Raw genomic sequence first — 66658 nt, 5'->3', positions numbered from 1 at the left:
AACTAGAATCAGAGGTGGAACCTGAAGATGTGATGGAATTGCTGCAATCTCGTGATAAGACTTTCATGGATGAGAAGTTGCCTCTTATGGATGAGCAATGAAAAGTGTTTTGTTTGTTTGTTTTTTTAAAGTGGGTTCTTGAGATGGACTCTACCTCTGGTGAAAATGCTGCGAAGACTGTTGCAATGACAACAAAAGATGGAGAGTATTACATACACTTAGTTAATAAAGCAGCAGCAAAGCTGCAGAGGATCGACTCCAACTGTGAAAGAAGTTCTAGTGTGGGTAAGATGCCATCAAACAGCATGGCACGCTACAGAGAACTTGTTCTTTAAGGGAAGAGTCACTAGATGGGGCAAAGGTCATTGCTGTCTTTTTTTTAAAAAATTGCTGGAGTTTCCACTGTGATGCAATGGATTAAGGATCTGGCATTGCTGCAGCTGTGGTGTACTCATGGCTGCAGCTTGGATTTGATCCCTGGCTGGGGAACGTCCATATGCCACGGGTACAGCTGAAAAAAAAAAAACAAAGAAGAAGAAGAAAGAAGTTGCCACAGGCATCCTATCCTTCAGGAACCATCACCATCAGCAGCCATCCACATCAATGCAAAACTCTCCACCACCAAAAAGTTACAACTTGCTGAAGACTCGGATGATGGCCAGGATTTTTTAGCAATAATGTAATTTTTTAAATTAAAGTACAGACTTTTTTTTTTTGTCTTTTTGCTATTTCTTGGGCCGCTCCCGTGGCATATGGACGTTCCCAGGCTAGGGGTTGAATCGGAGCTGTAGCCACCGGCCTACGCCAGAGCCACAGCAACACAGGATCCGAGCCGCGTCTGCAACCTGCACCACAGCTCACGGCAACGCCGGATTGTTAACCCACTGAGCAAGGGCAGGGACCGAACCCGCAACCTCACGGTTCCTAGTCGGATTCGTTAACCACTGCGCCACAATGGGAACTCCAGACATTTTTGAAGATATAATGCCACTGCACACTTAACTGACGATAGTGTAAACTGATTTTTTTTTTTTTTTTTTTTTTTTTGCTTTTTAGGGATGCACCCATGGCAAATGGAAGTTCCCAGGTTAGGGGTCGAATCGGAGTTGTACCTGCTGGCCTACACCACAGCCATGGCAACATGGGATCCAAGCCGCGTCTGCAACCTACACCACAGCTCACGGCAATGCCGGATCCTTAACCCACTGGGTGGGGCCAGAGATCGAACACGCATCCTCATGGATACTAGTTGGGTTCATAACCCACTGAGGCCCAAGAGGAACTCCTCTGAACTTTAATATGCACTAGAAAACCAAAAAATTTGTGTGACTCACTTTATTGCAACACTGGCTTTATTGCAATAGTCTGGAACCAAAACAGTATATCTCTGAGGTATGCCTGTACTAAGCTTTTTGCACAAGTGGAATCCCTTCACCCTTACAACAATCCTGTGAGATAGTTATCATTATCGTCCTCTGTTTACTAGAGTTCAGAGGTTAAGAAATGTGTCCAAGGTTCACACAGCTAATAAGCACCTGGGTCAGAAAACAAACCCAGAACTGCCCAGCATCAAAAAACATCCTCTTGATCACTGCACTATACTGCCTCTCTTCCAAGTGCCAGGCGGTGCCCTGGGTCCTGGGAATAGGACCAGAGCTTACAGGCGGGTGGGGAATATAAATGATCAAACAAACAAGCACAGTACAGCACCGCGGTACACGCTAGGATACGCAAGTGCAAGGTACTACGGAGCACATGACAAAAACACCTACCCTGGTCTTGCGGTAGTCAGGGAGATTTTCCAGAGGAAGGCAAGTCTAGGTTGAGGCCTGACTGATACACAAAAGTTAGCCTGGTTGGAGGAGATGGCTGGGTTTCTTAGGCCTTGGTACCAGCATGAGAGAAGGCCTGGAGGAAAGACTGCAGTGCCTTCAATACATTTTTAAAAGTTCTACATGGATGGTATATAAACTGTGATGGGGAGGTGGGGTGGGCATGGATATGAAGTCATGCAGACCATTAAGAATCTTATCTTTGGAGTTCCAATCGTAGCTCAGTGGAAATGAATCTGACTGGTAACCATGAGGATGCAGGTTCAATCCCTGGCTTCACTCAGTGGGTTAAGGTTCCGGTGTTGCCATGAGCTGTGGTGTAGGTCGCAGACTTGGCTTGGATCTGGTGTTGCTGTGGCTGTGGCATAGGCCAGTGACTACAGCTCTGATTCGACCCCTAGCCTGGGAACTTCCATATGCTGTGGGTGTGGCCCTAAAAAGACAAAAAAAAAAAAATCTTGTTTTTAGGTATCTAAAGAAATTTGGATTTGGGGATTTTATGTTCAGGGATGGGGATTCAGTGAAGGGTTTTAAGATGACATGATTGGATTTATTACCAGGCAATCAGGCAGAGTGTTCTGATCCTCATCTTTTTTTATCCAGACTACTCAACAGCTTCCTAACCGGCCTTCCAATCTTTAGACCTGCCTTATACAATAAAGTAGCCACCCATCACATGAGGTTATTTAAATTTAGAGGGAGATTAACTAAGATTACACACATAACAAAATTTTGGCCGTGCCCACAGCACATGAAGGTTCCCAGGCCAGGGATCGAACGCCCACCATAGCAGTGAACCAAGCCACAACAGCAACCATGCTGGATCCTTAACCCACCAGGCCACGGGGGAACTCTCAAGATTACATAAAATTTTAAATTCAGTTCCTCAATCCTATTAGCCACATTTCAGGTGCTCAATAGCCACATGTGGCCATTGGCTGCTGTACTGAACAGTGCTGTTAGGAACATTCCCATCGTCCCAGAAACTTCTACAGGCAGGGCTGCTCTAGGCTCTCCAGTCCATCCTCCCTTGTTGAAGCCAGACTGCTTTCTAGGCGGTAAATTTGTTTTGGTCACCGCGCTCTGCGTTAAAAGCCCGTGATGAGGAGTTCCCGTCGTGGCGCAGTGGTTAGTGGATCCGACTAGGAACCATGAGGTTGCGGGTTCGATTCCTGCCCTTGCTCAGCGGGTTAACCATCCGGCGTTGCCGTGAGCTGTGGTGTAGGTTACAGACGCGGCTCGGATCCTGCGTTGCTGTGGCTCTGGCGTAGGTTGGCAGCTACAGTTCCGATTAGACCCCTAGCCTGGGAACCTCCATATGCCGCAGGAGCGGCCCAAGAAATGGCAAAAAAGACCAAAAAAAAAAAAAAAAAAAGCCCTTGATGGCTCTCCACCGCCCTCTCCACAGAGTTTAAATTCTTCGGCAGTGTATATAATGCTTTTGAAGGGTAACCCTCCCTAGCCGTTCCACAGCCTCTCTCCTCCGCAAGCCCTAGACCCTGAGCTATGCTTTCTAAGCGTTTCTTTTCACATGGTCTCCTACCTTGGCACGTGCGGTTCCCGCTGCGGGAAATGAGTCTCCACGCACCCGCACTGAGCGAAACCATAACTTTCAAGACTCAGTCCAAGCGTTTTCTTTCGGTCCAAGCCTTCCAGGTCCCCCCTTCCCAGAAGCTGGGTTGGATACCACTCCTCCCTGTGCCCAGGCGTTTTGCATCCCTCTACCAGAGCACGTTTCACCTTGAAATACAATGGCAGGTCTGCGTGTCTGCCCTGCTCCTAGAAAGCCAGTTCCTTGGAATGTTAAGGATCTTTTTCCTTTCTCCATCCCCAACGCGCGGCTTACAGCAGGTGTGACTAAAACGTGACTGGATAGTTTAGGGGGCCGCCCCAACGTGAGGGCCCGAGAGCCGAGGGAGGGATTTCAGGCTAATAACTGAATGAGGAAAACCCTAGACCAGGTTCGTTTTTGAGAGGAGGCTAGGGGACCAACAGCTGGGGGCTCACCTACCCGAAGTTTTCTTCTCCACCATTGCCACAACACAGCTGACGTAAGAGCCTACTGCGCTTGCGTGCTAAAGGGTACCACGTCTTCCGGCGGCGTGTGCTCCTGCGCGTGCGCAGAGCAATTCCACCGCTCTGACTCATTACGTGCTGTTCCCTTGGAGACGAGAAAGCTTTCCGCCATATTTTGTACGGGCAAAACTACTTCTGGCCTCTGTAGCTGTTATTTTGCTGGACCCCCGAAATGGATCATTTTAAAGAGGTGGTGCCAGTGATCTTTCAAGAAACGTCATATTCCTTTGGTCCTTCTGAAGATACAAAGTCTGTCCCTGGAACTTCTCCCCTGGGCAGTAGAGAGGATGCGCTGGACTACCGAAGAAAATGGGCAGGCTCGAGTGGGCGATCCCAGAGTTCCCAGTGACCCTCTGCCAAAATCTCAACTCCCAGTTCCCCTGGGGCCGAAGACTCCTGGGCCTTCTTCCTCCCAGCCGCTGTCCTCGCTCCGCGCGACCCCACCGTCTCTCTCTCCCGGTCTTCCGCCCGGCTGCTCTAGTCAGGGCTGTGGCAAAGACCCGCCTCCGCGTCCTGCCGGACCCGCAAAGGGTCACTTCCCCTCTCCGCGTTTCAGTTTCCTCAAGTGTTAGGCGGGCTGTGGGGCCAGCGGGCTCCAAAAGTCTTCGTCTTAGGATCGCGGGCCCCAGCCGCCGCCCTTCCACCGCGTCTGGGCCGGTCGCCCCCTCCGTTCGTTCAGCTCCGCCAGCGCCCCGAGACAATTCTCGCCTTGTCTAGGGCGCCGGCATCTCGAGTTTTCTGTAACCTTCGGCTACGCCTTTTTTCCAGGGCGGAGCCCCAACACGGCTCCTCCTTGCAGCGGGCCGCACAGCAGCCCCGGTCCTTTTTCCCAGAGCCCCTCTCCGGAGTTGGGATCCAGGCGCACAGCCCGAGCTGCCTGCCGGCCTGTGTGCCCCTCGGCTCTCTCCACGCCATGGCCTCGGGCCCGGGACTCCGGCTCCTGCTGCTCCTGCTGCTGATGCTGTCGCCTCCTCCTGCGGCCTCGGCCTCAGATCGCCCCCGGAGTAGCGACCCCGTCAACCCAGGTGAGAACCGCGGGAGGGCCAGGTGACTCCGGGCTGACGTGTCTGCCAGCGGAGACCTGGGAGAGGGTCTAGGCCGGCCTCTCCCACGCGCAGCGCGGTCTCTAGGGCAGAATCACATGGCCCCTCGCCCACTCCTCACTCTGAACTGAGGTTTCCAGCTTTCCCACGCGAACTGACCGGGAATTTCTGGGTGTCATTCCATCCTGCTCTCACTGGGGTGAAGTTTCCCTCGGTTTGGAAGAGTTTAGGAGGGAATGGGGAAAAAGAGGTAAGGGACAGGAACAGAGTCAGGAAGGGGAAGGAGGGCAACAGTGTGCGGAGTGCTTGAGCTGGGGAAGTGGGTCCAGAGTGCCAATTCCTGGCTGGTGACAGATAAACTGCTGGTGATCACCGTGGCCACAGCCGAGACAGAGGGATACCGGCGTTTCCTGCGATCAGCAGAGTTTTTCAACTACACTGTGCGGGTAAGGAGAGAGACACCCCTAGAAGCGGTGGAGGTGGGGTCCAGCCAAAGAGTGACGGAGGGCTGGATGCCTGGGACCCCACGGTGAGCCTGGTCAGAGTGTTGGGACACCACCCCCGCCCCAGCTGGCTGAGCTTCCCCCCTGGCATTCTGGGTCTCTCCTACAGACCCTGGGCTTGGGAGAGGAGTGGCGAGGGGGTGATGTAGCCCGAACAGTTGGTGGAGGACAGAAGGTCAGGTGGCTAAAGAAAGAAATGGAGAAATATGCAGACCGGGAGGATATGGTCATCATGTTTGTGGACAGGTAAAGGGCTGGGGAGAAAGCGGAGGGGCTGATAGAAAGAGGGGCTGAGGATACTGGGGTTCCTAGCAGCTGTCCTGTTCATCCTCCCCTTCCTTCCCCAGCTATGATGTGCTTCTGGCTGGCAGCCCCTCGGAGCTGCTGAAGAAGTTTGTCCAGAGTGGCAGCCGCCTGCTCTTCTCTGCAGAGGGCTTCTGCTGGCCCGAGTGGGGGCTGGCGGAGCAGTACCCTGAGGTGGGCACGGGGAAGCGCTTCCTCAACTCTGGTGGTGAGTGGCAGAGTGTCCAAGAGCCGGGGGACATGGAGTGTTCCAGGAGCCTGAGGGCCGGAGAGGGAGTGGGGACAGGTCCTGGGAGCCTGGGAGCCTTGGAGGCAGCACCTCCCCTCCCCTGCAGGATTCATTGGCTTCGCCCCTGTGATCCACCAAATCGTTCGCCAGTGGAAGTACAAAGACGACGATGACGATCAGCTGTTCTACACTCGGCTCTACCTGGACCCAGGACTGAGGGTAGGAAGGGGCAGAGGTGGGGATGGCAGGCCTCAGGCTGAATGGGAGAGAAGGGGTAAAGGGGCTTTGGGAAAGATGTGAAGAGAAAAGAGTGGGAAGTGATGCCCCCCCTTTCCCATCAGGAGAAACTCGGCCTTAGCCTGGATCACAAATCTCGGATCTTTCAGAACCTCAACGGAGCTCTAGGTGAGAAGAAAGCAATCAAAAGGACCATGAGAGAGGCTGCTGGGGGTCCTGGATTTGGGAGGGGCTCCTGGTGGAACTGGGGTGGTCTTCATCTCACCTCTGTGTTAACTTCATCAAATGTCAGAACGGCTGCCAGAGTAGGTTGCCCTGTGCGAGTAGTTGTAAAAGCAGTGGTGGTCGGCCCGGATGTCTCCCAAACACACTGTGTGCTCAAGCTCTGGGCCAGGGCTTTACTTCTGGAACTTCAGTTAACACAGTCCTATGAGAGGCGGGTCTGTGATTCTCCACCTGTTACAGATGGGGAGACTGCCTCTCAGAGGGGCCAGTGACTTGCCCAGATCACACAGGTGGTGAGCAGGGGAGCTCCCCAGGGTGGCAGCAGCCTGGTCGGTGCCCTTGGAGAGAGAAGGTCTCCCGTTGCTACACCACGGGTCACAGTCCTGCATCCTCTAGAGAAGCTGTCCCCCACCCCAGCTTCTTGTTTAGAAGCACCTGCTGCTGAGGAGCTCTGAGAGAAAGGGAGCCTAAAGCTGGACCTTCCTTCCTCAGATGAGGTGGTGTTAAAGTTTGGGCGGAATCGTGTGCGAATCCGGAACGTGGCCTACGACACGCTTCCTGTTGTGGTCCATGGGAACGGTCCTACTAAGGTGCCTGATTGCTTGTACCTTCAGTGCCTCACTGCCCCCGTCAGTCCTGGCCCCACAGCCCCCACCCCAGACCTAACCCCAACCCCAGGTTCCTCCAGCCCTTCCAGGCAGTGAGTGCCCCCCCCTGCCCCAGCCCCAGAAGCCCAGGTGCTGGGAGAGGTTCTGAATGTCCACTGCTCCTCCCCTGTGCTGTCCCCTGCCTGTCCCCTGCCTCCCTCACCTCTGGCCCTGGACTCCTCTGCCCCAGCCTGTCACCGTCTCTCCCAACAGCTCCAGCTGAATTACCTGGGAAACTATGTCCCCAATGGCTGGACTCCTGAGGGAGGCTGTGGGTTCTGTGACCTGGACCGGAGGACACTCCCGGGGGGGCAGGTGAGGAGGGGCGCCAGGCTGGGGTAGGAGAGCGCTCTGAAGCCAGGGGGTGCTGGCACTTCTACCCACTTTTTTCCTCTTCTCAGCACCCCTGCGTGCCGGGCAGCAGTTGGGGGCAGAGCTCCTGGGGACCCCCAAACCCAGCAGTGCCGTGGAGGACAGGCTGAGTGGGGGCACCAGGCTCTCCCCTGAACTCATGTTGTATCTTCCAGCCTCCCCCCCGGGTGCTTCTGGCCGTGTTTGTAGAACAACCTACCCCGTTCCTGCCCCGCTTCCTACAGCGGCTGCTGCTCCTGGACTATCCCCCTGACAGGGTCACCCTCTTCCTGCACAACAACGTGAGGACCCTGACTGAACCCTCTCTCTCCCGAGGGACCCTGCCCCTGCCCTGATGAGAAGTCCCGCCCCCTTTCTACTCAGCCCCACCCTCCCAGCCCACGGGCGCGTCTGTTCTGCTCTCTCAGTCCCGCTCATCTTGCCCACCTCCCCTCGTCCCCAGGAGGTGTACCACGAGCCACACATTGCCGCCTCCTGGCCACAGCTCCAGGACCACTTCTCAGCTGTGAAGCTGGTGGGGCCTGAGGAGGCCCTGACCCCAGGCGAGGCCAGGGACATGGCCATGTGAGTGGGGGGCAGGGGGTGGGAGGAGGGGGCAGCCATGAACCCGGTCGGGGCCGGGCCACACTCCCCTCCCTCTCCCGCCCCACATCCACCATCCAGCCGCTGCCACACAGGTGGGAGAGCCCCGGGGTCCTGGGGAAGGAAGCTTGTTGGCTCAGCCTCCTGCCAGTCTCATCCTCCTCCCAGCCCTTCCCCTGACCCTGTCCTCTTGCTGGCACTTCTACCCACTTCCTTCCTCTCCTCAGCGGGTGGGGGAGTCCCACCTACTCTACAGTCCCCACCTGCCCCCCCCAATCCACTTGCTTCCCTTTCAGTTCACCTGTCTGTCGGTCTGTCACCTCCAGGGACACTTGTCGGCACGACCCCAAGTGTGAATTCTACTTCAGCCTGGACGCTGATGCCGTCATCACCAACCCGCAGGTCCTGCGCATCCTCATTGAAGAGAACAGGTCGCTTGGCTAGAAGGCCCCCAGATAGTCCCCAGGGAACCCCCAACTCCTGCCCTGGGCAGGGGGCTCCCCTCCACCTAGCCCTCACTGCTGCCCATCCACAGGAAGGTGATAGCACCCATGCTGTCCCGCCACGGGAAGCTGTGGTCCAACTTCTGGGGAGCCCTGAGCCCTGACGAGTACTACGCGCGCTCAGAGGACTACGTGGAGCTGGTGCAGCGCAAGCGAGTGTGAGTCCGGCCTGGGCTGCGGCCCGCCCCTCCTCTGACCTGGGCCCGCAAAGACCTCCACATCCTGGCCCAAAGCCCTGGTCTTGGGGATCCCGCCTGGCCACCAGGAAGATGTGCTGGGGCTGTGGGGAAGGGACTGACCGTGCTGCGGGACCTGAGGGGGTTGCGGTCAGCAGGGCTTGATGGGGGACATGCGGGGGACCTCACAGCTCGCAGCTCCCAAGGGAAGGGGCTCCCGGGACTGTGCGCGGGGTTGTGGGAGGCCACCCACCTGGCTGACCCTGATGTGGGGGCCTCCAGGGGCGTGTGGAACGTGCCCTACATATCGCAGGCCTACGTGATCCGGGGGGAGACCCTGAGGACAGAGCTGCCCCAGAGGGAGGTGTTCTCGGGCAGCGACACTGACCCGGACATGGCCTTCTGCAAGAGCGTGCGGGACAAGGTGAGCGGGACCTGGGGCTCAACGCGGGGGTGCTGGGAGGCAGCCCCCTCAATCTCTGTCACCCTTCTCACACCCTCCCCCCTCACCCAGGGCATCTTCCTCCACCTCAGCAATCGGCACGAATTTGGCCGCCTCCTGGCCACTTCCCGGTACGATACAGACCACCTGCACCCCGACCTCTGGCAGATCTTCGACAACCCCCTGGTGAGTAGGCAGCCCTGGCACAGAAGGCAGGTGCCCTTCGCCAAAGGCTGACGCCCCATCCCCAGCCCACACATGTGTGCGCTGTGCGGGGCCTCCTGCCTGGAGAGGGGCTCCCTGGGGGGCGCCGAGGGAGTAAAGAGGGCACAGGTGGTCAAGGTGCGCCCCCTCTCGCTCCCCCAGGACTGGAAAGAGCAGTACATTCACGAGAACTACAGCCGGGCCCTTGAAGGGGAGGGACTCGTGGAACAGGTGAGCCCCACTCAGACCCTGACCCTGCTGGCCATTGCCCCTTGAGTCCACCGCCTGGGTTAGTGCTTCTCCGATGCCTTCCCAGCTGCCTTAGGTCTTCAGCTCGGGTAAGAAGAGGGCAAAGGCTGAGCAAATAAGCGTGCAGCCCCTACCCTGGTTTTAATCAGAGCAGTCCTCTCTTGTCTATGGGTACATTCATGTATGGGTGAAATGACATTTTTTACAGCAAGTTTGAAAACGATGCTTCCGGCAGGGAGCCCGGGACTCCCGTGCCATTTGTGCAGTGTTTCCAGCACTGGGCCCACCTTCTCTGGCCACCCTCTCCTGGTCCAGCCCCATTCCTCCACATTATCTCATGGCCTGGTTTCCCTTTCTGCTCCCTGCTTCTTCTCCCTTCCACTGGCTGCCTGTCCGCTCCCCGAGCATCACCCTGCCCTGTTCTTCCCCCGCCCCATCTGTCCTCAGCCCTGCCCAGATGTGTACTGGTTCCCTCTGCTGTCGGAGCAAATGTGTGATGAGCTGGTGGAAGAAATGGAGCACTACGGCCAGTGGTCAGGAGGCCGGCATGAGGTGAGGTGCTGGGGTGGGGGAGCAGGAGGGCCCCTGGGAGGAAGAAGAGGCTGGGGCTGGTGAAAGGAAAATCAAATTTAGAGAGTGGGAGCAGAAAGGGGTCCCCAAGTGGAAGGGGCACAACTGTATTCATTCATTCATTCAAGAAATGCTAGGTGGGTCCTAGATGCCAGCCACTGACTTTGGCAGTGCAGTGCGTTGATGAATTGTACGGGTCAAGCCCTGCTCTCCTAGGTCTCACCTGCTGTCGGTAGCAGCAGTGACCCAGCTTCTAAAGGCTGTGCTGGGCAGCCCAGGTGCTGTGGGAGTCACAGGAGGGGCCCATGCCCCAGACATGGGGGGACCAAGGGGCTTCACAGAAGAGGTGGCATCTTACCTGAGACTCAGAGGCCCAGCAGGAGTGAGTCAAGCTAAGGAGTCAAGACTTCCAGATGGAGGGAACATAAGCTTTAAGGCCTGGGAGCAGATGAGGAGGCTGGCACTGCCCTGTCAGCTCAGTGCCCACTGCCCGCAGGATTCAAGGCTGGCTGGAGGCTACGAGAATGTGCCCACCGTAGACATCCACATGAAGCAGGTGGGCTATGAGGACCAGTGGCTGCAGCTGCTGAGGACATATGTGGGGCCCATGACCGAGAGCCTGTTCCCAGGCTACCACACCAAGGTGACCACTGCACCTGCCACCCTGCCTCCACCTTCCTAGAACCCGGCCGGCCATCTCCATGCAGCACCCTTTTGGGATCCTGAGGCATTTGGGACCCCATGGAGTGAAATCCTGCAGGAAGGCAGCCTCCCTGGGGGGGGAGAGGTAGCAGTGAGAGCCCCTGCCACCTCTCCCTCTCCCTAGACCTCAGGACCCCCTCCTCCAGCCTCTCCTCCCATGTCCCCACAGACCCGGGCGGTCATGAACTTCGTGGTCCGCTACCGGCCGGATGAGCAGCCCTCTCTGCGGCCCCATCACGACTCATCCACCTTCACCCTCAACGTTGCCCTCAACCACAAGGGCCTGGATTATGAGGTGGGTCCCTGCCACTCTCCACTTCAGGGTGCCACCAGGGTGCCTGGCTGCCGCCCAGTCCCCGCACCTGTTCACACTCCACCCCGTCCCCTTCTCATCCTCCAGGGAGGCGGCTGCCGTTTCCTGCGCTACGACTGTGTGATCTCGTCCCCACGGAAGGGCTGGGGGCTCCTGCACCCTGGCCGTCTCACCCACTACCATGAGGGGCTGCCCACCACACGGGGCACTCGCTACATCATGGTGTCCTTTGTCGACCCCTGACACTCAACCACTCTGCCCAACCTTCTCTGCCATTGTGCCTTCTCGCGCTCCCTCCTCGGAGGGGGTGTGCCCTGCCTCTCGGCGCATGTTCCGTGTGTCTGGGACTGAATGTGTTGCCCTGCCCCCACCACACGGCCCTCGGCCCTCGGGAAGCTCAGGAAGCCCCCTTGCCCTGCTCCTCAGCCCCCAAGCATTCCCAGGGAGAGGGCTTCTAGGGGTTCGCCATGTAATAAGTTATTGTTTCTCAGTCTTCCTCAATAAAGGAGGATTTGTAACTCTCGTGTCCATTGATTCTTTGATCTACCTCTGGACCCCGTGTCCCTCCCGCCACCCAGAGTGAAGGGGAGACTGGGGTCACTCCAAATGAAAAGAACAGAAAAGACGAAAAGGCAGAAGCATGATGCCAGAGCAGAGTGGGAGCCTGGAAGCTTCCTGCGACCCCATATCTAACTCCCTGTCATCGCCTGAGCATGAGGGCCAGACCAAAAGGGCCTCCCTTGTCTGGCTCAGGTGAAAACCCACCTCCTCAGCTCTCTTCTTCTATTCTCTCCTCTCCTGATGGCATCTTCTCCCTCGTGTGAAGGCTGGGGGTGGCACAGCCCTGAGCTGGGCTGCAGGGACAGTGCTAGGGAAGGAAGGCCCTCCTGGGGGCAGGTGTTCTATGAGGGAAGACAGGCTGGAACCTGACTGTAGCTGCTTTGGATCAGAAGGGAATCTGGAAGATTAAGCCAAGAAAGCTTCCTGGAAGAGAGGGATGGGAAGCAGCCTTGAAAAAGAGGAGACCTCCTGGAGCTGGCCTTGCTTCCAGCCCCAAGGGGACCATCAGCCCCTGCCGAGACCCCTGGAAGTGCCTTGAGGACAGTAGACCAGGCCCCTTTAACCTGGTCTTTCCCAGCCTCACACCAGCCACCTTCCTGAATTTATCTCCCCATGTTCCCTTACAGAAGCCTTTAAAAAACAAACAGGTCTGCTCACCTGTCCTAGGACATTTCCTGGCTCTGATACCCCACTGCACCCCCAGCTAGATTCCCCTTCTTCCTTCCTCCTGCCCAGACTCCCAGGAAAATGTCCTCTAAGAAGCCTTCCTTCCAGTGGGTGGTGCTGGCTGCCAGGGAGGGTAGAGTGGGTCTTTTCCACATGGACTGAGCATCTCTCTGCCCAGACTCCAAAGTCTATCTCACCCTGGCCCCCTGCCACCCTCATCACATGTCCTGTGGGTGGAAATGGACTGAGCAGGGACAGGAGAAAATACCTCTTGGCAAAAGTTTCCTGGACAGGGAAGCTGCATGCGAGACAGGGGACAGGGACAGAAAGGGAGTGCCAGCCTTGAGCGGTAAGTCCTGGGCACTGGAAACTGGCCTATCCTGTCTCCCACAGACCCACTGTTCATTCATGGAGCATCACCCAAGCGCTGGGGACCCATCACAAGGGCTGCAGTGCTGACCACAATATTCTCTACCTGTTGCTTACAGCGTGGGGAGACCTTAATCAGAAAGCCGCTGTGGAGTTCCCATGATGGCTCAGTGGAAATGAATCTCATGAGCACCCATGAGGGTGCAGGTTCGATACCTGGCCTCGCTCAGCAGGTCAAGAATCCAGTGTTGCTCTGAGCTGTGATGTAGGCCAGTGGCTATAGCTCCAATTCAACCCCCGGCCTGGGAACCTCCATTTGCCACAGGTGTGGCCCTGAAATGCCAAAATAAATGAAAGAAAAAAAGAAGGAAAGTCACTCTGATGGAGGGAAAGTATTTTGTGCCAGGAGAGAATGTGACAGAGGCTCCTGACTAGTGTGCATCTGATTTCCCTAAAGAAACGTTGTTCCTTAGATATACAATGGCTCAGCCATGAAAGAGAATGAAATAATGCCATTTGCAGCAACGTGGATGGACCTAGAGATGAATGTACTAAGTGAAGTAAGCCGGAGACAAAATGCCTCATGATATCACTCATATGTGGAATCTAAATGATGATACAAATGAAGTTAAATTTACAAAGCAGAAACAGACTCACAGACATAGAAAACACACAGTTATCAGGAGTTCTCATGTGGTGCAGCAGGTTAAGGATCTGGTGGTGTCACTGAAGCAGCTTGGGTTGCTGCCATGACTGGGTTTGATCCCTGGCTCCGGAACTTCCGCATGCCACAGGCATAGCCCTCAAAATATATATTAAGAAGGATTTCCCGTCGTGGCGCAGTGGTTAACGAATCCGACTAGGAACCATGAGGTTGCGGGTTCGGTCCCTGCCCTTGCTCAATGGGTTAATGATCCGGCGTTGCCGTGAGCTGTGGTGTAGGTTGCAGACGTGGCTCGGATCCCGCGTTGCTGTGGCTCTGGCGTAGGCTGGCGGCTACAGCTCCGATTAGACCCCTAGCCTGGGAACCTCCATATGCTGCGAGAGCGGCCCAAAGAAATAGCAAAAAAAGCCAAAAAGCAAAAAAAAAAAAAAAATATATATATATATATATATTAAGAAAAGGAGTTCCTTCTATGGCACAATGGGCAGTGGTGTCTCTGTTGTGCCAGGACACAGGTTTAATCCCTGGCCAGCACAGTGGGTCAAAGGATCTGGTATTACTGCCTCTGTGGTATAGCTTGCTACTGGGACTTGGATCTGATCCCTGGCCCGGTAACTCCATATGCTTTAGGGCAGCCAGGAGAAAATTAAAAAAAAAAGTGACATCCCCTGACCTGGGAAAAGTGCTAGTTCCATAGGTCTCGGTCAGTGTTGGACAGGGCCGCTTGGCCACCCCCAGACCGGGCCACGGTCATGGTGGGGACTGACCCCAGCCCTCTTGGAGGGTGTGCCCACAGCCAGTCACACTCTCTTTTGGAGGGGCTCCCCAGTCCTTGGCCTTTCCCACCAATCCCTTCCCTCTGGAGGTCTCCCCACAAAGGCCTAAGCCACTCCTTAGGGAATAAATCCTTCTGCCCGTCATCTACCCTCAGAGGCCAGGCCCAAGGGACTTGTGGGGAGCCCTGCTTTCAGGGTTCACAGCGGTAATCCCGCTTCCCCAGACCTCTGCCGACCCTGCTCCTCACAGCGGCCTGACATCCCGACCTCCACAAAGTCCAAACACCTTCCTCATCCCCAGGCTCCAAGCCACACTCCTGCTCTTTCCTTCTGTCCTGTTGGTCACAGCCCTGTGGCCCAGATAGTGCTTAATCCTTCCTGGCTGGGCTTACCAGAGGCCAATGTGCAGGGCAGCAGAGAGGGGAGGGAACCAGAGGCCAGGGGTCAGGACCAGTGGGTTGGGCCACTGCAGAGCCATGGTGGCCCGAGAGACTGCCCTCTACAGAATGCCGGCCTCCTCCAGCTGCCTCCGCCAGAGCCTCCAAGTGTTTGCTGTCCTGCAATGGGTCTTCTCCTTTTTGGGGCTCGGTGAGTCCTGGAAGCCCTGAGGACCCCTGTGCCTGGCACTCTGCTTTCCCATTACCACAAGGGAGGGAGGCAGTGCAGGGAGCTTGGGGTGGGGGGAGGTCCTTGAAGGAGTGAGAAAGATATTGGTTGGATGGATGGGCCTGAAGCCAGGAAAAAGTGCAGGGGGAGGACAGGCCCTGGGATTGGAACTTCTGGATCCTGAGTCCTCTCCCTTCTACTGCCTCCAGCCCAGGTATGCCTGGCTGCCCTGATCCTGGTACTCCTAGGCCGGGCCTGGATCCTAGCGGTCCTCTACCTGGTCTGGCTCTACAGAGACAGAAACACGCCCTGGGAGGGAGGCCGTCGCTCGGCCTGGGTCCGAAACTGGGCCATCTGGAGCCATTTCCGTGACTACTTCCCCATCTCGGTGAGACCCTCTGGAATGGTGTGCTGGGTGGGAGCACGGCTCCAGAAGAGACCATCATCCCCAAAGTCCAACCTCCACGCCCCGGTGGGGTGCGCGTCTTCTGTCTCCCAGCTGGTGAAAACCACAGAGCTGGATCCCTCCCGGAACTACGTCTTTGGGATCCATCCTCATGGGGTCATGGTCATCGGGGCCTTCAGCAACTTCTGCACAGACGCCACTGGCTTCTCCCACCTCTTCCCTGGCCTGCGGCCCCATCTGCTCATGCTGCCTTGTTGGTTCAATCTCCCCATCTTCCGGGACTACATCATGTGTGCGGGTGAGATGGGGAGCACGGGGCCTCAGGACCCCCAGTTCCAGCTGTCACCTCCTACTGGCCCTGCTCCCTTTCTTCTGGAAGACCCAGGCATCAGGTCCCTCAGCTTGTGCCCTCCCTTCCACCAGGTTTGGTGTCCTCTGACAAGGCCAGTGCTTCCTATCTCTTGTCGCGGCCTCAGGGTGGCCAAGTGGCTGTCTTGTCCGTGGGAGGGCCCCTGGAGGCGCTGGAGGCGAAGCCTGGAGCGCTGACCTTGCGGATCCGAAATCAGAAGGGATTTGTCAAGTTGGCGCTGGAACACGGGTGAGGACCCCGCGGTGGGCGGGGCACGCTGGGGCTGCGCTGCCGCTGCCGGGGAGGAGTGTGGCAAGCCCCGAGGACCAGAGTCAGGAGTGCCCCTACTCCCCAGGGCCTCTCTGGTGCCAGTCTTCTCTTTCGGAGAGAACGAGCTCTTCCAGCAGTTTCCGAACCCGCCGGGCTCATGGGTGCGAAGGGCACAGGAAGGGCTGCAGCCTCTGCTGAGAGTGGCCCTGCCGCTGTTTCGCGGCCCCTGGGGCCTCCCCCTGCCCTTCCGCAGCCCCATCCACACCGTCGGTGAGCCCCAGCCTCTACCCGCTCCGCTACCCGGCCCGCCCGCCCGCTCCTCCCGGGCTCAAGGCTCCCCGCGCGGGAAGCGTCGCCGCTCGCAGCCTGAAATCCTGGGGGCTGCCGCGCGGCGGCCACGCTGGCCTTGCCGCCAGCCTAGCCTTTGGCAACCGCGCAGGCCCTGAATTCTGTCCCAGTTGATCGTGGCGGGGAGAAAGAGACCCGGCGGGCGGCTACCAGCAATCGCCCCTCTCGCCCCGTGTTCCGCCCGAAGTGGGGGCCCCGATCCCAGTGCAGCGAATCCAGCGGCCCAGCCGGGAGCAGGTGGACGCGCTGCACGCGATCTACGTGGAGCGGCTCACGCAGCTGTTCGAAGAGCACAAGGCGCGCTACGGCGTCCCGGCCAACAGGCACCTCCTCCTCATCTAGGCGCGCAGCCGGCCCCGACCGGTCCCCTCGGAGACAGTGGGTGGGGGCTGAAATTAAAGATGGGAACAGATCTGCGGTGTTTGTGTGTTTGTGCATGGCCGGGGATGTCCGCGCGCCTGGCCGAGCCTCCGGGTGGCCTGGCGCTCCCGGAGACCTGCAAACAGACGCCGGGCGCGCGTCCAGGACCTGCTGTCAGCATTTGAGATCAAACCAATTCTCCTGGGACCCAGTGCGTGGGCTCTCCGCCTTCTTCTGCGACTCCTCCCCTAAGGCACACGCGGGCAACCTCCGTTGCACACCCCCTACCCCGCCTCCCAGCCCCGCCCAGAAACCCGCCCCGATTCACCAACCGGAGAAGTTCTGGGGTCTGTGTGAGGAGTCTGGAGACCTCTGGAGCTCCGGATCCTTGGATCCCTCCTGTCCACACAACCCGCTACCTGCACTCCCGCGAGCCTTGGCCACTCAGACGAGAAAGGCTTCTTGGGCTCCCACCGAAACCTTCGTCGCTCGCCCGCCCCCCCCGCCCCCCCCGGTTCTGCAGCCCTGCTGGTAGCGGGGAGCTCCGCCACCTGCCCTCAGCCTGAAAACCCTGTAGAAACGCTGCTGGAAGTATTGAGAGTCTACCTAACGGTGCTCACTTTCCTCTTCCTGGGTGAGAGGAGCGGCGCGCGGGGTCCACTGGGGAAGGCGGGCCCGCGGGGGGCGGGGGGGAGGAAGGCTGGAGCCCCACCTGCCGGATGCCCGAGGGCAAGCGGAGAGGGAGAGGCAAGAGGTCCAGTTGGAAGCTGGCCAAAGATGTCATTGGTGAGGGTGGAAGAGAGAAGCCACTGGCATTTTCAAAGCGAATTCATTTTCCTTTCTTCTCTTTCCTCCAGGCACTTTCCTGTCCGTTCCTTTCCCCTTCTCCCTTTTCACAGAGTTTTGGTTCCCTATTTGGCACGGCTCTACCTGGACTGGGACACGCCCTTCCAAGGTGAGCACTAAACAAGGGTTCAGGTAAGGAGAGGTGTTAAACGGTGCAACCAGGAGTTCTCCCCATCCGCTGATGTCTCTCTGCCCAAGGCTGAAGGCGTTCTGAGTGGTTAAGGAAATGGACTATTTGGAAACACCTAAGGGACAATTATCCCATTAAGGTAACTGGTCACCTTGCAAGGAGTCTCTCTTTTTCCTCCCTCTCCCCTAGCTCCCACACCTACTCACCCCTCCCTAAGCTGCAGTCTGAGTACACCCACACCCCCCAACGAAATACATGCAAGGGTCCCAGGGTGCAATGGTGTTTAAGAGGAAGCCCCTTGTGGAAGTTCCCATTGTGGCTCAGCCAGTTACAAACCTGACTAGTAGCCATGAGGATGCAGGATCCCTGGCCTCAGTGGGTTAAGGATCCTCCATTGCTGTGAGCTGTGGTATAGGTCACAGATGCGGCTTGGATCCTGCGTGGCTGTGGCTGTGGTGTAGGCCAGCAGTTGCAGCTCTGATTTGACCCCTAGTCTGGGAACTTCCATATGCCACAGGTATGGCCCTAAAAAAGCAAAAAATAAAGGGAGCCCCTTGTGCCCTTGACCGCACCCTGGGACCTTGAGCGCTGAATACTGTTGGGGTGGAGGGAACTCTTTTCAGCCGGTATCCTGCTTTCTGGGCTTTCTTCCTCTCAGCCACCACCACCCTCCCACACCCCCCCCCACACACTGCCCCAAAGCTGGTGAAAACTGTAGAGCTGCCTCCTGACCAGAACTGCATGGTAGTCACCCCCATGGGATCATGAGCACCGCAGCCCTCTGTAATTTCTCTACCGAGAGCACCAGCTTCTCCCAGCTCTTCCCTTGAGTGAGTCTTGAGCTGAACGGTGGGAGGAGGCCCCCTACCTTGCCTCCCCCCGAACCCCCCCCAGAGTGTCCCCACCCACCTACCGCCCAGCCCAGAGACCTCTCCTGAGCATGGGCCAGCCTCAGGGTGGACATCAGCGAATGGCTCTGGGGCAAGTGTCCTGCACACTTGCTGGGAGGGGCGCTGGGCACACTGACACAGGCATGGGGGGAGGGGAGTTTGGAAGGAATGGGACAGTGTGTTGGGGGGGGTCACCCTTCCAACACTAACAGGTGGGATGAAGGGCTAGGGGGATGAAGTGAGGGGGTGTCTGCCTTAAATGGACAGAACCTCACATTCCTTGGGGTGGGGCGAGGGGCTACACTCTCTGTCCCTACACACCCTCTCCACTGGAGGTGGGACTGGGTGTCCCCAGAGCTTACACCATGACCACTCCTGGAGGGTCTCCTCCATGCCAAGCACTGCGCCCATTCACCACGCTTGTTCCCCTGCAGAGAGAGACAGGCTCACACTGCCAGTTAGGGGCTCAGACACCCTCAGGTCAAACTATTTTTGACACTGTCTCAAAGGCAAAACCTTACATGCTTCCTTTTGTTTTGCTTTGTTTTGTTTTTCCTTTTTAGGGCCCCACTTGCGGCATGTAGAGGTTCCCAGTCTAGGGACCGAATCTGAGCTGCAGCTGCTGGTCTACACCACAGCCACAGCCACAGCAACGCCAGATCCGAGCAGCCTGTGCCACCTACACCACAGCTCACAGCAATGCCGGATCCCTGACCCACTGAGAAAGGCCAGGGATCAAACCCACATCCTTATGGATTCTAGTCGGATTTGTTTCTGCTGCACCACAATGGGAACTCCAACCTTGCATGTTTCTTTACTTGTGAAATAGGGTTAATATCTGCTCTGCCACCGTGTTGTAGTTACAGGGTATATGAAAAAATGTGTATAGGAAGGCCCAGGACACAATTGTTTCTCAAAAAATGTGAGTCCTGGGAGTTCCTGTTGTGGCTCAGTGGGTTAAGAACTGGTCCAGTATCTATGAGGATGCGGGTACTATCCCTGGCCTTGCTCAGTGGGTTAAGGATTCAGCATTGCCACAAGTGTGGCGTAGGGTCGCAGATGTGGCTTGGAACCTGCATCACTGTGGCTGTGGTGTAGGCTTGTGGCTGCAGCTCTGATTCAATCCCTGGCCTGGGAATTTCCATATGCCGCAGGTGAGGCCCTGAAAAAAAAGACGAAAAGGAAAGAAAAGAAACGTGAGTCCTTTCTTGCAGAGGTTTCTTTGCAGCCATTGTCATTTGCTGAAGGTGGCCCTGGGAAGTGGAGTCTGGAGGTGTGGGGAAGGAGCTTGGGGGCACTCCTGGAGAGCCAGTGGCCTGCCCATCCCTCTCCTCCTGCCACCCCTTCCCAGGGCCTCCCTGGTGCCCACCTACCCAGAATGATGTCTTCAAAATGAAGGCTTTTGCCCCAGGCTCCTGGCAGTATCAGTTCCAGGTCACCTTTAAGAAGTTCACAGCCCTTTCTCCTTGCATCTTCTGGAGCCACAGTCTCTTCTCAGCCAAGCTCTGCGGCCTGCTGCCCTTTGCCAAACCCATCACCACAGCGGGTGAGTGCCCGTCTCCAGGGAGGAAGGCTGCCGTCAGCTGAGTGGGCAGCACAGGCCTCTCGCCTCACCTGTGTCTCCCCTCTCCACTCAGTGGGCCACCCCATGCCGGTACCCCAGGTGCCCACAGCCCAGCAAGGAGCAGGTGGACCACTATCATATGCTCTACATGAAGGCTCTGGAGCAACTGTTTGAAGAGCACAAGGAAAGCTGTGGGGTCCCAGCTTCTACTCACCTCACCTGCATCGAGCCCTGGCCTTACCCTCCCCCACCCTCCAGCCCCTGAGCCGCTGAGCCTCTGAGCCCAGTGCACTGAGATGTGCCCACCTCTACCCCCCAACCCCAGCCACCTCCTGCCATGCCCTGCACCAATAAAAGCTAGTTCTCTCACACCACTGCTTTGTGGACTCAGATGGCCGCGGGGCTCACGTGCTTGCTCTGGGAGCCAGCATGCCCAGGCATCATCCACCCCATTCTAGTGTGCTCAAGTCACTGCCTTAGACTGGCTGTCAGGACCGCAATTTTCTCCTAGAGACTTCATTCTGTTTGCATGACTTTGCATAAATCACTTCCCTCTCTCTGCAAATAAAAGCCTTTGCTCAGCTAAGAGCTGTAGGGCACCAAGACTGAGTTGGGGAGGGTGGCTGCCCAGAGGGACAGGTTTGGAAGGGTGGACAGGATTTAGGTAGGTGGAGTCACTAGTGTCAGTGGTAGAATACCATGAGCGGGAGTTAAGAACTGGACTAGTATCCATGAGGATGTGGGTTTGATCCCTGGCCTCCCTCAGTGGGTTAAGGATCTGGCATTGCTGTGGCTGTGGTGTAGGCCAGCAGCTATAACTCCAATTCAACCCCTAGCCTGGGAACCTCCATATGCCGCAGGGGCAGCCCTAAAAAGCAACAGAAAATGAAAGAGAGAGAAAGAATGGGGAGGACAACACTGTGCGGGGCTGGGGGAAGGAGCCTTTAGAACTGGTAGGAGAAGGGTTCCCGTCATGGCTCAGCCGGCAGCTACAGCTCCAATTGGACCCCCAGCCTGGACATGCCGTGGGTGCAACACTAAAAATGAAAAAAAAAAAAAAAGAAAGAAAGAACTGGTAGAAGACTCGAGCCAGCAGACTGGAGGTCAGGAGTGGCTGTTTTGGAAGCTCTAGACCCAGGCAGTGAGGATCTCACCAGGGTCAGACTTCAGCCCTGCGACCGGTGCCATTGGCACTTATCTGCCACCCAGGCAGACCCTAATGTGGGCTGCTCTCCCATCCTTCTGGTCCTCCCTCCCGAGCTCCAGCCCCCATGGGTCTTCCCCAGCTGCTTGTCCCTCCAGCCCTGGAAAGTCAGAGTGTCCACAGGCAGAACATGGTGTCACCGAGCTGCATACCCTGCACTACCTGCTCTCACCAGACGTTACTGTCCCCCCATCACACGCTGAGGATGCCAGATCACCTTCCACCTCTTTCCTCTCTCCCCACCTTCCAGAATCCCAGTCCCACTTCCTGGCCTCCTAATTTCCTCCTAAGTGCTTCTCTTTTTTTGGCCGTGCTCACAGCAAGTGGAAGTTCCTGGGCCAGGGATTGAACCTGTGCCCCAGCAGCAATCTGAGCTGCTGCAGTCTCCATACCAGATCCTTAACCTGCTGCACCACAGGAGAACTCCGCTAAGTGCTTCTTTTTTTTTTTTTTTTTTTTTTGCCTTTTGTCTTTTGAGGGCCGCACCCTCGGCATACGGAGGTTCCCAGGCTAGGGACTGAATCAGAGCTACAGCTGCCGACCTACACCAGAGCCACAGCAATGCCAGACCTGAGCCACATCTGTGACCTACACCACAGCTCATGGCAACCCCAGATCCTTAACACACTGAGCGAGGCCGGGGATTGAACCCACAACCTCATGATTCCTAGTCGGATTCGTTTCCTCTGTGCCATGACGGGAACTCCCCCCAAGTGCTTCTTAGCCTTTCTTACTCCAAGCTCCCATGACTTCCTTTGCCTCTCTGCTCCATCTAACACCTTCTCATGCCAGCAAGATGCTCTTCCTAAAACACTGTTTTCATCGTGTCGTTCTCCCTATTCACTGTCACTGGATCCTCCTTGTTAGAAAGTGAGAACTCCTCAGCACAGCATTTGATACACCCGGCAAGCAGAGTCCAACCCAGACACACAAAAGGAGTCTTCTTGTGCCTGGGGGCTGCATCCACTGAGAGCTGGTCTTTGTGCAAATTAGACAAAAGATCATAAGCATTTGCTAGGGATTTTCTCTTTGAAGACGTCCATGTGCCATGTGTCCAGAGAGAAGATGGATCACCAGACTGCCTTTAGGATCTATTCTATTTTCAAGAGTTTTGGGCTCCACAGGACAGAGCTTCCCTGTACCGTTTCTCTTCCCATACATCTAGAGAATAACCCCCGACGCTGTATGATTTCTCCTCCTGGCAGGGCTTCCTCTCTTCTTGCCATCCTGCAGGTAGCCACCAGAGGGCGACCTCCACCCATAAGGCAAATCTGTCACTTCCTTGCTTTAAGCCCTCACCTGGCCGCCCCAGCTCCTCCCCACAGGATGGATGCAACCCAGAATTGCTTGTTCTTGCAAAGCAGGCTGTTTCTGGTAGCTGTAGGCTTTGTTCAGGCTTCCCCTCCCCCGAGGGGAACCCAGTCCTTCAAAATTTGGAGGAGAATTTTTAAAGCTCAGTTCCGGTCTCATTTCCAGGACATCTCCCTTGGCTGCCCACCTGCCAGGCTGGTCCAGGGCATCCCCTCCTCTGCAACCTTCTAGTGCTTCCTAAAGATCCAGCACAATCCTTTGTGTCACTTTAAAACATCAGTTTAGGAGTTCCCTTGGTGGCTCAGACATTAACGAACTCGACTGGGATCCATGAGGACACTGGTTCGATCCCTGGTCTCAGAAAGTGGGTTAAGGATCTGGTGCTGCCGTGAGCTGTGGTGTAGGTCACAGATACAGCTGGGATCTGGTATTGCTGTGGTTGTGGTGTAGGCCGGCCGCTACAGCTCCCATTTGACCCTTAGCCTGGGAACCTCTATATGCCATGGGTGTGGCCCTAAAAAGAAAAAATAACAATAATAAAAAATAGAGAGAGAGAGAGAAAGAGTTGCAGGGGATACCTATAGAGTAAAAGAAACCTAAGAAATAGATATCATCTGTATCAGTTATGGATTATGGCATCACCAATTACTTCAAAACCTACCAGATTAAAAGAACAAAGAGTTTCTGAGGGAGGAGCTTTAGCTGGGAGATTCTGGCCTAAGGTTATCAGGTTAGAGACAAGCTGCTAACAGTTCCTAATGGTTGGGTTGAAACTCCAATTTTTTGTGAAGTGGGCTGCTCTACAAAGTTACCTGAGTTTCCCTAGACAAGGTAGCTGGCTTCCCCCAGAGTGAGGGAGCCTAGAGAGACAGACAGAGGAATGAGTGTGTTTAAGTCTACCTGGGTACATGTTTTAGTCTACTGAACACAGGCTGCCATAACAAAATATTATGGACTGCGTGGCTTAAACATTTATTCATTTCCTCACAGCTCTGGAGGCCAGAAGTCCATGATCAAGGTGCTGGCAGATTTAGTTTCTGGCAAGAGCTCTCTTTCTGGCTTGTAGACAGCTGCCTTCTCTCTGCCTCCCCAACCTGGCATTTGCCTTTCCTCCATGAGCATGGACAGACCTATGTATCTCTTCCTCTTATAATTGGATTAGGGTCCCACCTTTATAAACTCATTTTGAAACTGACAGCATTTATGACGTGCACTTAGCCAGGACCCAGCCTGGGACTCAAACCCATCGTTCTGATGGCCTCTTGAGCAAGTATTGCCTCTCTTGAGCCATTATTAATTTACAGTGGTCTCCCAAAGTTCCCTAGGCTTCCCTCTCTACCGATGCTCCCTTATTGGGACTTCTACAACTCCCTGTGTAACTATCCTACTCCATCCCTATCAATTTAACCTTGTCTTCCTAAAGGCCTTGTCATCTTGGGGGTTTGGGCTTCATCATATGAGTTGGAGGGAAGGAAGAATTTCGTCTATATCAATGTGATAATAATATTAAAATCATTACTGAAATACCAGTGAAATGTTATCTAAAATTTGCTTCAATGGAGTTCTGTTGTGGCTCAGTGGTAACCAACCCAACTAGTATCCATGATGATGTGGGTTCAATCCCTGGCCTCGCTCAGTGGACTAAGGATCCAGCATTGCCACAAGCTGTGGTGTAGGCCGAAGTCATGGCTCCAATCTGGCATTGCTGTGGTTGTGGCATTTGGCCAGAGGCTACAGCTCTGATTCCACTCCTAGCCTGGGAACTTCTATATGCCGCAGGTGTGGCTCTAAAAAGACAAAAATAAAAGTAAAAATAAAATAAAATGTGTTCCAAAATATCAGGTAAGGTGGGAAGGGAAGTAGCTTGTGGTACAGAACAGTTTTAGTTGTGAGTTGATAATTGTTGAAGATGATGATAGACTAATGGGGCTTTATCATGCTATTCCTTTCTTTTTATGTATGTCACATACTCTCCACAATAAAAGTGGGATTTGTTTGTTCGTTTGCTGTTAATGACCAACTAGACCGAGACCCTTGAGAGCAGAAGTGAAATTAACCAAGGCCATAGAGGATGACACCAAAGCTTGCTGAATAAATGATGGCCATCATAGCCAGTGCTGGTTTATGTGACCTGGAGGCAGGAACCTGGTGATTCAGGGAGAGAAGATAAGAAGTTTCAGGTACTTTTTTTTTTTTTTAAACTTTTTAGGGCGGCGCTCTCAGCATATGAAGGTTCCCAGGCTAGGGGCTGAATTGGAGCTGTAGCCGCCAGCCTACACCACAGCAACAGCAATACCAGATCCAAGCCGAGTCTGTGACCTACACCACAGCTCACGGCAACACCAGATCCTTAACCCACTGGAGCGAGGCCAGGGATCAAACCTGAGTCCTCATGGATACTAGTCAGATTCGTTTCCATTGAGCCATGACAGGAACTCCCAAATTCCAGGTATTTTTAAACATAGTAGTCACACCTAACCATGATGTTAGGTTGTGAATTGGTTTGGGATTAGGATACCAGGAGAGAGGTTTTGCCTCTCCCTAACTGGGTGACTTTTGATAAATAACCAATCTGGTCTCACTTTCCCCAACTACAGAAATAGACTGAAGTCATTCATTTACTTATTAAGCCCCTACTATGTGCCAGAGATCTGAACTAAGCACCTACTGTGTGCCAAAAAGGCCTGAACTGAGTATAAAGAAAACTGTGATGTCAACCCTGTCCTCAAAGATGTCATGGTCAAACTCAATGGCTTTCTATCTTTCCATCCCCTGATTTGCGACGTTCCTAGTGTGATGGTCCTGATGAAATAAATAGTAAGCAAGAGAGCCTTCTGGTTATGTCTGAATTCCAGCAGATAAGCTGTACGGCACCCCATTTAAGAGTTGTTGCTTCCATTGCCTAGATCTTTAAAAGTCTACTCTTAATTGAATTTTTTTTGCTATGCTGGACACTTTACGTAATTCTCTTATTCAATCCTTACTAGATGTTATGGCTTCTTTACAGATGAGGAAACCATGAGGTGGTGGCCCATCTGACCTGTCTTGGCTTCGCTCTGCTCCTTTCAGCCTCGCGGCTTCTGCCTATTGGGGTCTCTTCTCTTACCTCTCTGTCTGCCCTCTTGAATCTAGCTCCCCCAAACACTGATGTTTGCACACTGATCTGAACCATCAGATTTGGGGGAGCCACCTGAGCCGCTTGTCCCTTCTTTCCCTTTCCCCGCCAAAGAATGGGTTCCTTCACAGGCTTCAGAGCCTTTCTCTGTCCCTCCCCAGCCTGGGAGTGTGCTCTGCCCTTTCTGGCTTCTCCCTTCTGCCCCCTCGTGGACGGAAGCTGGCAGGAGTGTGTGCAACGCCCAGCACCCGACCCGGAGCACAGTTGCCCAAAACGCATTTCTTTTCTTCACCCAGCGCTTTCTCAGGCCCTCAGGGTTTGCCCTGTGCTCCTCTCCTCACCACCCTTTCAGCCTCATGTGCCCAGACCCTCTCTTAGTTCCCTGCTGCCCGTTTGTCTGCCCCTCCATTCCCCTCCGCCTTCCTCATGACCTCTTCATCACCCAACCTTGTGTGTAACAAGGGGAAAGACCCCCTAAAGGAAGTAGATTGATAAAGCCTCACCCTCATTTGGTCCCCGATTACGCTCGGGCGATGCACCTCTCTGAGGCTGCCTCCTCTCAGGAGTCTCTTCCAACTCCACGTTGGTGCTATTTTGTAGGTTCCCTCCCCTGTGCTCCCAACCCGGGGCCTGAACCCGGCCTGTGACCCAGAGGGTTCTGGGTGGAGAGCTTGGTGTGGTGGAGGGCAGGTCCCTCCGCCTGGTGCAAGGCTGTCCCCGGGTTCTAACCAGGCTGCCTTCTAGCAAAACTGGAACCCCCACCTCCAGATATTTCCGGACACCCCTCCCGTCCTCTAGTTCCTTTATGCTTTTTGTGGACTCTGACGTCTTCTATTTAAATGCAAGTAGTAGCAGCTGCACTGGCACAGTGATGTCTCCTACACGGGATCCTCACATCTCACAGAGGGAGGACGCCGAGGCTCAGAAAGACACAAGTAACTTCCAAGTTGCTCACAGTAACTGGGAGCCCAGCAGGGACTAGAACCCAGGTGTCCGGAGCCCAGAGCCTGCCTCGGAACCTCACCGTGTGAGACAGTGGTAGCAGGGACTTCTTGCTGGACAATGGATAGGTGATAGGGGTTCGGTGACAGTGAGCACAGGGTTCGCTGGGGATGGAATCAAAGACGCGGGCAGAGGAGGGTGCTAGGAGGTGGACAAAGGGGACAGCCGCTGCTCCCTCACTTTCCCCAGTTCCGGCTCTGCTGCCCTGTCTGGCTTGGCTACCTCCTGCGCCTGGCCATGCTGCCCTCCTGCCTGTCACTTCAACCAGCGCCGTGCTGCAATAAAACGGGCCCTTAGCCCACCGTCTGTGTCGGTCTCAGTTCTCGGTGGGGAGGGATGAGATGCGTTGTCCTCCCCGCTTCCCCTGCAGCCTGTATTAAAGAGGATCTCTAAGCCCTGTGGCAGTGGGGCTAATGACTTCCTGGAGGGGAGCTGGGGAGGGCTGCTGGCCGTTGCGCGCCCCCACCCCCACCCCAGGCCAGCGGCGGAAAGAAGTGCTCGCTCAGAACAGAGGCGGGCAGCAGCGCGGCGCCTGGAATAGCCCGGGGCCTCGTTTTCCCCTGGACCCGGGGGTCCGCTGCTCTCCAAATTCTTGCTCTTCTCGCAAGTTCCCTTTGGCATCCAGGACCAGCCTCCCTCATTCCCACGATTCAGGCGTCTAACTCCCCGCCCTCGGCTCTCTGGCGGCCAGCGCTCTCGCCTTCCCCATTCCTGGGTGGGCACCGCGCGGAGGGTGAAGAGGTGGAGGGAGCCTGGGCGCCGCCCCGCGGGAGCTGAGCTCCGGAGCGGCGGAGACTGCGATCTCGAAAAGTACCACGCGGGGGCGCCAGGACGCGTGCGGACGCGGGCGAGGCAGCGCAAGGTGGTTTTCGTCCGTGTGAGTGTGTCCATGGGCGTCTTTGTGTGTCTGCATTTCTGTACATGTGTGTACGAGTCAGGGGGTGTCTGGGTGGTATATATTCTGGAATACATGTCTGGGGTACCCCAGAATCAGGTACTCCAAGTGGCTTCTTGAGGAGGAGGATGCTTGATACGTTACTATGTACGTGTGGATGGGGAGGCAAGCGACTGTGTGTATCATCGCGTGTGCAAGGTGTGTGAGTCTTCGATTTTTGAAGTTACATTCTTTCATGGCTTTTACCCCTTCCCACCATCCCGTATAACAGGAATCAAGGGCTTTCAATGTGATTCTCCATTACCCTGGTCATATCTTCAACATGTGTCTGGGTGACTCTCCTAGGCTAGGTGTGATATTGTGTTTGTGTAAGTGGGTGTGTCTCAGAATATCAATGTAACTCTGAATGATAGTGATGTGTGTGTGTGTGTGTGTGTGTGACAGGTGGATTTTAGAGGAGGCTGCTTCAGGATTATGGAAGTACACGATTTCCTTTCTCTTGTTAGTTTGTGGATACCACCTACATGGTGTGTGCGAGTGTGTGTGTGTGTGTGTGTGTGCGTGTGTTGTGTTCTTTTCTCTGTCTCTCCAGTGGCTGTCTCTCTTTGTGTCTCTCCTCATCTCTGTCTCTTTCCCTCTCTCTTCCTTGCTTGGTGACTCATCTCTGCAGCTTTGCCCTCCCCCGCTGGCTGGGTCTCCCCTCCCCCACCCAAGAGTGGGTGGGGTATGAGGGAAGGGGACCCCGGCACTAAAATTCAGGGTGAGCACCCTTTTCCTATCACTCATCATTCCCAGACCCACCAGTGGCCCCCAGCCCTCTCCTAGTCCCCTTCCCAGGGCTCCCCACCCTCTGAAACTGGGATGGGCAGGGGACAGGGCAATGATGTGTCTTCATGGGGCCATTCCCAGGGGTCCTTTAGCACCTTCTTTCAATTCAAAGTGAAGACCCCTGCCTTTCTCATAAAGTGCTCCTCTCTGCCTGTTCCCCCCATCGCTGACGCATTGAAAGGCTGCAGAGGTGAGTCACCAGTTGGGGGGAAGGGAAGAAGAGAGGGGACGTGAGCTGTGGGGTCCCCCAAGCCCCTTTCCTGTTTTTCTTTCCCAAGCCTTCTGAGGGAGAAGACCCAGTACTCTGCCCCCCTGCCCTGGTTTTCCAAATCTTCAGCTTGGCTCACTACTTGCTTGGACCCCATCTTCTCCTACTGCCCTCCTGGAGAGTATGAGAGATTCAGGAACAAAGACAAAGAGATGGATTTATACAAACGCCAGGAGTCCTCTTCTGGTCCTCATCTCAGCTTTGCCTTTCCAGCTCTGGCTCTCTTTTCTCTTCCTTTCCTGCCGTCTCCTTCCTCTCCCTAATCCTAGGAACCTGTCCCCAGTCCAGCTCTTTTCCAGAAGCTCCTAGAGGCAGCAGGGTATGAAGGGCACAGCACATCTTTGAGAGGTGGGGTGTGTGTGAATGAGCTGACCCAGGCGGGGAAGTGGCATGGAGAAAGGCAGAAACAGATCCAGAGATTTAGAGTCCATGCACACATAATCCAGATTGTGGAATCACCAACTCTGCTATCCTAGGCGTCTACCTCGGCGTCCCCTCCCCCATGCCATAATGACCGAGACTCTTGGGATGTTGATTTCTGAGAAGCTCCCCTCGACTTTTGGGCTGAGTGGAGAAAGAAAGGACTGGGGAAGAATGGAGGAATAAGAGAATACTCTAAAAAACAAGGGGGCAAGATGTGAATTTGGGGGCTGCAGATGAGTGGCTGGGATAGTCTTTCCTGTACAGAAATCTAGAGACGAAGGTAAATACGGGCGACCAACAGACAAGTTCAAAACACACAGAAGTCCACCGAACCTCTAACAAATATCAACAGGCTTGGAGGGACCCAGAGATATGCACGAAGACACGCAGGTACATACACACATATTACTGACGCATCAAGCGAGGCACATTTTTCAGACACCAGCAGGTGCTCAGACTGGAGGCATTCAGACTCCAATCTGCACAGGTATACAGGCACATAGAGGGATCAGGATCCACACACACTCACACTTATGCACAGACGCCTGGAAACAGGCAAAAACACAGCCCCACAGTTTGGAAGAGAATATTACATATTTAAATTAGAACACTATCCTACCCATTCACTCTATCTGATTAAATACACAATTGGTCCCTCCCATTCTCCCCACCATATGTTTCATTAATCTCTGTACGCGCACACACGAACATGCATGTACACATGCACATATACCTATGTGTGCACATACACAAGCCCATAGGAACACAGTTTCTCTAGAAGCCTGTCTCCCTCATCTCCTACTTGGTCTCAGCCCCATCAGCCTTTCAGTCTGCCCCCCTTGCCTCGCTTGCTCCCTCCCTCTTTCCTTCTCTCTTGGATGGCTTCCCCTCCCCCCACCAGATGTCTGAGCCATCTCTCTGATTCATCCTCCTCAGGAAGGTAACGTGACCCCCCCTCCCCATTCCACTGCTCTCAGTAACCAGGCTGGGAGGATGAAGGGGAGATGGGAGGAGAAAGAGGAATGAGGGGAACACACAGGGGAAGGGGGGAGGTCCAAATAACTGGGGGGGGAGGGGTGAGTCACAGTCTCAGGTCTGCTGCCCCTTCCTTTCATTAGCATCTTCACTGTCACCTTGGGTCTCAGGGTTTTTGTTTTTGTTTTTCCTCCTTTAGCCTGTTCCTTCTACCTGTTCCAGATGCCTGCCTGCCTTCCCCCCTCTTCTGCCCCCATCTCCTCTCTCTTTCCTCTCTCTCTACTCCTCCCCACCTCTTTCCCCGCAGAGCTGATGGGCTTTCTTCTGGGAAAGTGGAGCCACTGATGGAACCGAGAAGCCACTGCTGGCTATAGAGGGAAAGCACGTGAGTGTGTGTGTGTGTGTGTGTGTGTTGTGTGTGTGTGTGTGTGTGCGCGCGCGTGTTTGTGAGCAGGGGAGGGAGAGGGAGAGGACTGAGGGTCAGTGCTAGGAAGAGATGAGGAAGGGGTTGAGGACTGGCTCCGAAAGAGTCTTGGAGCTTCTGACAGATATCCCTGATCCCAGTTTCCAGAGTCTTAGGGTGCGGGTGCCCTGCGTGTGCCCAGGGGCACCCCTGTGTCCGCAGTTCTTGTATGTCTGGTGTGTGTCATTCCACTCCCCCCTTTCCCTGCCCACGCCCCCGCACAGCTCTCTGCCTGCACCGCAGCCCCCTCCGGCCTCCCTCCCTCCCCTTCATTCCTGCAGTGGCCTCTCCCCTTGCCTCCCTCCCCTCTTCCCTGCCCCCTCCCCATTTCCGTCCCCCCCCCCCGCCCCCGCCCACGGCTGGTCTCCCTTCACTGGACCCGGCTCGCTGATGGATTCTCTTTGCGCAATCTGTGCGTCATCGCCCCCCCATCCCTCCCCCCCGAACCTCTAACTGTCCAAGCCCCCAACCCCAACCCCTCTGGCAGAAGATGCGGCCCAGGGGTCTGGTGGCAGAGATAGGCGATCTCTGACGTTTCACTCCCACCCTCCATCCTCTGCAACGCATTCAAACCTTCTCTTTAAGCAGTGGAGAGAGATGAAGTTGAGTCACCCCACACACACACCTGCGCAACCCCCTCCCCACCTGGTCTGCTTTCGTCCTCCAAATGTCCTTTGGGGAGTAGCAGCGGGAGGGGGAGAAGCAGGAGGGTGGTGGGAGAGGTGGTCTGAAAAGGGGTACAGCGGGAGCACCAACCTACACTACAGAGCCAGCTGGACAGAAGGACAGACACACCTTTTTCTTCAGACACGCACCGACCATGAACAGACACGACACAGAGGCACACACATCATCAATCTTTTCCCTTTCTCTTCCGACTCCGACCCTTTCCGACTGGATTACCCAAACCGCATGATCCACCCAAGTGCCCCAGCCCAGAGCCCGCACCCCGCATCGCAGATCCGCGGACAGTGCCCGCAGGCGCACAGAACTGTTCCTCCTCTCTCAGGTTCACGCCGTCCTTGGGCGTGTTCCCCACGGGCCGTGCAGTCGGAGAATGGGGAGTGTGGCCCCCTCGTCAGCTTTGGAATCCTTATCTTCCCCCTTCCCAGTATGGAGCTCCTACTGAGGCCCAGTCCGACGATGGAAGTGCCCCCACCCTATTCTGCTCAGGGGGCTCCCGCGCGGCTGCAAGTTGCTCTGTAACCCATCCTCCCGCCTTGCAGCGTCTCTGCATCCACCCTTCCATTCATTCTGCCATTCATTCATTCATCCTTTTCTCCTCGTCCCTCCTTCATTCATTCAAAGCCCCCCTGCCCCGCCCGCCTCAGCATTTCATTCATTCATTCCTTCATTCATTCATTTCCCTGGTGCTAGGCTAGCGCACGCCCCTCCAACCGAAGCCTACAGTGCGCAGGCGCAGGCCGAGAGAGGCATGCATCCTCCAATCGCTGGGCGTCCTCCCGCCTCTAGGCGCCCGCCCGCTTCCCCATGAATGAACATTGACGTCAATTGGGCGGGGCCATCCCACGTGACCCCTGATTTCCTCTTTATAAGGCGGCAGCGGCGCGGGCGCTGTCCAGCGTGCTGAAGCCGGAGCGAGCTAGTCTCCCGGAGCCGCGCGGACCCAGCTGAGCCCAGCCCACTGGACGCCAGACCTCGACCACCGCTCGTATCCTAGCCACCGCTCGGGGCCCAGGAGGACGCGTCCCGATCTTCCCCTATCCCCACCCCGCCCCGACCCTCCTCTCCACCTCCCGCGTCGTGACTCCAGCTGGTAAATACTGTGCTGTCCATCCCTCAAACCCCCGGCAGCCTTGGGCATGAGGGAGGGTTCTCTCTCCCCCCTCCCAGATGAGGGTGTTGAAAACAGTGCGGGGAGCCCCTGGGAAGGGTCCCTGGTAAATGGGGGAGTTGCCGCTTTTCTCTTGCTGTTGAAGTCGCCCACGCACCATCCGGGGAGTCCTGTGGGGAGGGAGCAGAGATTTTTTTTTCCCTCCGTATCCTTGCTGCTTAGTACGTGGGCGCTGGCAGTGAGATGGCTCAGGGAAGGGGGCGAGGAGGCACTGGGAGAGAGAGGGTTGCAGGCGTTTTCCCATTTACACGACTCCAGAGATCGGTACAGTATCTTCCTCCTTTGCTCTTAATCGTCCCTCTTCTGGGTAAGGTTAGGGGGATGAGGGAAGCCCTGGATTTCCCGACTAAAGGTGGGGGAAGGGAATATAAAATCAGAGAGCGGAAAATTCTTACAGAAACCCTCTCTTTCTTTGGTCCCTTCTATTTTTCAGTCTCCGGCAGTCCTTTGGTCATGAAATCGCCCAGGTTGCCGGCTTCTGTCCTCTTCTGCTTCCTTCTACTGCCCAAGGGGTTGGGGGCAGCACCCTCGGGGCACCCTGAGGCTCAGCAACCTCCCCTCAGCACTGAAAATAGAGAGCCAGTAGCTGGGGACGCAGTGATCGGGCCAAAGGATGTTAGCGCCCCAGAGGTCCGAGCCGCTCGAAATTCAGAGCCGCAGGACGAGGGAGAGCTTTTCCAGGGTGTGGATCCCCGGGCGCTGGCCGCGGTGCTGCTGCAGGCACTCGACCGCCCAGCCTCGCCCCCGGCGCCCGACGGCTCCCAGCAGCGGCCAGAGGAAGAAGCATCAGAAGCTCTGCTGACCGAGACCGTGCGCAGCCAGACCCACAGTCTCCCAGTGCCAGAGACCCAGGCGCCCGCGGCCCCGCCTCGCCCTCAGACTCAGGAGAATGGTCCCGAGGCAGGCGACCCCTCGGAGGAGCTCGAGGCGCTAGCTTCTCTACTCCAGGAACTGCGAGATTTCAGTCCGAGCAGCGCCAAGCGCCAGCAAGAGACGGCGGCAGCAGAGACGGAAACCCGCACGCACACGCTGACCCGAGTCAACCTGGAGAGCCCCGGGCCGGAGCGCGTATGGCGCGCTTCCTGGGGAGAGTTCCAGGCGCGCGTCCCGGAGCGCGCACCCCTCCCGCCCCCGGCTCCCCCGCAATTCCAGGCGCGTATGCCCGAGAGCGGGCCCCTTCCCGAAGCCCACCAGTTTGGAGAAGGAGTGCCCTCCCCCAAAACACACCTAGGTGAGGCATTGGCACCCTTATCCAAGGCGTACCAAGGCCTGGGCGCTCCCTTCCCCAAGGCGCGCCGGCCGGAGACCTCACTCCTGGGCGGCTCTGAGGCGGGGGAGCGCCTTCTACAACAAGGGCTGGCGCAGGTAGAAGCCGGGCGGCGGCAGGCGGAGGCCACACGGCAGGCCGCGGCGCAGGAAGAGCGGCTGGCCGACCTCGCCTCCGACCTGCTGCTCCAGTATTTGCTGCAGGGCGGGGCTCGGCAGCGCGGCCTGGGGGGTCGGGGGCTGCAGCAGGAGGAGGAGGAGCGAGAGAGCGAGAGGGAGCAGGAGGAGGCGGAGCAGGAGAGACGCGGCGGGGAGGAGAGGGTGGGGGAAGAGGATGAAGAGGCGGCGGAGGCGGAGGCGGAGGCAGAGGAGGCGGAGAGGGCGAGGCAGAACGCGCTACTGTTCGCTGAGGAGGAGGACGGGGAAGCCGGAGCCGAAGACAAGCGCTCCCAGGAGGAGACACCCAGCCACCGACGAAAGGAGGCTGAGGGGGCAGAGGAAGGTGGGGAGGAGGACGACGACGACGAGGAGATGGACCCGCAGACTATTGACAGCCTCATTGAGCTGTCCACTAAACTCCACCTGCCAGCCGACGACGTGGTCAGCATCATCGAGGAGGTGGAAGAGAAGCGGAAGCGGAAGAAGAACGCCCCACCCGAGCCTGTGCCGCCCCCCCGGGCTGCCCCTGCCCCCGCTCATGCCCGCTCCCCGCAGCCCCAGCCCCCCGCCCCTGCCCCGGCTCGAGACGAGCTGCCCGACTGGAATGAGGTGCTCCCGCCTTGGGATCGGGAGGAGGACGAGGTGTTTCCTCCAGGGCCCTACCACCCTTTTCCCAACTACATCCGGCCGCGGACACTGCAGCCGCCCGCTGCCTCGCGCCGCCGCCACTACCACCACGCCCTGCCGCCTCCTCGTCACTATCCGGGCCGGGAGGCCCAGGCGCGGCGCGCGCAGGAGGAGGCGGAGGCTGAGGAGCGCCGGCTGCAGGAGCAGGAGGAGCTGGAGAATTACATCGAGCACGTGCTGCTCCGGCGCCCTTGACTAGTCCTGGCCCCGCCCCCGCGCGCCGCGCGCGCCAGCCCCCCCTCCGTGTCGTTCTCCTCCCCTCTCGGTGTTTGCATGCGCCCGGCCCCGCCCTCAGCTGCCGCCCGGCCCCGCCCCCGCCCAGCGCGCCACCCCGCCCCCGGGCCGCGCCGGGACCTATCAGACCTCTCTCTCCTTGGGTCGGAAGCCCGAAATCCCCAAACTCACTCACGGGTGTCCCGGGGCCAGCACAGGCGGGCGGGTAGTTTGTGCGAGTTCCCTGCCCCGGCGGGGCCCCCGTCCCCACCTAGTCCCTCTCGGGATGTCCCGGTCTGAAACCGAAAAAAGCATTTCCAGTTAATTGTGTGAAGACTCTGTCTCCCGCTCTTTGGGCCTCTCAAGAGCCTCTCCGCCCTCTCTCGATGGCTGTGAATTTACCCCATTCTTTCCCTACTCTACTGTAAATACCCCTCACGGAGGAAATAGTTTTGCTAAAAAATAAAAGTGACTATTTTATTAGGACTTTGTTCTCGGTTATTCACCCGTCCCCTTGGGCCTGCGTGGTCCTTCCCAAGGGGCGGTGAGGGCTGCGCCAGCCACAGTACCCACATAAACCTCTTTCAAACCGTATTTGTAGGGTAGAAATAGGCTGGCAACCTTTAGGAAACCCTAAATTCCACTTCTAGTTTTGGGGGGAGTTAAAGTCACAGGTCCCCAAGGCCTGGCAGAGAGATGCAGACTGGATAAGGTGCCTCAGTTCTGGGTCACCTAGGAAATTCTTTGCATGATCTCAGGGCCACTTACCCAGTGCTGGTGGCTACCCAGGGCTCCTGTTCCACCTTACCCACCCACCTCCCTTAACTGTTTCCTAAATTCCCGGGTCCTACATACTTCGCAAGAAATATGGGGAGGAAGGGTTTGCAGTCACGAAAACATTCTGGTTTTAGCGGCTTCTCAAGCCTTCTCTAAGCATAGGGGACAGGGTGTACCCACACACTCCTGAGTCCTCTCCTCAAATGAAACTAAACCAGGTGAATAACATCTTCCACAAAGAAACCTTAGAGGATTGAAACTATGTCCCTAGGAATTGCTCCTCCCTGTCTGTGGGCAGCTCAAGGAGCTAGAGGCACCCTGGTCAGTGGTCAAGGTCAGTGTCAGTGAGGCATTGAGCTCACAAGTCTGTTTGGGGGAGGGGTGCCAGGTAAAACACAGGGACCCTCAGTTAAATGTTATTTCAGATAAACAATGGATATGTTTGCATAGAGTGCACTTATCCTAAAAACATTATTCATTACCATAACAAACTGAATGGGGTGTCCTCTATAATTTTTTTTCTTGGTCCTAAATCTGGCAATCCTGGTTTCGAGGATGAGTGGAATGGGCCGTGTTCCCTTGCTGCCCTGGCTGATCCCAGAAGCCATGCCTTCCTTCACAGAGTCTGAGCCAGGCAAAGTCCAGAAATGCTTTTCCTTTTATTTCAGAGGAAAGGAAATAAAGTCAGACACCTTCCCCACCCCACCCCCTTAGCTCCTGCCTCACCCAGAACACGAGTGAAGGAGGGACAGGGCCTAGGCTTCTATAAAGTCTGCCCTTCCCCCAGGCCTCCCTTCCCTCGAAGTGGCAAAGGTTAGAAAAAAATTAACTATGTTGTTCCTCCCTTGGAAGTGGACAGAGGCCCTACTGCAGCCAAGAAAGAAGGGGAGGGGGCAGCTGAGGGAACAGGACTTCCCTCTCACTACACAGAAGTCCCCCTCCCAGGCAGAGAGGCTGCCCCGGCTGGCTGCAGGGAGGGGTGGAGGTAGGTTTATGGGGCAGGGAGAAGAGAAGAGCCCTGAAAACCTTTTCCCTTTAACCTGACATATTTATATATTTACAGTTATGGGCCGGGGGAGGGGGGGAGCTTGGGGTGACGTTCGTTCTTCAAAGGCAGGGAGTGAAAGCCAAATAGCACCCCCATCTTGGTCACATTTTCCTGCCTCCTAGCTCCTAAAACCTTCAGTGGGAAAAGGGAAAATGGAAGGGAAGGAATGTTTGAGGGTCCTGAGCCCACGGCTCAAGGCCCAAGAAGGGGAGGCAGCAGGTCCCACCAAGAAAAGAGCCACCGACGCCCGCCTCTCCATCAGCTCCCCACATCTCCAGGCGGCCGGGCAGGGGGCTATGCCAGGCCCATCTCCTCCAGCACGCTGCGCGGCGACTCATCTTCCTAAGGTAGAGACAGACAGAGGATGACGCAGACACCAGGAGAGGCAGACGGGGGGTGAGGGAGAGGGGGGTGGGCGGACAGCAATCACAGGACGGATGGGTGGTAGGGGGAGCACAAAGGGACATGGGGAGGGGAGAGAGAAGCCAATGTGAGCCCCTGGCTAAATGGGCTAAGGACCCTTCAGGGGAGCGCCCCAGCCTCCAGGGACCACCCCTAGAGCCAAATGTGGCAAGCTTGAGTCCACCACCACCCAGAGAACCCAAAGCCAGGAGCTTGGTGAGCAGGGCACTCAGCCTTAGTATCCAAAGGGGAAAGGAGTAAAACTGGGACCAGGGGCTGGGAAACCTGCTTTCTCAGGAAAGAGGGTGGCAGATGGTTGGGTGGGACCTTTTTTTTTTTTCCAGAGTCGGGGGGCGGGAGTAAGAAGTTGGCATCGGGTCCCTGAGGAAAGGTGGACCAGACTGCAGAGAGATGAGTCACTGGGGTCTGGGCAGAGCACTAGTAACAGGGTGTGTGTGTGTGCATGCGTGCGTGTGTGTGATGGGGGAGCTGGACCAGTGAGGTGGCAAGTTGGATTCTGCCCTTTCTCCTACTGCAGGGACAAGGCCCCCCCATCTCTCCCCCTCCTCAGAGCCAGCTCAGGCCGGCTTGCTCATCATTGCAGGTTCCGGTGACTCATCTCCCTGCACCAAGGCTCAGCAGTGGCATAGCAGAGAGGGGGCAGGCAGTAATAGGGTGAGGGCGGGGGCGCCCGGATGGCAGGGAGAACCAAGCCAGGCACCCTCAACCACAGCCCCCAAATCCCCAGAGCAAAATTTTGCTTCTGAGAAGCAGAGGCTTTGAGTAGGCATGTGTTTAAAAAAAAGAGAGAGAGAGAGAGACACCAGGGAAGAAAAAGGACCTATCACGTGCCCCCACCCCCAATCCTCTGAGCAACCCTACATGCCAAGCGTGGGACAAGGGCAGTTTGGCTGGGAAGAGATACCTTGGGTCTTGGGAGGAGGGGAGAACTGGCACAGGTAGACCACCTGCCACCCCCACTCTCTCCCATCCCAGCAGTTAGGGCTTGAGGGCAAGCTGGCCAACCAGGCGCCCTGGGGGCCAGGTGCCACAGGGAAGGGGACCCCATGGTGGTGGCGGGAAGGGGGCAGCTGGGGCCAGCAGACAAGGTGTCCAAGGTAGGAAGGACACCCTCGGATGTGGCACTTTTCCTCCTGACTGTCCCAGGCCCGTACCTCCTGCAGCAGGTCTGCCTGCTCAATGGCCTTCAGCACACTCTTCTTGGACGTGTCCTGGACATCCCCCCCCATGAGAAACTCATCCAAGATGAAGTAGGCCTTCTCAAAGTTGAAGATGATGTCCAGCTCACAAACCTGGGAGGAGGGGGAGCCGGCAGAGTTGAGCATCCAGATGCCTTCCTACCCCACCTGCACCCCGGCCACGCCCCCCCCATGGCTCCACGGACTTCATGACCACGCCTTTCCACCCTGGGTTCTTGCTCCAGGTCCACATGCTCCCAATCCCTAGGCCCCAGTCCTTAATTCAGCTTTTCCTTCACCTTCTCTTGCCTCTTTCTCTGTGACGAATTTTTTTTTTTTGCTTTTTAGGGCCACACCCATAGCATAGGGAAGTTCCCAGGGTAGGCGCCGGCCTACACCACAGCAACGTGGAATTCAAGCCTCATCTGCGACCTACACCACAGTTCACAACAACGTCAGATCCTTTAACCCACTGAGCAGGGCCAGGGATGGAACCTGCGTCCTCATGGATACCAGTTGGGTTTGTTACTGCTGAACCACAATGGGAACTCCCTCTGTGATGAAATGTCAATTGCCCACAGTTGCCTTTGACCTTGACCCTTGTTGCCTTCCTCCCAGATCCATGACACAGTTCCCACCAGAGGTTGGGCTAGCTTCCCTCCTTGGGCCACTGTGACGGGGCAGGGAAGGAGATCCTGGAAGATTGGGTAAACGACTTGAGTTCCAAGTAGCGCTCTGCCACTAACCAGCTAGCCATACATGTCATTTAATTTCTGATCTTCGGGTTTTCTCCTCTGAAGATGAAGACACCAACACCCACTCATAGGATGGAATGAGACGCAAACAAGGGCACCTGAAAGCACTTTTTAAATTGTTAAGTGGAAAACAAATTATGGAGTTGTTACTATTCCCCATCTAAGATCTGAGCTGACTGGCAGTAGCCAGGCTATAGCCCAGATGAGTTAATTTAGAACCTCTGGGGGCATCACCATTTTACAAAAACTCTCCAGGAGTTCCCACTGTGGTGCAACAGGATCCATGGTGTCTCCAGAGCAGCAGGCCACTTGTTCAATCCCTGGGCCAACACAGTGGGTTAAAGGATCCGGTGTCACCTCAGCTGCGGCACAGGTCGAAACTGCGGCTCGGATCTGATCCCTAGCCCAGGAACTCCATAGGCCGAGCGAGGGGTGGCCAAAAATTAAAAATGGTCAAGAACCACTGATAGGAGTTCGTGTCATGGCTCAGTGGAAGCGAATCTGACTAGAACCCATGAGGACGAAGGTTTGATCCCTGGCCTTGATCAGTGGGTTAAGAATCTGGCGTTGCTGTGAGCTGTGGTGTAGGTTGCAGGCGCAGCTCGGATATGGCATTGCTGTGGCTGTGGTGTAGGCCAGCAGCTGTAGCTCCGATTCAACCCCTAGCCTGGGAACTTCCATATGCTTTGGGTGTGACCCTAAAAAAAAAAAGAAAAAAAAAAAACCCACTGAAAAAATCTGAGCAAAGCCCCTGTCCTTGTGTGAGACGTCTGAACTGAGCTCTAGATGGACAGATTAAGTGGCAAATTCCGGTCCCCACGCCCCACCTCCCCCACACCACCCCCCCAAGAGCTGATTAATGGGCATGGCTAATAGGCTTAAGGCTTAAAGGGGGAGATTAATTACAGTTCTCACTGCTCCAGCTTCACCTCTTAAGTCTTCCAGGGCAGAGATTGGAAGGGTCCCAGAGCTGGACAGAAAGCAGGGCTGGCTGGAAACTGTGGTGGGTGGGGAGACTTACACTGCCAAAGTATTTGTCCAGGAGCTCCACGTATCGATGGATCAGCTCCAGTGTGATGAGCTCATTGTCTTGGCCCTCGATGGCACAGCAGAAGTAGAGGCTGGCGTATCTGAGGACAGGGGCACATGAGGGATGGCTGGAAGGGCTGCTGGGTTGGCTTCAGGACCCAGACCTCCCATTTCCCCTCATTCCCAGTGTGCGCCCCTATAGCACACTGGCGAGGTGGGGCCAGGGTATGCACATAGCAATTCCCTCAGCCTCTCAGAGCCTCTCACAAATGCAGGCAAAGACACAAGCTCTTCCCCTCTTGCCCTCTGACCTGTTCAGTTTGACTCAGCAAAAACCTGAGCCAACGAATCCACCTGCTCTGAGAAGGAACTGGAAAGGGTGTGTGTGCCCATGCCTGTGTGTTGGGAAAGTGGCACAGTAACTAGGAGGCTGCAAGGGACGTGCCCAACAGACAAGACCGGACCTTTAAGACAGAGGGAGGTGCATGAAATAGGTGTCAGGTTGGACAAAACCAAAAGGGAACCAGAATTTCAGTCAAGGTGGCTGGAGTTCACCACTGGCCTCCAGAGGTCCTTAGCTCTCAGCTCTCCCTGATCTAAGGACTGCTTATTTCTCAGCCATGTGAACCCATAGCCAGACCCCAATCAAGCAGGATCCAGGTGGGACTGAGAGCAGGTGGGAAGTCACCTCTTATAGACAACTTTGAGGTCCCTCCACTCGAGGAAGCTGCACATCTTGGGCTTGCGAGCCAGAACAACCTGCATGAGCTCCCGAACCATCTTCTTTCGCTCCTTGTCTGATGTGGCCAGGTACCATTTTTGCAGCCGCAGCTTTCCCTGCCGGCTGAACAGCAGCATGAATCGCATCTGGGGGTGGAGGGGGAGAGTCAGAGCAGAGGGTCAGAGATTTGGTTCTCTGAGCTTGTTTCCTCCATAAATACGCAGCCCCAAACTCATCCCAACTAACGGTTCTACTCACAGCTCCTTTCTCCAACATGTCAGCCCTTGCTGTCAAGCCTAGGTGTTCCCACTAGCAGGTGCCTTTCTCTCTGGCGGGTGTCAGAGCTTCTGAGTCTCTCATTCGGGTTCAAATGAGTACTAGTTGAGTACTTTGCCTTGGGCAATTACTTTATGTCTCTGGGCTTCAGCTTCTTGGTGTGTAAGATGAAAATAATAAAAGTCCCTACCTTACAGAGTTGTTGAATGGGATGAAGAGAGTTGATAAATGACACAGTGCCCGGCATGAAGTGAGCACGTTAACACCTTAGGTATTATTATTATTCCCTGATCTTCTGTTTCCTAATCATGTTTTCCAAAAGTGGGTAAAATGCTAGCACAGTGACAAGTAGTCTGTAGCTGAAATCAGGTATCTCATCCCTTGAGAAGCTACCTCAGTTCAACACCCCATCCCAGCCAGATACCCTAGCTGATGTCCCCAACACACTGCCCGCCAGTGCCAGGCCTATGCCCCAGGGTCTCCCTCATGTCAGCACATGATTCCACCCTTCTCTCTCCTCAGCCACCCAGGCATTTGGCCTCTGAGATTCCTCTTTTCTTCCTTTCAGGGTGCCTCCTGCTACAACACCCACACCTCCCCAGATACCAGGTGACCAATTTCCCTTCCAGTTCCTCAGTTTGGACACAGCCATTCAGAGTGGCTCCCCTAGGGAATGTCTGTGGAACAAGTGCAAGAGGGAGGAGTGGGGAAGAGTGCAGAGCCCTCGACCCCGTAAACCCCGCAAACCCCGCCGGCAGCTTCCCAGTTCCAGGGGTCTGGGTCACACCTGGAGTCATCTCCCTCACCCAGTAGCTCTTGTCTCCGTGTACATTCCCAGGGCCGGAATCCTGGGGGTGTGGAACAACACTAGCAGGCTAAAGATCAGAATTCAAGAGCACCGATTTTTTTTTTTTTTTTTTCTGGCAGGGAAGGGGTAGCACTGCTAGCGTGGTGGGAGGGCCACGGAGGGGCTCAAGGGAGCCGTGCTCCGCTAAGATGGGGGGTGGGCCGGGCAGCAGGAAGACGGAAGGCCTGGGTTCCGGAAAGAGGATGAGGTGGGGGCGGAGAGGCCAGAGCACGCGAGCCGAGGAGCCAAAAGCTGGGTCCCCGAGAGCAAAACCTCGAGACCACTTGGCTTTCCCACCTCACTCCAGCCTCTAGGTGAGCAGGGCGGCAAACCGCGGCAGGACGTCCCCTCGTCACACCCGGAAACTATCCCCTCCCACACACACGGCCCTCCCCGCCGGCGGCCGCCGCTCCTCTATGGGCTGCACGGGTACAGTCAGTCTGGGTGACCCGAGACCCCCCTCTGCCTTCCTTCTCCAACAGGCCCCGGTGCCGCTCTTCCTCAGGCGACTTCCCTGTGGCAGGGCTCGGGACCCCTGGGTTCGCGACCCGCGGGTTCCCGCTCGCCCGGGCCAGTCCCGCCGCCCCCTAGTCACCCCCCTCTCACCCCACAAATGTGCCCCCTCCCCGCCCCTTTGCCCTTAAGCCATTTCCAGCTGCTCTTCCTTTCGAGGCCGGCTGGCCCACCCGTCCGGATAAGTAAAGGCCTCTGAGGACCGGAGGGAAGGAAACGGCTCACCCAGAGGGCGGCCCCCCAGGACCCCCGCAGGTGCAGCCCACGCCCCTCGGTTCCCCCTCCCCTCCCTCTTTGCACAGCCTACCATCCTGCAGCCTCCGGCCTTGCGCGTCCCTCTTCAGCCACCGTAGGCGCCAGCTCCACTCCTTTTCAGATCCCTTCGCCTCCTTCCCTCCCTCACGCTTGAAGCCCCGCCCCGTCCGCCCCGGCGCGGAGAACCCATGCGATGCGTACTGCGCAGGCGCCAACGCTGCAGAGCGCGCAGGCGGGGCTGGGGGGCGGAGAAGCGGAAGCCATGGCAACCAGGTCCTCGACTTCAGCTTTGATTAGCTCTGTCGTCATGGTAACAAGGCTGTCTTGTGGGCTGGTTGGAGCACGGGGGAGGAGGACAATGAGGTCCTCGCGCTTTGGAACCTTGGGGGGAAAAGGCGGGAAAAGGGGTGAGAGATGGGTGAGATGACCGCTGGAGTTTATGAGGAAGTAGGGAGGTTTAATGGAAGGGGCGTGGGCGACTGAGAGGGAACAAGGTGGGAACTGTCTGTGGGGAAGGAGGAATGATGAGAAAGGCGAAGACAAAGGGGGGGGGGCAAGCTTGAGAAAAGTATGGAGCTCAAAATAGATATCTACTGAGAACCTGCTAGATGCAACACTCAAAGTAAGAGAGATTTGTAGGTAATGAGAGAGACCAGAAATAAAAGAAAAAGGAGGGGCTGATAGAAAACTGATGTAAGGAAGGGGGGGAGCATGAATTAAGGCAAAAGAGGAAGAAGTTGAGAAAATTTTAAAAGGTTAGCATAAATCAAAGCTAGAAAAGGGTCAGTTGTAACCCAGATACAAGTGTAAAGATGAGAAGAATTGTCATACAAGCTTTTTGGCTGAGGATGTGCATGTTTGAGTGTGTATGCTTGTGTGTGTAAAGGAGTTTGCGTATAAATAGGTAAGAAAATCTCAAACTTGCTGAAAAAATGGCGTATTTCTAGATAATTCTTGGAAATTAATGGTGCTATTATTTATGAGTAGCACTTGAAGCAGATGTTGGTAAGGTCCTACCTGTCTCCACTTTGTATTCTTTTTCCTTTACTTTTTGTTATGGAGGTAATATGCTTTAGTTGCCAGAGGGTGGGCCTAATTCACCTGGGATGCAATCTGGTCTCTGATTCTTATTTGATGTATAGTCTCAAGTGGGTCATTTGGGGGGGGGGGTACTGCTCTCACAGCATGCAGAAGTGCCCAGGCCAGGTAATCCAACCCTCGCCACAGCAGAGATCCAAGCCACCAGATCCTTAACCCTCTAGGCCACCAGGGAACTCCTCAAGTGGATCATTTAACCCTCCTTTCCTCATTTTAAAAACGAAGATAGCATTCCCTACCCTGCAAGTCTGATTTGAGGCTGTATATATCTGACACACTGTAAACACTTGATCTGGGTAGGGATTACTACTATTTGCCTTTCCCACCCTCTTCCTTCTACTATTTTTTCTTCCTTTCTTTTTCTTTTCCCTTTCTCCTCTGCCTGTATCATAGTCTTGCCAACGATGTCGGCTGAACTCTCTTGGTGTTATTTTTTAGGTCAAGAATTATATCAATAAAGCAAGGTGTTAGTGTTAGAAAGGGTAAATCGTTATGGAGTGAGAAGAAGGGATGGGATTGGGTAAGAAGGGCAAAGAACAAGACAATACAGTGTGCTCATGGGCGAGAGGAGAAGGTTGTATATAAAAAAGTAACGGTTGGAGTTCCCGTCGTGGCTCAGTGGTTAACGAATCCAACTAGGAACCATGAGGTTGAGGGTCCGAGCCCTGGCCTTGCCAAGTGGGTTAAGGATCCGACATTGCCGTGAGCTGTGGTGTAGGTCACAGATGTGGCTCAGCTCTGGCATGGCTGTGGCTGTGGCGTAGGCCAGCAGCTATAGCTCTGATTGGACCCCTAGCCTGGAAACCTCCATATGCTGCAGATGCAGCCCTAAAAAGACCAAAAAAAAAAAAAAAAGAAAAAAAAAGCAGTAATGGCTGTGGTAAAGATGTAAAGCACAGAGCTAGGCAAAACCCTGGGAGATGCGAAAGATCTAGAGATGTAAACTCCTACACTCCTTGCAGAGATGACGCTTTCTAAAATTCTTTGCCTCAACATAGTATGCGTTGCTGCAAAGATAAGATTCATGAGAGAATTGTTAGTGATATTGGTTTGCTCCTGAGGAATCATAGACTTTAAGTGGTTTAAACTAACTAGAAAATAGATGACTGGATTTCTTCATTAAAAATTTTTTTTTGGGAGTTCCCGTCGTGGCGCAGTGGTTAACGAATCCGACTAGGAACCATGAGGTTGCGGGTTCGGTCCCTGCCCTTGCTCAGTGGGTTAACGATCCGGCGTTGCTGTGAGCTGTGGTGTAGGTTGCAGACGCGGCTCGGATCCCGCGTTGCTGTGGCTCTGGCGTAGGCCGGAGACTACAGCTCCGATTCGACTCCTAGCCTGGGAACTTCCATATGCCGCAGGAGCGGCCCAAGAAATGGCAAAAAGACAAAAAAAAAAAAAATTTTTTTTTCTTTTTATGGCCGCTCCTGCGGCATATGGACATTCCCTGGCCAGGGGTCAAATTGGGGCCGCAATTGCCAGCCTATGGCACAATCACAGCAACACCAGATCCAAGCCAAATCTGTGACCTTCATCGAAGCTTATGGCAATGCTGGATTCTCAACCCACTGAGCAAGGCCAGGGATTTAACCCGAATCCTCATGGATACTAGACAGGTTCTTTTTTTTTTTTTCACTTTTTAGGGCCACACCCACAGCATATGGAGGTTCCCAGGCTAGGGGTCTAATCAGAGCTACAGCTGCCCGCCTGCACCACAGCCACAGCAATGCCAGATCTGAGCTGCTTTCGGGACCTACATCACAGCTCACAGCAACGCCAGATCCTTAACCCACTGATCGAGGCCAGGGATCAAACACGCAATGTCATGGTTCCTAGTCGGATTCGTTTCCGCTGGGCCATGACGGAAACTCCACTATTCAGGTTCTTAACCCGCTAAGCCATAAACGGGAACTCCAACCTTTTTCACTATTATTGTCTTTGTTATGGTGATCTGTGATCAGTGAGGTTTGATGTTTCCATTGTTACTTCAGATGTGGTAGAAACGACAGAACTAGAATTAAAGTGTAGCCCTTAGATGTGACTGAATTGTTGCCATATTGTGATAAAACTTTCATGGATGAGGCGTTGTTTCTTCTGGATGAGCAAAGATAGTGGTTTCTTTTTTTTTTTTTTGTTATTTCTTTTGGGCCGCTTTACTGTTCACAGGATATTTATTTATTTTGTCTTTTTGCTATTTCTTTGGGCTGCTTCCGCGGCATATGGAGATTCCCAGGCTAGGGGTCTAATCGGAGCTGTAGCCACCGGCCTACGCCAGAGCCACAGCAACGCGGGATCCGAGCCACGTCTGCAACCTACACCACAGCTCACGGCAACGCCGGATCCTTAACCCACTGAGCAAGGGCAGGGACCGAACCTGCAATCTCATGGTTCCTAGTCGGATTCGTTAACCACTGCGCCACGACGGGAACTCCGATAGTGGTTTCTTGAGATGGAATCTTCTCCTGCAGAAGATGCTGTAAAGATTGTTGAAATGGCAAGGAAGGATTGAGAGTATTACACAAACTTAGTTGATAAAGCATTAGGGTTGGAGAGGATTGACCCCAATCATGAACGTTCTTTTGAGGGAGTTCCCGTTGTGGCACAGCAGAAACGAATCTGACTAGTGTCCATGAGGATGTGGGTTCAGTCCCTGGCCACTCTCAGTGGGTCAGGGATCCGGGGTTGCCGTGAGCTGTGGTGCAGGTCACAGACGAGTTCAGATCCTATGTTGCTATGGCTGTGGTATAGGCCGGCAGCTGTAGCTCCAATTCAACCCTTAGCCTGGGAACTTCCATATGCTGATGGTGCGGCACTAAAAAGCAAATAAAAGCCCCCCAAAATGTTCAATTGTGAGTAAAATGCTATCAAACAGCATTGTATGCTACGGAGAAACTTTGTGAAAGGAAGAGTCAGTCAATGCAGTCAATCGTTGTTTTTTTGGGTTTTTTTTTAGGCATGCACCCACAGCATATGGAAGTTCCCAGGCTCCGGGTAGAATCTGAGCTGCAGCTGCTGGCCTACACCACAGCCACAGCGATGTAGGACCCGAGCCGTGTCTTTGAACTACACCACAGCTCACGGCAATGCTGGATCCTTAACCCACTGAGCGAGGTCAGGCATTGAACCTATGTCTGCATGGATACTAGTCAGGTTCATTACCGCTGAGCCATGATGGGAAGTCCCATTGTTGTCTTATTTCAAGATATTGCCACAGCCACCCCAGCCTTCAGTAACCACAATCCTGATCAGTCAGCAGCCATTAACATCCAGGCAAGACCCTCCACCAGCAAAAAGATTACACTTACAGGCTCAGATGATGGCTAGCATTTTTTAGCAGTGAAGTATTCATAAATTAAGATACATCTTTTTATTAGACGTAATGTTATCGCACACTTAATAGACTGCAGTACAGTGTAAACATAATTTTGCTATGTACTGGGAAGCCAAAAATTCGTGTGACTCTTTATTGCAAGATTCTGAAACCAAACTTGCATATTTCTAGGCTATGCCAGTACTTGATAGTAAGAACCATCACTTAACACTGTTTTAAAAGTGGGCAGGAGTTCCCGTCGTGGCGCAGTGGTTAATGAATCCAACTAGGAACCATGAGGTTGCAGGTTCGATTCCTGGCCTTGCTCAGTGGGTTAACGATCCGGCGTTGCCATGAGCTGTGGTGTAGCTTGCAGACGCGGCTGGGATCTCGTGTTGCTGTGGCTCTGGTGTAGGCCGGCGGCTACAGCTCCGATTCGACCCCTAGCCTGGGAATTTCTACGTGCTGCGGGGGCGGCCCTAGAATAGGCAAAAAGAAAAAAAAAAAGTACTTGAACAGAGTTCCTTCTGTGGTGCTGTGGGTTAAGAACCTGACTGTAGGAGTTCCCGTCATGGCGCAGTGGTTAACAAATCCGACTAGGAACCATGAGGTTGCGGGTTCGGTCCCTGCCCTTGCTCAGTGGGTTGATGATCCGGCGTTGCCGTGAGCTGTGGTGTAGGTTGCAGACGCGGCTCGGATCCCGCGTTGCTGTGGCTCTGGTGTAGGCCGGTGGCTACAGCTCTGATTGGACCCCTAGTCTGGGAACCTCCATATGCCGCGGGAGCGGCCCAAGAAATAGCAAAAAGACAAAAAAAAAAAAAAAAAGAACCTGACTGTAGCAGTGCGGGTCACCCATTCGATCCCTGACCAGTTGTAGTGAGTTGAAGTATCTGGTGTTGCTGCAGCTGCAGCTTGTATCTGATCCCTGGCCCAGGAATTCCATATGCTGCCAGGCAGCCAAAAAAGAAAATAAATAAGTAAATAAAAGTGTTTCACAGCCCCCAGGATACAGTTACACTTTTTTTTTTTTTTTTTTTTGCCATGCCCACGGCCTGTGGAAGTTCCTGGGCCAGGGATCGAACCTGCAGCACAGCAGCGATGAGAGCTGCTGCAGTGACAATGTCAAACGCTTAACCCGCTGCACCGCAAGGGAACTCCTACAGTTACATTTTTGAAGAAAACCTTGTTAAAGTGAATGGTGTTCAAACCTGGCAAGATTTTGCTTGAAGCCACAGCTGCTTTGCTTCAAAAGGTTTCCACTGGAGTCAAAGCGACATCTGGTGGCTAGGGGATAAAAGGCTACATTCAGGACCCAGTTGTTCAAGCTGTTAAGGCAGGATGCCCTGGTGACTGGCACATGAGAGCAGCACCTCTGCTTCTGACTGCAGCTGAGCCCGTCTCTGTGTTCCAGGAGACTTCTGTCGGCAAATGCCATAGAGAGAGTGGCGCAATGTAGTGGTGAAGGGCACAGGCGTGCCTGGGGCTGTTAAGTAAAAATAATAACAGCAGCAAGTGATTCAACCTTCCTGTGTCTTTCCTCATCTCTACAGAGGCACCTGCTATAGTTAGTACAATGAAACTTACCGGAGAAACTGCCTTTAAAAATGATTTGGTGGAGTTCCTGTTGTGGTGCAGTGGTTAACGAGTCCGACTAGGAACCATGAGGTTGCGGGTTCAATCCCTGCCTTGCTCAGTGGGTTAAGGATCTGGCATTGCTGTGAGCTGTGGTGTAGGTCGCAGAAGCGGTTCAGATCTGGCGTTGCTGTGGCTGTGGTGTAGGCCAGCGGCTGCAGCGCCGATTGGACCCCTAGCGTGGGAACCTCCTAGAAAAGACAAAAGGACAAATAAATAAATAAATAAAAATGATTTGGGGAGTTCCCATTGTAGCTCAGGGGGTAAGAACCCGACTAGTATCCATGAAAATGCAGGTTCTATCCCTAGTCTCGCCCAGTGGGTTAGGGATCCGGCGTTGCCCTGAAGTGTGGTGTAGGTCACAGACGCACCTCAGGTCTGGTGTGGCTGTGGCTGTAGGCTGGCAGCTGCAGCTCCGATTAGACGCCTAGCCTGGGAACCTCCATGTGCCACAGGTGCGGCCCTAAAAAAGAAAAAAAAAAAAAGACTTGGAAAACAGATGGTGTCTTCTTGAAAAGTTTCATTCTGATAGAATTTTTTTTTACTCTCTTAGGACTTACAAAGTCCATACTCGTTGCCCACATGTGGGCCGATAAATAATTCCACTGGGTGAAGTGAACCAGAAATCTGCAGGAGTGATGGATGCCGGAAGGTCTTGTGGGGTTTTCATCTCTAGAAATAGAGAGAGGAGGAGCGGCGTGAAACAGCCAAGGAGGGGGCCCGGGTGAAGCCAGGCGCGGCTGGGCGGGCTTCGCACTGTGAGCTGCCTCGGTGTCTTTGTCCTCAAAATATCCTAGAAAAGCAGAAGGTCCCGTTAAATGGGGCACTTCTTGGAACAAACACCCTTGGTGGTGAAGAGGTCTTCTAAAGAACTCTTTTTCTTCTGAGCCTTCTCAGCATGTATGGACAGTGTTTGAACCACATCCTACAGAAATAAGGCCACCGTGTCCTGCTTTTCGCAGCATCTTGTGCAAAAGGAGGCTCTTTTGGTTTCTAAGTGAATCTTAGAAAGCAGACGGTATTGGTCAGATTCTCAGGGCATAAGGAGGACAAGAGATAAATCTGGGTCCTGAGCTCCTGGACTGTTGCCTCCATGAGCCCAGCTGCCCTCTCTGAGTCCAAGCCAGTTTCTGTGTGAGTGGCAGGAAGTATTCCTGCAGGAAGAAGAATCCTGGAGCACCAGCTGGAGTTTTGACCACAAATCCCAGAAATATCGTGTGAACTGGATCAGGCCACATCTAGTCTTTGTGTCTGTGGTCTAAGCCAGCTGGGAAGAGGCCAGGTGGCGTCTATGGCCTTTTTCCCCTCTAGTTCTACAGCCATGTCTTGGTCCTCCAAAGTTTGCCAGTTGCATGGTGAGAATAGGAAAGGAAAGATGGAGAAGTCGTCTTGCAGTTCTCTTGTGGCACAGAAGGTTGGGGATCTGGCTTGGGTTGGTGTTGTGGTGTGGGTTCAGTCCCCGGCCCAGGAACTTCCACCTGCCGTGGGCATGACCGAATAAATAAGTAAATGAGAGAGAGTATCTTTCTCTGGAGCTGAGGAAGCTTTGGCAGCTATGCATTCCAGGTCTCCCTTCCTCTGGGACTTGCTCTGCTTCCCATTAGTTTTCTTTATTATTATTATTATTATTATTATTATTAAAGTATAGTTAATTTACAATGTTTCGTCAAGTTCTATTATACAACAAAGTGACCCGTTCACACACATTTCCCTGTGCTGTACAGTAGGATTCCATTGCCCATCCATTCCAAATATAAGAGTTTGCATCCCCCAAACCCCCAAAATGCCCATCCATCCCAATCCCTCCCCTTCCCCCCCTGCCCGGGAACTCCGAGTCTGCTCTTCTTGGCCATGATCTGTTTCTGGTTTTTGTTTGTTTGTTTATTATTTTTAGGTAGGATCATCTGTTCCATATTTTAGATTCCACAAATAAGTGATATCATATGGCATTTGTCTTTTTCTTTCTGGCTTACTTAGTATGAGGGTAGCTAGATCCATCCATGTTGCTGCAAATAGCATTGGTTTGTCTTTCTTATGGCTGAGTAATATTCCATTGTATATATATACCACATCGTCTTAATCCATTCGTCTGTTGATGGACATTTAGGTTGTTTCCATGTCTTGGCTATTGTGAACATAGGGGTGCATGTATCTTTTTCAAAGAAAGATTTGTCCAGATATATGCCCAACAGTAGAATTGCTGGATCATATGGTAGCTATAATATATTATATGGTATATATTATGAGCAAATGTTCCTTATCATTTAAAAGAGTCACCTCTTGGGGGTTCCCTGCTGGCCCAGCTGTTAAGGGCTCAGTGTTGTCACTGCTGTGGCTGCGGTTAATGTTGTGGCTTAGGTTCAGTCCCTGGTCTGGGAACTTCTGTGTGCCACAGGTGAGGCCATATTAATTAATAAAATAAAATTAGATTTGTTTGTTAAAAAAAATTTATCTCTTCTACTCTGACTGCTGAAGCATCCCTGCCAAGAGGTCATCTTGGCCGTCTTTGAATGCTTCCAGTGATGGAGAACTCACTACTGCTTAACTATCAGATAATTTTGACCAAGGGCCCCCAGCAATAATTAGTTCCTATTAAGACCCGACCTCAGATTCCACGGGCACTGGGTCTATCAATCTCATCTTTAGGGTTCTGAAGTTGGACAGCAAACAATTTTGAGTGTTAGTTTTTGGTATTTTTTCCATTTAAAATATTATTTTGGGGGAGTTCCTGTCATGGCACAGTGAAAACGTATCCTACTAGGAACCATGAGGTTGTGGGTTCAATCCCTGGCCTTGCTCAGTGGGTTAAGGGTCTGGCATTGCCGTGAGCTGTGGTGTAGGTTACAGACACGGCTCAGATCCCGCGTTGCTGTAGCTGTGGTATAGGTCAGCAGCTGTAACTCCAGTTGGACCCCTAGCCTGGAAACCTCCATATGCCCTGGGTACAGCCCTAAAAACCAAATAATAAATAAAATATTATTTTGGGGAGCTCCTGTTGTGACTCGGTGGGTACTTATGAAGATACTGGTTCGATCCCTGGCCTTGCTCAGTGGGTTAAATGATCCGGCATTGCCACGAGGTGAGGTATACGTCGCAGAGTCAGCGCGAATCCCACTTTGCTGTGGCTGTGGTGTAGCGCAACAGCCACATCTCTGATTCGACCACTAGCACGGGAATTTCCATATGCCATGTGCGTGGCCCTAAAAAGCACAAAGAATTTTTTTTTATTATTTTTGAGTATCCGAATGGAAAATAATTGGGGGAGGTCTCTGGCAAGAGCCCTCAGGATATTGGAAGATGAAAATAAAGGACTTTGCAGGATGCCATTTTGCGGAAGAATCTATGTAACAAAAGAGCCTGTTTTCAAGGAACCTGATACACTGATGGGGCCAGGGAGGGTGACATGCACACGCAAAGTTAAAGAGCAGACATGGTGCAAGCACTGCTACCCAGTGGGGAAAAGTAGGCCAATGCCAAGTGGAGAGTGATGATGTTGACCGGATCCCCAGGGAATCCCTGGGGAATCCCTGGTGGAGGAGATGGACTTGGTCTGGTTTTGGGAAATGGGGGGGAGGGTAGGCACAGGGGATGGGGACATTTGATGGGGAAGGGAGTGGCAGGGACAGTGAGCATGAGCATCTGGGTGGGTGACAGGTGTTTAAAGAACCTTCTTTCCTTTTGGAGGAGGCTGCCCCCAGGGGAGAGTCATGCCTTGCACCGGTCCCTGGGGGTCTTCTCGAAGAGCCCTGGTGGCCAGTCCCGTGGATTGGCCCATGACAGGTCAGCGTGCCTTGAGCTTGTGGCTGTGTGTTTTGTAAAGATCCCTTTTGCCCGAGAGGTCTGCAAACTGACAGGATTTGGATTTTGTCCTGTGTGAAATGTGGAAAGTAAAAGCCAGGGACTCTTTTGGAATATTCTTTTTTTGTGTTTATTTATTATTTTTTTAAAAACTTTTTTTTTTACTTGCTTCTATATCAAAAGTGAAAAAGCATAGAACTCAACACAATTTTAAGAACGCTGGACCCCACATTTGGGTATCCTCGGGGGTACGTGTGTGGCTGTCATTGTCCAGTGCATAATGAAAAAAGAAAAAAAAAAAGCCAGGAACGAACATTTTTCACTGAAGGGCATGGTGGGATGGTGGGAGTTCTATTAGTTACATTCATTCAACCTCTCTGTGCAATTCTTCAATAAATTGGTCTGCATGCCGTAACCTCCTGCGAGCTGGTTTGCAGAAAGATTATCTAATGGGGGTAGTGGAGCCCAAACTTGCTGTCTCTCTCATTCTCTGTCATTTTCTCTCCCTCTCTCACGTGTCCACTGCTCACACACAGCAGCCGGAAATGACACATTGAAATGAGTCACCAGGGCGGCTGTGAGTCACCCTATGATTGGGGAAAGTTCTGTCCTGCTAGGTCATGTAGCCCCTTGCACGCCTGCTCCTAAATATATTGGAAAGATTGGAAACAACTCTGTCTCCCTTCAACCCTGCCCCTCCATCCCTTTGGTCCCTCAAGTGGGCTGAAGTTGAATAATCCTGGCAGGGGTCCTCCTCCATCAAGTGGAAAAACAAGGAAAAGAGAGGAGCAATGGGGTTCAGGCAGCCACCAGGTGGCAGTGTGGGGCCCCATCACGCTTGCCACCCCACAGGCAAGTGGCCGGGAGTCCTGAGATGCAACCACACAGACCACAAAGGAACACTATGAACAAGTTTAAATAATATGTCTTCTCCATAACCCTCTTTCTCTCTAACAAGCACACAAGGGCAAGGATATGATAAATATTCAAGCACACCCCTGGCATCCCACCCTCCCCACCGGGAGACTAGAGCTGAGATCCAGGCAGACACCTCACGTTTCTTCCTCTATTTCTGCAAAATGAAGTTTGTGGGAAGCAGAAGCCTGCTCCTCCGAGTAAACAAGTCACCTACACTCCAAAATAATACATACACACTGTTTCTGGGGAGGGAGCAGCCAGGGCCAGGTGGGTCGCACACCTTGGAGCTGGCGGGGGGAGGACGGACCTTGCCACCAAAGGGTGTTTCTTGCCTTGGCCTTGGGCCCGCCACCGCCAGCCCTCTCAGCAGTGGCAGACAGTGCAAGAGTGACGGCAACGTGACTGGAACGCAAATCATTTCTACCCAGCACACAGGGGCTCCTGTAAGCCTCGCGGTCCTATCCTGCCAGGGCCACAGTGGGATCCAGTCCGAAGACCCCAATGGGCAGAGCGATGGGCAGAAGCAGCTGTGCGAGTGGTTCTAGGAGTTCTGTGGTCTGTCTGCCAGCCCTTTGGGGAGACGTGCTTCCAAGGTCTCTCCTGGGACCTCCACTGGGGGAGTTTTCTCCAGTGTCCTCTCTCCCCTTCCTGGGGGAGCCTGAGGTCTAAGAGGCAGATTCGAAAGATTTACCATTATGAAAACAAGAGCAAATAGCTTCTTTTTCTCCAGCAAAATGACTTAAAGTGAAAATTCTCTCTGGAGATTCTTCTTCCTGGATATCTCCAGTTCTGTCCCATTCGAGGACTGCTTTTCCGTCCATGGTCAAGGCTCCATCACTTGGCCCATGAAAAGGACCGTTCCTGAGGGCAGAAGAATCAAGGGAGATGAGAATGGGGGTCGGGGTGGGGGATGGCACAGCTCACCCGATTCGGTGTTTATGGAGGACCTTGGAGATAGGGTGATGAGTGGGTGTCTGGAGGCACAGCTGCCCTAGTGACTAAGCTGGGACCGTGGCAGGGATGAAGCACTCCGTCTAGATAGAGGCCTCCCTCCGAGGAGCAGGAGGGGGAGTACAGTTACACTTCCTCGCCTTGTGTCCCCTTCGAGGAACTGAGGGCATCTATCCCTTCCGGACCGGTGCCCAAGCGGAGGAGATAGGGGTGCGGGCGGGGACCCCGGCTCACCTGTGGGGTTGTGCCGCACCACGAACAGGAAGGGCCTGTCCATGATGATCTCCTCGGGGGCCATGCGGGCTGAGACAATAATGGCTGGAAGAGAAAGGACAACGTCTTAGAGCAGAGGGACATTGGCTCTGGGGCCTGGATCGGTCACAGGTGATCCGGTGACACCAGCCCTGGGGAAGGGGAGTTAGGAGGCTGGGCTGTTTCCTGGATGTGAGCCCTAAAAGCCTGGTTTCCTCATGGAAGAGAACTGTCACCTACTCCCTGGCAGGCACGCTTAGCTAAACTTTGCCTTTAGGGCGTGTTGGGAGCAAGTTGCTGTTCTTTCATTGGCTACTCTGAGGGCAAGCTGACACCTCACATTCAGGGGTGCTCAGAGCCAGGGGGGAGGAAATGGGGGTCCAGGAAGAGGGGTGTGGTGTCTAGTGGGGATAGGGTGATGCTCTTGGCACCAGAAGCACTGCTCTGTGAGGAGAGGCCCGGGGGTCCAGGGCAGCAGAGTCTTCCCAGCTCACCCCGGGTCTGGGTGCCAGGCCACGGTCCCTTTGGGGAGCCTGACTCACCCGTAGAGGAGGATGCCACCGTGCCACTCTCATTCACCTCGATCTTCACCTTTTGCAGGGCCTGCGACACGTACAGAAGCTCTTGATCTGAAACAGAGGCGGGTACCGGAGCCCATCAGCCTTGGTTCTCAGGGAAAGCACCTCTGTCCCAAAGGGACCCCGCAGTCGACTGGGAGAAGAAAGTGAAAGGAAAACCTCTCACCTGAAAGACTTGAGAAGTCCGCCTGGTTAGGCCTAAACATATCCGTCATTCCCAAGTTCTCCAGGGGCCTCCTGAGGTCAACTTCACTCTCCAGGGAGAACCTGCAGACGTGGAGCAGGAAACAGCTCAAGCTCAGGCCACCTCTAGCCTCTGTGCCCATCAGGTATCCCCATCCCCGCAGCTGATGGGCTGATGGGAAGGTAGACAGGAGAGGCTTGTTTTTTCAAACCCACTTGCAAGGTCTCCTTGCTGGAGGCTTCTAATAATATTAATGAGCGTTATTCTGCCATCTCCCCACCCCCTCAAACCTATGACTAATTACTTGCCTCAAGTAAGGCAGTAGTTTCAGCACAATGGTTGTCAGTCTGGCTGGGGGAGGGGGGGTGGCGCAAGGGCAAATTCTCTTGCAAGGATGTTTAAACAAAAAAATCTGGTTGGGGAGATTGTGTTTCTGAGAGCTGAGCTGAAGAGGACTCCAGCAGCGAGGCTTTGGGGCGCTGGCTCTGCTTCCCATCAGGACAAGACTAATTACTTTGATTTCGAAAGAGAGAGCGAGAGCGCAAGAGCACGCTAACCAACTAAATTATCCTCTTTTCCTAAGCCTAGCATTATGGCATCTGGAAATTTGGAGGAAGCGTGGTGGGAGTCTTTCCCACAATTCTGGAATTACCCAGCCTTAGCCTCCTGCACCTCTTTGCTTCTGCAGAAGGATTTTAAAAATCTGTTTTGTGGGAAGCCGGCTAGAAGCTGTAGTTCGGGCTGCTTCCTCTGCAGACAGGATTTCTTTTGTCTCCATTGTTTGGATGTTGACTTGAGAAGATGGGGGTGGGAGTGAGGGGCTTTCACACAAGGGTGTAGGCCAGCCGGTCCCCCCCCCCCCCCGCCCCATCATCTCCCTGGCTCTTCCTTTGGTTAGCTTTTGCTGGGTACTCAGAGGGTGGTAAATGTGGGGCACAGTCTAGAAAAGCTTCCCCCTGCCCTCTGGCACAAGAGGGCTGATGAGAGGAATCCTAACCCAATCCAGGCTATAGTGTTTCCCATCAGCCTCCCACACTCATCCCTGCCCTGCAAACACCAGGTTTGGGAAACTCTGTGTGGGGGTGGCACTTGCAGGAAGCCAGAGGGGGTGGTTCGACAGAGGGGGCTTGGCAAGGGGCAGCTTACTTGGGCAGAACCAGGAGGCGGGTGAGTCTGGTCATATTCCCTTTCCACTGGCTGATGAGCTGAGCGTCCAGAATGCTGGTGAGGGTGGAGAGAGGCACCTCTTTTTCGTAGGGGGCGGCAATGAACATGCTCAGAGTGTTGCCGTGGTAGGGCAATTCCAGGATGTCGTAGTAATGGCCGTCGGGGGTGGAAAACTCAGCTGGGGAGACACCAAGATGGCGCGTTGGCAATGGCTCCAGCACTGGCTTTTCAACTCGTCTTCCTGTCCCATCTGCTCTGTCTGGATGCCAGCTCTCCTTCCTGACTTTGGAGGTTCCCCCATCCCACTGGGAATGTTTTTCTTCCCATTTCCCTTCTCTTCTGCCTATTCAGTGTCTTCCGGCCTCTCTGTCTCTTGTTGGCTTTCTTTACCTGCTCAGCCTTCTCCCCAGTGCCCAGCTTCTAATTCATCCAGTCACCATTAACTTAATCTCGGCTTCTATATGGCCCTTCTCCACAAGGCTTTGTGAACCCAGGGTTGTCACACGAGAACCACAGGAAGATGAGAGATGGGATCTAGTGATCAAATGTATGTGAGGGTGTTTCTGAGTTTCGGCTTCATCTTGCACACGCTAAATCTACCTTCTGCTGCTCCATTGACCCCAGTGTCTCCTACCTGGGAAGTCTTTGTCAAGGCTAGGGTGTATTCTAGGGTTTCTCTTCCCTTAGAGGGGACCCCACCAGGGATGCAATAGCCATGGAGCTTGGGGAAGGAGGGCATCTTGCACTTACTGTAGTTGAACTTGTTGGTCTGAGCCATCATGGGCACAGAGACGGTGCTGCCATCGGACTTGTGGAAGAGGCGGTGGTGAGTGCTTTTCTCTGGGAAGGGCATTTTCCACTGGCCGTTGAAGTAGAGGGCATTCACCAGCACCAGGCGCGTCAGCTGGTCCACAGCCCCTTGGCCAAGTAAGTCATTGATCATGCCTATGGGCAAGGGAGGTGGTCAGGAACTAGATAGATTTTTTTTTTTGTCTTTTGTCTTTGTTGTTGTTGTTGTTGTTGCTATTTCTTGGGCCGCTCCCGCGGCATATGGAGGTTCCCAGGCTAGGGGTTGAATCGGAGCTGTAGCCACCGGCCTACGCCAGAGCCACAGCAACGCGGGATCCGAGCCGCGTCTGCAACCTACACCACAGCTCATGGCAACGCCGGATCGTTAACCCACTGAGCAAGGGCAGGGACCGAACCCGCAACCTCATTGTTCCTAGTCAGATTCATTAACCACTGCGCCACGACGGGAACTCCTAGATAGATTTTTAATCCTAGACAGTTCCTTCAGTTTCCCAGTCCTCAGATGGATGGGTGTCAGAAGGGATCCGGTTGCAAGACAGATTGGGTAAGGTGTGGTGTATCACTCTAGCGGCTTGCAACCTGGTCCATCTTCCTAAGTCTCAGAAAACTTTCCAGCTCCCACTTTCTTTCTCCCCCTTCCTTCCTCCCTTCCTTCCTCTCTCTCTCTCTCCCTTTCTTTCTTTCCCTGCACCCATAGCATGCAGACGTTCCTGGGCCAGGGATCAAACACATGCCCCAGCAGTGGCCCAAACCACAGTAGTGGCAATGCCAGATCCTTAACCCACTGCACCACCAGGGAACTCCTCAGTACACTTTCCTGGCCCTGGGATTCTGTCCAAGATCAGACTGGAAACGTTAAGCCTCCCCTTAGTTCCAGGACTCCCTAAGCCTCAGTCCTGAAGGGCTGTGCGCTCCATGTCACGGTTATTGCTGTTCTTATGTCTCACAAGGCTTTTATTATTTTTTATTTTTTTGTCTTTTTGCCTTTTCTAGGGCCACTCCCACAGCATATGGAGGTTCCCAGGCTAGGGGTCGAATTGGAGCTGTAGCCACTGGCCTACACCAGAGCCACAGCAATGCTGGATCCTTAACCCACTGAGCAAGGCCAGGGATCGAACCCGCAACCTCATGTTCCTAGTCGGATTCGTTAACCACTGGGCCACGATGGGAACTCCATCTTACATCTCACAAGGCTTTTGAAGGATGCCTTTAGAGTTGGTTCACGGGAGAGCCAAATTACCGAAAAACACAGTGCTTTTACCTCCTGTCTATGGAGAAGAGGATGCTGGAAGGAGAGGGTGGGGGTACTTGGGACTTGTTTCCAAATCCCCTTTCTCTGCAGGCCCTTGGCACTGGCCTCCTTTCCCTGCCTGCTCACCTTTTGTGTGTCTCTTCACCCAGTCGTTGACGATAAACCTGGCTCTGTCCATCTCTGAAAAGTCCACCTGCTTGACCGTGGTCCGGAACAGCCTGAAGAAGTAGGGCATGAAACCCTGGACCAGCTTCAGATCCCGCTGCACGAAGATGGCATCGGCCGTGCTGATCTCATCTTTGTTCCACGGCCCCATGAGCTCCTTGTACAGTTGACGGAGGGCAGGGGCCATGCCCTTCTCTGGGCCCAAACAGGAAGAAAAGGACACCTTAAGCTCATCTGGAACCCAAGTCTCCCATTGGGTCCGTCTTCCCCCAACCCACATGGATAGGGCTCTTCTGTTGAGGATTTCATTCCAAACCTGAATCTTCCCTGCATCTCCCTCTTTTCCTCAAAAATCTCAGGTCCTGACCCTTTCTTTGGTTTGGACTATTTTTCTCTGTCTTTTAAGTTATAAACCCTAGTTTTTTCTTTTAATAATGATAATAGCGATGGGAGCCATGTCACATGCATAATTCTGGTTAATCCTCACAATAGCCCCGTGTGAGAGGTACTTTTATTGTCCCCATTTTGCAGATGAGGAAACTCAGGTTCAGAGGGGTTAAGTTCACACAGTTCAGGGGTGGGGAGACCGGGCTCTTTTACACCAGATCCACTGGTGACCCGGCCCAAAGCCAAGTGACGGCGGAATGTGGAGGGAAGAAGATGTGGTGGTCCCAGTGACTAAGCTGGGTCAGCCCTTCTGGTGGGTTACGCCCCTGTCCTGGGAGGACTGCTGGAGTGCCCGCCCCCCATTCTGCCCCATCGCTCACCCTCAATCTTGAACTGCATGGCCTCTTGGATCTGCTGCTGGGTGTCTCCCGCCGTGGTCAGCTGCAACATGGCCAGGACGGAGGCCACCCCATAGGGTGAGAAAACCACGTTGCGGTCCTTGGAGGCCTGTACCACCTGCCGAAACACCTTCACTCCAAAGTCTGTGGCCAGGCGGGCTGCCGGAGACTGGTGATGGGAGGAGGCAGAGCCTTCGGCAAAGACAAGGGCCAGGCCCATCGCTAGGCAGGCAAACACCAGCGACATCCGCATCCTAGAGCAAGAGGAAAAGGATCAGATGAGGGAACGGTTCTGGAAGAATGGTGAGTGGGGAGGACTGATGGCACCCCAGCCACGGGCCAGGCTCCCCGCATGTGCCGCTGGCAGGTGATAAGTGAATACAAGGTCCAGGTTCATTAACAAACCTTGATGGGATCAGATCCTAAGCCTTTTCTCCTCTGCCTCAGCTCCAGGGAGACTGTTTTGTTTTGTTTTGTTTTGGTTGCACAGGTGGCATGTGGAAGTTCCTGGGCCAGGGATCAAACCTATGCCATAGCAGTCACCCAAGCCACTGCAGTGACAACGCCAGATCCTTAACCTGCTGTGCCACAGGAGAACTCCCCCAGGGAGACTTACATGCCTTTTTCAAGTGTGGGACTCTTGGAACCCACTGGCACCACCCTCCAGAAAATCTCCTTTCCAGGAGGCTGAAAGGCTGAATTCTAATAACATCTTGCATTCGCATGCTGCGTTTTAATTCCCTTCTAAGGCTTTCATGTTGTTTCATTCAAGTTGGCAGGCATGAAAAACCCCTTCCCGAGGAGGGAAAGGGGTGGGTCTTGGTGGAGAGGGTCAGAGAGTGGAGGCCCTTGTTTCTGGGTGGTGGGATCGTTGGTGGGGCCACCTTCACCACCTCCCCTGTGATCATGCTACGACAGGGTCAACGCAGGGCTGCAGGGGGAACCAGAAAGAGGAACATTGCGGGTCGCGGGCCAGATTCTGCAGAGGGGTGTTCTCCGCTGTAGCCCAAGGTCTGAGATGAAGGAGTGTGCTTTTCTCTTACCTGAAAGTCTCAAGGTGCCTTGTAACTGGCTGGCGACTCGATCCTCTTGCTGCCTCTTGCTGACGGCGATTCCTCTGCGGGCCGGGGGGTGTGGCTCCCTTGACAGTGTTCTTGACTCTGCAGCCAGAAGCAGTTGTGTTCCTGTGCAGACTGCTGCCTCCCTTTATACCCGATGTGGGCCGGAAATAGATTAACTCATGGTTTGGCCCCACCTACTTTCTGGCTCTGGAAGTTGGTCTGAACATCAGCCCAGGGGAGGGGGGGGGCTTGTTGGGACTCACTGAGGCGTGTGTGTGTGTGTGTGTGTGTGTGTGTGTGTGTGTGTGTGTGTGTGTGTGTGTGTGTGTGCGTGCAGCCCTGCGTGTGTACGTGAGGGAGAGGGCTCCAGAACAATTGAGCAAACACCCTTGACTTTGCCACCCTTCGCTGCTGGATGTTATGTTAGCCTTGACCCCTGGCGGAGCCAGAGGACCAAAAACACCCAGTGTGCACCTTCCCAGGCTGGGCCCTGGGAAACAGTTTACACTTCCTCCTTTTCCTTTGGAGAAACAAGTCCCTGCAAAGTTATCAAAGAAGCTAAAAGAGCCTGCAAATTTTATCTGCCAGCCCCGTGCACTGGCTGAATTGGGAAGCATGTCCCACCCTCCTCTTGGCCGCATCCCAGCAGCCAGAGGGCACGGAGCGTGCCATGTGATTGTCTGGGCTTTGACTGTCTAGGACATGAGCCTGGCAGAGGGTTCCCTCCCGTCTTTCCTGCCAAGCGCCCGCCACCGGTGGGTGATTCGCAGCTGACTCCCCCACGTGTCCAGACTTTGGTGGCGCCCCCAGGGCTCTCCTTTGTGTCAACGGCCCTGTCTGGCTGGGGTTTGAGGTGTGCTGGGTGGGGTGCTGGGTCACCAAAGTAAAGGAGTCAAGCCTGGGCAGGGAAGTAGGAGCCCAACGTGTAGGTTTGATTTCTCTAAGCTTCTCTAAGCTGCCTGCTGTGACTGGAGACAATTATGCCTTCGGCTTTTCCTCCAGACACAGCTGTTTGGAGGGCTGGAGCGGCAGGAGGCAGTGGGATCCAAGTAAGGGTGTCAATTCCCAGTGGGTCTGCTGGGTGTGCTTTTGGGCTCTGGGGTTCGGGGCGGAGAAGAGGCCAAAGACTTGTAGACATGGTGGACTTTGGCCAGAGGGGAGTGTGTAGGTGCATTTAGGGATCTGGTGGGATCAGGTACTCTTGGCTGTGTGGCCTAATGTTCTGGACAGAGGAGGTCCTGGGGCGGGGGCGGGGGTGCCCTTGACCTGGGGGGCCACATCATCATATGCTTTGTGTAGGTGGTGGGATTCATGGAGAGTCTCCATGGAGACAGCCAGTAGCAGAACCACAGGAAGTTTAAGTGGGTGGAAGTGTGGGGATGTTTGTTTTGGATTTTTTCAGTAAACAGATACCAAGGGCAACCACAGCTGTACGGCTTTCCCTCTTTCATTCTGCCTCTGCCTCTGCCTGTTTTCTCGTTGCCCCTGGGAGCCAGGTGGGGATGTGGGGTGGCAGGGAGAGAAGGGGAAACCTCAGATGGAAAGTTGGGATCACAGACAAGACTGTTTCTTTGTAGCTGCTTCTTGTTTATGTCAGTTTCCTTTTCTTGGTCTGGTTTGGAGTCCCTGAGACAGTGGTTAGCCATGACAAGGATGCAGCTACCTCAGATGGCGAGGGCAGAAGTCCAATCCCCAAGCCATTGCCTAGCCCCAGAAAGGCGCCCAGTGCCTTGCCTCCCCGCTTAGGGGCCAGCGGGGGACAGGGACCTGAAGTCGGGGTGGGGAACACCAAGCCCCAAGTTGGAAGAGGGGTGGGTCGAGGGGTGGCTGGACCTGCCCTCCAAGCGCCTGGCCCCCCAGCCTCTTCAGCCACTTCGGCTGAGCCTCCTCCCCTCCTCCGTGGTCTATTCCAGAAGCCTTGTCTCTCTCCTCGCCAGACCGCAACTATAAACTCCCCTGCTGTTTTTCTGGGACCACCTGGGCTGGGACAGTGACCACTTCTGTCTCCACCTCTGGACCTGAATGATCCTGATGCCATTGCAGAAAAACCACTTCCAGAGTTCCCTGGTGGCTCAGTGGGTTAAGGGTCAAGTGTTGTCACTGCTGCAGCGCAGGTTTGATCCCTGGCCCAAGAATTGCTGCGGGCCAGGGGCACAGCCAAGACAAAAACAAAAACAAACACCCCCCCCCCAAAAAAAAACCAGAAAAGCCACTCTTGGAGTTCCCGTCGTGGCCCAGTGGTTAATAAATCCGACTAGGAACCATGAGGTTGCGGGTTCAATCCCTGACCTTGCTCAGGGTTAAGGATCCAGCGTTGCTGTGAGTTGTGGTGTAGGTCGCAGACGCGGTTCTTATCTGGCGTTGCTGCGGCTCTGGCGTAGGCCCATGGCTACAGCTCCGATTGGACTTCTAGCCTGGGAACCTCCGTATGCCGTAGGAGCGGCCCTAGGAAAAGGCAAAAAAGCAAAAAAAAAAAAAGCCACTCCATTTCCAGGCACAGGAGTGCCTGGGAGCAGCCCTATGTGCTTGGGGGCTGGGGTGGGGAGCACTTTACTTTGGAAACAGAAAGGGCCGTCTTACTAAGGGGTCTCTTCCCCAGGGAGACTTGAAGGTGTCTGGTGGGTGTGAATTGGAAACTGAGGCAAAGCCTGGTTTTCTGGGTCCTACAATGGGTTTTCTGAGTCTCCCTTTGACTTCCTGCTGAGCTGGGGCCTCAGATGATCTAAACCCAGACTTGACCATGGCCTGGCTTCTCCTCTCTGTGAAATGGCCTTGCCTCCACCTGGCCGGCCCCCGGGAGACCTTGTCCACACCAGATGCAGCCTGATCTCCTGCTGCCCCAAAGCAGAGCTCCCTGTAATGTCCTCAGAATCTAGCTTGACTCAGGAGGGTGTCATTTTCCTTGTTCCCCTGTACCCCAAACACTGCCTTGATCTCATCAGCTCTTTCAAACCTTGGCTCTTTTGTAAGGGGTCAAAAGTCCCCACTGTTGAAATAACTGCATCTGACTCCCAGAGGGTCAGAGATAAGAGGATGAGTTAATAGGGCTGTGGATTTCTGGGGGAAGTTCCAGTTCTAGCCAACTGGGAAACAGGCTTCCATCTGCCCCTCAGCAGGTGGTTCGTGTGGAGTCCAGAGTCACGCTTTCCATGACTGGCCCCCCCCGCCCGTCCCCACCCCAGTAGCCCTGGTTCAGTTTGGGCCTCAGCTGCCCTCTCTGCTCCCTCTCCATGCTTCCCCTCTGCTCTGAGAGCACCGGGGACTCACCCTCTTTTTCGCTTTCCCTTTCTCCCTCGGGGACTCCTTCTTCCCATCTCTTCTCAACTCTCCATCTTCCGGGAACCTCCGCCCCCTCCCTCCCGTCTCCTCTCCCCTGGCCATGTGAGATCTCTCTTTCTTCCACTCTCTGTGACTCAATCCCTCTTTCCTTCTCCTCTCCTTGTGCTGAATCCCTTTTACAGTCAAACCCTCTGTTCCAGGCCTTCCTGTGGGAAGGAGAGGCTGCCTCCTATCAGTTACATAGGCTCCCTGGAATGTTGGAACCAGTGGCCCTCTGATTCTTGGTGATTTCACTGGGAGAGCTGGGGGTGGCAGGCGGCTGGGGTCCCACTAACTCACAGCCCTATTTCTGGCCTGGTGGCTTTCCAAACAGCACAGTGCCCAAAATAGCCTCTGTTTGGGTTCGGCTCTCGGCCCCCCTCCTAGGAGTGAGTTGAGGCGAGTCAGCTTCTTCTCACTGAAGATCGCGGCCCTGGGCCAGCCCCACAGACTCCTCTCAGCCTGTCCTGTTCGGGGTCCTTCCTCACACTGGCCTTGAGCCTGACTTCCCCCTAAGGCCTCTGCCAGCCCCTCTCCTCTCCACCAGGCCCAGCTCCCACCAGCCCTCTTGCTTTCCATTCCCGTCAGGGTAAAACCTGCCTGCACCAATGTGGTATGATTTCTTCTCCAACTAAGTCATAGGCTCTCAGAGCAGGAGTGCTCTCAGAACCATTTAGTCCAGGCCTTTGAATTTGCAGGTGAGAGACCGGAGGCTCAGAGAGGCTATGTGTTGTGTTTGAGGCCACACAGCCATGCACCATGAATGGGAGAACAGTGTTCACTGACCCAGCCTGGTCAGGGGTCTGACACTTAGCTAGTTATGTGTCTCTAGGTAAAGCTTAACTTTGTGGGCCTCGGTTTTTGTATGTATAGGTAGGTATGTAGATAGGCATTTATAATTAGACGGGTATGGACTCCCCCCTTCAGGGTTGTTATGAGGATTAAATGAGATATTTTAAGTGTCTGGCATATTCCTAGCTCTCACTACGTGGCAACCACTCCTGGCAGGGGCAGACCCAGGACAGGAACCCAGACAACTGCAGCCGTTAATTTTTGTGTGTGTGTGTCTTTTTTTCTTTTCCTAGAGCCACACCCGCAGCATACGGAGGTCCCCAGGCTAGGGGTCTTATCAGAGCTGCAGCTGCCGGCCTACACCACAGCCACAACAATGCGGAAGCCGGGCCGCGTCTGTGACCTGCACCACCGCTCAGGGCAACGCCAGATCCTTAACCCACTGAACGAGGCCAGGGATCGAACTTGCGTCCTCATGGACGCTAGTCAGATTCCTTTCCACTGAGCCACGATGGGAACTCCTCAAGCTGTTAATTTTGATGCAAGGCAAGCACCTTGTTGTTGGCGTTCCTGCCGACTTGTTCGGTGATGAGCAGAGTGGAATAAGTATCTGGGGAAGTGGACTGGCTGGCTACGCAAGTGAGTGGCTGCCAGCTCCTCTGTCCATTTCTGGCCAGATCTTCTCAATGTCACCGGTCCTGATGTTCCACTCCTGGCCGACTCTGCAAGCTTTAGAGCCAGAAAAAAAATATCCTGTCTAAGCTGTGGGGGGTCACATGTGGACCCCGCTCCCATTCAACACATATTTCGAACCTTCTAGCATAGGGTTGTCTCATCAGCAGGTAAAGTTGGGCGGAGTTTGATCTCCTTTTCTAGACTTGACCCTTTGAACCCCCTCTCTGCTGCCCTCAGCCCCCATCTCTTACCGATTCCCCTGGAACACCCCAGACGGCTTTAGCCATTTTGAGGCACATCCCCCTGACTTAGAGTCATTTCTGTGCTTATCCTTCAATTTACTGTGGGCATCGCCATGTCTCCGTTACCTATATTTCTTGGGGGGATGTGGGAGGCAGTATCCCCTTGGGGGGGGGCCTTTTATAATGGGGGTTTTCAGTGAGCATTGGAGGCCCTGCGGGGCCCCCTCAGGCAAGAATGAGCCTGTTCTCTTGGGAAAAAAGCGGCAGAGGGAGCGAATGGGGCCCATTGTGACCACAAGGGGAAGTCATGGGCAGATGGGGTGCGATTTCTGGGGTGGGTGTGACTGCAGAGCCTGCCGGTGGCCGTCAGAGTGAGGCAGGGCAGGCCTGCGAGTCCCCCTCCCCCTGGGCCACCCCAGGCAGGTCCTGACCCTCCTTCGACTTCTCTCACCCGTGTATGTGGATGGTTTAACTCTGATTCATTTCTTTCCTCTTTACCAGAACTAGTTCCTCATTCCTTTCGGTCCTGAATCTTCCTGTACCACTTTCTCTGGACACATCCTGTTTCATTTCATCCTGGCTGTTGTGTGAATCTTCCCCAAAATGGCCAAACAGTTGCTTTTTTTTTTTTTTTTTTGCTTTTTTAGGGCTGCACCCTCGGCATATGAAATTTCCCAGGCCAGGGGTGTACATGGAGCTGTAGCTGCTGGCTTACACCACAGCCACAGCAATGTGGGATCTGAGCCGTGTCTGTGACCTACACCACAGCTCATGGCAACGCCGATCCTTAACCCACTGAGTGAGGCCAGGGATCGAACCCCGAATCCTCATGGATACTAGCCGGATTCGCTTCCGCTGTGCCGCCATGGCAACTCCAACCAGTTATCAACATTGACGCTGGATGATGCGATTCACAGAAACATAAGCTTCTCCCTTCCCTGAAGGCACAAACGTCCTGGGCCAGAAGATTAACGTGCATGCAGGGATTAGATAAAAAACGGGTCTCTCTATCCGTCTCCATCTCTGGGCTGCAACCCTTTCTGCCTGGGGCATCCCTTCTCCATCTCTCCATCTTGCTCTCCCCAGGAGCTTTCATGTTACGGGCTGGCTCTGTCTGCATCCTCCTCCCAGGTTCTCGAAGTTGATGTTCCTGCTTCAGTCCAGATCCTGGCTC

General features: G+C 54.4%; 7 protein-coding genes across 8 annotated transcripts in view; 4 read left to right on the top strand and 3 right to left on the bottom strand.

Annotated features, from left to right (window-relative positions):
* Positions 1–4386, bottom strand: part of ZNHIT1 (zinc finger HIT-type containing 1) — a 7723-nt gene extending 3337 nt beyond the window's left edge. Inside the window, exon 1 of the mRNA XM_047779761.1 lies at positions 3844–4386. Within this exon, the coding sequence (XP_047635717.1) occupies positions 3844–3865 (22 nt within the window). The 5' untranslated portion in view covers positions 3866–4386. The remainder of the gene's footprint in view (positions 1–3843) is intronic.
* Positions 4387–4403: 17 nt separating this feature from the next.
* Positions 4404–11726, top strand: PLOD3 (procollagen-lysine,2-oxoglutarate 5-dioxygenase 3). Of its 2 annotated transcripts, XM_047779747.1 has the most exons (19): positions 4404–4933; positions 5306–5397; positions 5564–5700; positions 5802–5965; positions 6093–6205; positions 6328–6391; positions 6941–7038; positions 7309–7410; positions 7623–7748; positions 7910–8031; positions 8376–8480; positions 8585–8710; positions 9011–9152; positions 9243–9356; positions 9537–9605; positions 10071–10175; positions 10690–10836; positions 11065–11190; positions 11296–11726. In XM_047779747.1, exons 1-19 carry the CDS (start codon positions 4822–4824, stop codon positions 11449–11451), a joined length of 2220 nt encoding a protein of 739 aa, XP_047635703.1. In that variant the 5' UTR covers positions 4404–4821; the 3' UTR covers positions 11452–11726. The 2 variants fall into 2 exon arrangements, with proteins under 2 accessions (XP_047635703.1, XP_047635704.1); XM_047779748.1 differs by having other exon boundaries at positions 4463–4933; positions 9011–9356.
* A 2994-nt stretch (positions 11727–14720) lies between these two features.
* On the top strand, positions 14721–16580 carry LOC125126937 (2-acylglycerol O-acyltransferase 2-B-like). The gene is made up of 6 exons (XM_047779274.1): positions 14721–14832; positions 15060–15238; positions 15350–15554; positions 15680–15854; positions 15961–16145; positions 16411–16580. Exons 1-6 carry the CDS (start codon positions 14721–14723, stop codon positions 16563–16565), a joined length of 1011 nt encoding a protein of 336 aa, XP_047635230.1. The 3' UTR covers positions 16566–16580.
* An 89-nt stretch (positions 16581–16669) lies between these two features.
* LOC125126936 (2-acylglycerol O-acyltransferase 3-like) lies at positions 16670–20384 on the top strand. Its single transcript, XM_047779273.1, is given in 10 exon segments — positions 16670–16756; positions 16837–16936; positions 17032–17114; positions 17225–17369; positions 17485–17538; positions 18218–18298; positions 18301–18388; positions 19697–19995; positions 20087–20112; positions 20114–20384. Coding segments are annotated over 10 exon segments (1128 nt in total). The 3' UTR covers positions 20279–20384.
* Positions 20385–32062: 11678 nt separating this feature from the next.
* Positions 32063–35163, top strand: VGF (VGF nerve growth factor inducible). Its single transcript, XM_047779749.1, has 2 exons — positions 32063–32274; positions 32786–35163. The coding sequence occupies exon 2, from the start codon at positions 32806–32808 to the stop codon at positions 34657–34659; it is 1854 nt and encodes a 617-aa protein (XP_047635705.1). The 5' UTR covers positions 32063–32274; positions 32786–32805; the 3' UTR covers positions 34660–35163.
* Positions 35164–36094: 931 nt separating this feature from the next.
* AP1S1 (adaptor related protein complex 1 subunit sigma 1) lies at positions 36095–42680 on the bottom strand. Its single transcript, XM_047779760.1, has 5 exons — positions 42552–42680; positions 40576–40754; positions 39880–39988; positions 38080–38217; positions 36095–36844 (listed from the first exon to the last, which is right to left on the bottom strand). Exons 1-5 carry the CDS (start codon positions 42552–42554, stop codon positions 36797–36799), a joined length of 477 nt encoding a protein of 158 aa, XP_047635716.1. The 5' UTR covers positions 42555–42680; the 3' UTR covers positions 36095–36796.
* Positions 42681–52445: 9765 nt separating this feature from the next.
* SERPINE1 (serpin family E member 1) lies at positions 52446–60584 on the bottom strand. The gene is made up of 9 exons (XM_047779755.1): positions 60440–60584; positions 59379–59650; positions 58573–58806; positions 57135–57329; positions 56364–56562; positions 55200–55300; positions 54998–55084; positions 54438–54521; positions 52446–54113 (listed from the first exon to the last, which is right to left on the bottom strand). The coding sequence occupies exons 2-9, from the start codon at positions 59647–59649 to the stop codon at positions 54076–54078; spliced, it is 1209 nt and encodes a 402-aa protein (XP_047635711.1). The 5' UTR covers position 59650; positions 60440–60584; the 3' UTR covers positions 52446–54075.
* Between the last annotated feature and the right edge of the window lie 6074 nt (positions 60585–66658).

The sequence above is a fragment of the Phacochoerus africanus genome, chromosome 5, assembly GCF_016906955.1.
Source record: "Phacochoerus africanus isolate WHEZ1 chromosome 5, ROS_Pafr_v1, whole genome shotgun sequence".
Taxonomy (NCBI): domain Eukaryota; kingdom Metazoa; phylum Chordata; class Mammalia; order Artiodactyla; family Suidae; genus Phacochoerus; species Phacochoerus africanus.
Note: the sequence above shows the minus strand (reverse complement) of the source record. Positions and strands in the feature narration are given on the sequence as shown.

What these genes read in the sequence shown, in the direction of transcription:
- PLOD3 (XM_047779748.1), top strand. Translation starts at nt 4,822, where the DNA reads ATGGCCTCGGGCCCGGGACTCCGGCTCCTGCTGCTCCTGCTGCTGATG. An exon ending in GGGAGGGACTCGTGGAACAG is followed by an intron (nt 9,606 to 10,070) that starts GTGAGCCCCACT and finishes ATCTGTCCTCAG; the next exon opens with CCCTGCCCAGATGTGTACTG. An exon ending in GGTCAGGAGGCCGGCATGAG is followed by an intron (nt 10,176 to 10,689) that starts GTGAGGTGCTGG and finishes CACTGCCCGCAG; the next exon opens with GATTCAAGGCTGGCTGGAGG.
- LOC125126937 (XM_047779274.1), top strand. Translation starts at nt 14,721, where the DNA reads ATGGTGGCCCGAGAGACTGCCCTCTACAGAATGCCGGCCTCCTCCAGC. An exon ending in CTTCTCCTTTTTGGGGCTCG is followed by an intron (nt 14,833 to 15,059) that starts GTGAGTCCTGGA and finishes TACTGCCTCCAG; the next exon opens with CCCAGGTATGCCTGGCTGCC. An exon ending in CAGCCCCATCCACACCGTCG is followed by an intron (nt 16,146 to 16,410) that starts GTGAGCCCCAGC and finishes TTCCGCCCGAAG; the next exon opens with TGGGGGCCCCGATCCCAGTG.
- VGF (XM_047779749.1), top strand. Translation starts at nt 32,806, where the DNA reads ATGAAATCGCCCAGGTTGCCGGCTTCTGTCCTCTTCTGCTTCCTTCTA.
- AP1S1 (XM_047779760.1), bottom strand. An exon ending in CTCAAAGTTGTCTATAAGAG is followed by an intron (nt 39,989 to 40,575) that starts GTGACTTCCCAC and finishes CCCTGTCCTCAG; the next exon opens with ATACGCCAGCCTCTACTTCT. An exon ending in AGGCAGACCTGCTGCAGGAG is followed by an intron (nt 36,845 to 38,079) that starts GTACGGGCCTGG and finishes TCTCTACCTTAG; the next exon opens with GAAGATGAGTCGCCGCGCAG.
- SERPINE1 (XM_047779755.1), bottom strand. Translation starts at nt 59,649, where the DNA reads ATGCGGATGTCGCTGGTGTTTGCCTGCCTAGCGATGGGCCTGGCCCTT. An exon ending in GGTGAAGAGACACACAAAAG is followed by an intron (nt 57,330 to 58,572) that starts GTGAGCAGGCAG and finishes CCTTGCCCATAG; the next exon opens with GCATGATCAATGACTTACTT. An exon ending in GGTGGCATCCTCCTCTACGG is followed by an intron (nt 54,522 to 54,997) that starts GTGAGTCAGGCT and finishes TTTCTCTTCCAG; the next exon opens with CCATTATTGTCTCAGCCCGC.